The sequence below is a fragment of the Paroedura picta genome, chromosome 1 (genome assembly GCF_049243985.1).
Source record: "Paroedura picta isolate Pp20150507F chromosome 1, Ppicta_v3.0, whole genome shotgun sequence".
Classification (NCBI taxonomy): domain Eukaryota; kingdom Metazoa; phylum Chordata; class Lepidosauria; order Squamata; family Gekkonidae; genus Paroedura; species Paroedura picta.
In genome coordinates this window covers 137,179,603-137,251,691 of record NC_135369.1, presented here as the reverse complement: position 1 = coordinate 137,251,691, position 72,089 = coordinate 137,179,603, and the positions used below count along the sequence as shown (strand labels likewise).

The 72,089-nt window shown below is 42.1% G+C and overlaps 1 protein-coding gene across 1 annotated transcript; it reads left to right on the top strand.

Annotated features, from left to right (window-relative positions):
• Positions 1-37,612: 37,612 nt before the first annotated feature.
• LOC143821368 (uncharacterized) lies at positions 37,613-71,419 on the top strand. Its single transcript, XM_077305255.1, has 7 exons — positions 37,613-37,664; positions 40,070-40,208; positions 48,533-48,660; positions 54,685-54,820; positions 56,809-56,986; positions 65,505-65,724; positions 69,619-71,419. The coding sequence occupies exons 2-7, from the start codon at positions 40,090-40,092 to the stop codon at positions 70,353-70,355; spliced, it is 1,518 nt and encodes a 505-aa protein (XP_077161370.1). The 5' UTR covers positions 37,613-37,664; positions 40,070-40,089; the 3' UTR covers positions 70,356-71,419.
• The last annotated feature ends 670 nt before the right edge of the window (positions 71,420-72,089 follow it).

Below are 72,089 nucleotides of genomic sequence, written 5' to 3'. Positions count from 1 at the left end.
CTGGAAGATCCTGGAATCCTGGAAGATAAATAGATATTGAAAAATATCAGAATGAGCATCATTAAAAAGGAGAGTCCGATATGTAAATCATTCCAACATGAGTGGTGACTTACTGTAAATTATGGCTCCAACCAATATATGTAAATTTTATCCTTTTTGGAAACCTGGCAACCAGTGGGGGATAGGATGACTTACCCGTAGGAAGAGAAAAACCCAGGCCATGTGGTTGGTGTTGTACAGTAAATGATGTAATCATGCCAGTCCTTTTCGGGTGATGCATTGGTGTTTGGTACCATAGAGGTTTTGCCCAAATATCAGAGCATCACCCAGAAGTCATTGTCATGCCGTGTTGATATCACATCCTGTGCAAATCCAGCAATGTGCCTTAGCCCTTTCTTTTTCTACTGGTATGTCCCCCCATTGGTCAGCAGCCAGGGGGGGGGAAGCTTGTCAGTGGGGCCCCCATCTGCACTGAGGGATGGCTGTCAACCCTATTTAAAAGCAAATACCATCGATTTCATCAGAAAAGATCATGCCGAACACATTGAATCAATATTGTTTAAGGTGCTTAAATTTGGCTGAATCATGAATATTGCTTGGAAATGGTCTATGTATGTGGATTTATAAAAGGAGACATGTCCTGCAAGGTAATATTTCAGTCTGAAGTTACCTATTTGTCAGCCTTACCCCACTTCAGATTTATTATGCTTTTTAATATGTCTTTATTGTAAATATTAGAAATAATTGCAACTATATCTTCAATTAATGATCTATGATTTTATAGTGACTACTTTTAAAAAGTCTATTTTTCCCCTATTGACTTTAGTCGGGCTTTCCTCCAGAGTCTGAAATTATGAGACTGTTGTTCCAATTACTGTATGAACTTTGGTTTCCCAAATTTAAAATAAAATTGATTCATCACGTTTGACAGGCCATCAAATCCCAAGAAAAACCTCTGAAATAATAATAGTGATACAAAAGCTTCATAAATTTGGCAGGAGGGATTCTTGCCAGCACACTTATTTTATTAACTGCTACATAGGGAATGCGGGTCAAAGGACTTAAGAGATGGAGGATGGGATAAGGATTGGTGAAATTGATTGAATAACACCACAGTTGAGTCCAGAGGAATAGGCTGAAGAACCATCTGCATATCAAATCGGGAATAAGCAGGAACAGCCATCTAATATATCAGTAATAACAACAAATTTGTAATAGCCATTTGTGAGTAATAAAAGCAGAAAAGATACACATTTTTATAGACCCTCTTTCCTAGATAATTACAGGATAATGTAGTATCAGAAAGATTGTTGGATTTTTTAAAAGAAAAAACATTGTTTTATCTAGACATAAGAGGGTTATACCGTTATGAGTAGTGAAAATTCTTTTTCGTCTCTTATGATTCTACAACTCAGAGTCAACCAATGAAAGTGATTTGGTAGCGTTTAAGGGTAAGACAGGAAACTGATGTATCACAATACACAACTCGGAGAAATAAGTAAAATGCCTAGCAACTGTTCACACTCTCCATACTATGACATGGAGAGATTCCCATCTTGCTGTGTCCTACCTCTGAAGATGCCAGCCATAGTTACTGATGATACATCAGGGTATAAAACTACCAGACCACAGCCACATGACCCAGAAAACCCCCAATAACCAGTTGAGTCCAATCCTGAAAGTCTTTCACAATTCATAGAATAATACTTCTTTGCAGGATACTTTCACAAGTACAGTGCGGCCAAGAGCTTAACAGGGCAGGTGAGTCTGATTGCTTCTGAGCCTAATTAGGATAAGGCTTGGGAGGGCTGCCTTGCTGGATCAACTGGTTCATTACTCACAAGCCCATATGCCTGCTCCAGTTCTAGCACCTGGCTGCCAGTACCTATCAGTGCTCCCAAGCTTCACTATGTAGACCTGGAGGAATTGCTTCAGATAAAACTTAGTGACTGGGCTAACCTCCAGAGTACAGGTCAAACTAGGAGTTAGAAAACAATACACCCCTTTGAATAGATCTGAGCAGGATTCTGAGTACACCTATTTAAAATGCTCTTTTAATGACTAAAGATACTGTTCAGATGGCAAGTTGTTCACCAAAAAAAAAAAACATTTCCAAGCCTCTTATTGCCCATTTTTTCAGAAGCTTGTTTTTCTAACCTTTGCAACTGATAAAAAATGTGGTTCTCCCAGCCCTATCCATCATAATTGTTCTATGAAAAAATCAAGAAAAGGGATGGTGCAATCCTTCTTGAGGGGTAGGGGCAAGGAGAGAAACTCTATGGCCTCTCTTATTGTTCTAGCCATTGCCCATTTTGCCTGGCCAAATCAATGTTTGTTGTTAGAAATCTTGAATAAAATTTTGCTGGTCTCAATGGTGCTACTGGACTCAAACTTTGTTGACTGGCCAGAGGGCATTTTTGGCTGGAATAAGATGCGACATCACAGGTTGGCATTAAATATGGCCACAGCTTTGTTTTCCCCCTACTGGAAGGTTGGCACCACATGGGAGAGTGAACCTTATCTAGCAGTCAGTAGACTGCATGAAAACACCCAGAGTCCACAGGTGCCCTGTGCATCTGGCCCATTCTCAGCCAGGATGGCAGATCCCCTTGCCTAATGGAGGAGTCTACCACTAAAGGGAAGCAACCTATGTGGGGAGCCATAGGGCACCAACCTCATTTGGCTGCCCCCAGGCCACCTGGCAATACAAGCCTCTGGCCACCCAACTGGGTCAGCTGTGGTCATTTACGTGCTGCCTCTTATGGACAACAACAACCCAATTAGGCAAACAAAATTTTTGGGTAGGTGGGAGGGAAACTGTTCACAGCCAGCCCTCCATGGCGTCAACTGGCAGTCGCGCTGAGTCTTGGCCTCTCTTTCTTCTCAATGTTTGTTATGTAATCCAAGCAAGACACTAAAATGTAAACAACAACGTCTTGGCCAACCCTCATGCTCAGTTCTGTAACCCTACTGAAAAGGTGGTTCATATCAAGTTGCAAAAAAGATGAATTTGAATGCTGATCATGTTTTTGAGTAGACTGCAGCAACCAGAAATAATGTAGTATCAAGAAATCTGGGAAGGTCGAATCATGAGTCTGAAGGTAGTATTTCAGTCCAGGTTCTGATTTAGCTGCTATAGTCATCTAATGACATTTTCAGAAAAGAAATAAACTCTGATTACTTCTCAGTGAAATATTCTTTTAATTTCCTCATACTTAGTGCCCTTACCCGCCCAATCACACCTTCAATAACCTCATGTCATGGCCACATTAATCATTCTTCTCCAGCATAAGAGATTTCACATCCTGAAAATTAGAAATGGTTACTTTGCTACATTCTGATTTATCATTTTCACCCAAAGGGGGGGGGGGGTTGTAAGATTTTTTGATATATTATAAATAAGAAAATGTGTTCTCAGATTGAATAACAAAGTTATAATTCAATCATGGACTTTGCTGCCATTCATAAACCCCCAGGCAGACCTCTTGGGGCTTATGATGTCAGCAGAGATCTTTGATTAAATTATGGCTTCATAGTCAAATCGGGGAGCATGTATTATTCACTTGAGGAATTTTTTTCTAGGACAAGTTATTAAAATGCTGAGACAAAAGGCAATATTACAATAATAGGATATTAGTAATAATGAGGATGGGATTTCCATCCCCTTTACTTAGTTCCCTTTTTATATCTTGTGGAAATAAATCATAAGCACCACATGAAAGAAAGCTCATAATGTTTAACAGGGCATTTAACTTTATTTCACACACATTTTGAATTACTCTTTTGAGGAATGGAACACTTGTCCCTTTTTCAGGAAACTAAAATAATGTTTTGAATGGCTAATATGGATGATTAGTGGAATAGCATTCAGTAATTACATCAGATAAATTATATGTCAGGCTTCAGTCCCTGATGTGCCAAAGAGGGCTTGTATGTAACCTTACGAGAGGGAAATATCACAATAGTCAGAGATGCTGCTAGATTTCTTCTGTCAATGTACCTTTTAAAGATATAGAGTATTTAGTTAGTAGTGGCAAGCATAACTATGTCACTTCTGTTCCTGCAACAACTTGCCAAGACACATAATTTCTGAGACTATTGATGTCTTGAATGTAGACTCAGCCTATTTGTAGAGTCAGTTTATATGTTAGCATATCTCATGTGATGACATCATGGGATCTCGCCAAGGAGAAGTAATCACAGCTAGAACAGGAGTCAAGCCTTATGCCCCTTCCAGTGTCAACTTTGCTTCTCCTTCCTGACATCTGCAGCCCTCACAAACACTGTACTGATTTCCATGCTGGCAGTTTCAAACCAGGATCTAGCAGTATCAAGAGCCAGCTTGGTATAGTAGCTAAGAGAGCAGTGGCATCTAATCTGGAGAACTGGGTTTGATTCCCCACTCCTTTACAAGCAGCCAGCTGAGTGACCCTGGGCCAGTCACAGTTCTCTCTGAGACCCACCTAACTCACAGAGTGTCTGTTGTGAAGAGAGAAAGGGTAGGTGATTATAAGCCTAACTTTGAGACTCCTTCAGATAGTAAAGAGCAGGGTACAAAAAACAGCTCCTCTTCAATGTGACAGATATGACTAACCATGGGCCTGTTATATTGTTGACCGGCATGTAGGTAACTAGGGCAGAGTCTGCACTTACTTGTTTTATTCCATTGTCAATCCTGTTGAATTCAGATCGCTTTGAACTCGAGTCTTCCACTTCTTCCCCTCCCCATTGAAACCCTCTTCTGCACTTGGTTAGGGAGGCTCCGAAGAGGGGGGGAAGGCAAATGGAGACTCTTTCTTTGTTTTCTTGAAGGGGGGAGAGGATCCAAGAAGTCAGAGGAGGGAGGAAGAAATCCTTTCTTTTCTTGAGGGGGGGGAACGAAGAAGGCACACAAAAAAATCCAAGGCTGACAGAAGTTGAGAGAACTTAGGGGCTTCTCCTCTAAGGCAAGCTTGTCACATGACCACCTGTAGCCAATCACGGGTCCTCTACCACGGAGGAGAGCCCAGATTCAAAACAATGCGATTTTCTGAATATATTCAGGATTAAAAGCACTCCAAGATAAAGCACAATAAAGGTAGGGTGACTCCGGATCAATCCTTCTTGCTACAGAAGGAAAATTAAAATCACCCCAAATCTAAACGGAAATGGCATTCTGTGTAGAGGGCAGGGACTGAATCGATCTGGGGTTGGAATAAAAGCCCCGTGCAGTCTACACCTAGGCCAGAAAAGACACGACTCAACTTTTGGCAAAAACAAGGCCACAACTTTATTAACAAACCGGCCAGGGTTGGCCAGGCACGTGATGTAGAATAATCCCTGTGCAGCCATCCAGCTGCTGACACGGGCTCAAGGGGCGCCCTGGGTCCACCTTCCTCCCAGCCAGAAGGATCCCTTGCCCCTTGAAATCTTCCCCCGGGAGGAGTCCGGTGATGGTTGTCGGGTGCCCATCTCATCCAACCATCCCATACCTCCTAGCTCCAAGCCCCTGGCCTTCCCAGCCGGGTAAGGCCGTGCTCGGTGTTGCCGGTCTCTTAAGGAGACCCTCTCCTCAGGGCCCAGTATGCAAACTGGTCCCTGGACTAACTATTCTACCTCATGCCCCAATTCTGCAGCTGTGACAAGAGAACCATTTTTATTGGGAGGGAGCGTGGGTAGCCGTCCTCCAGCTCTTCAAAATGGTGAGTAGGGCAATGCTGAATGCATGGCGTTTATAGCATAAGCACCCAGGTCCGTCCTCCACACCTCAGTCGACATGCTTGTTAGTACGTCGATGTTCTCCGGGCTGTTGCGTCCTTCCAGCCACTCCCTCCAGCCACCTCAACTGCGGCCTTGTTTAAACGCAGCCGCTCTTTCACTATGTTAGAATGTTATTTCTCTGTTTATTGTCATTATTACTGTTACTTTTCATTCATTATAATCTCTGAGTTCAATGTATTGTTCTGTTTAGTTCTATGTGAACCGCCCTGAGCCTTAGGGGAGAACGGTATACAAAAATAAATAAATAAATATGGAAAGTTCAGAATAATGCTGTTGTACAAAACAGCTTCAGTACTATAATTTTTAGCTGTTCTACCACTATCTTTGACCTACACCTATCTGACAAAATAATTTGGGTGTATCTCTCAATTACTCTTTACAATAGCTCCTTAACTATATCAATACATTGAATTTACAACATGACCCCATCTTTGGACACTTAAATCCAGAGACTGGATTTATCCAGAGCAGGCAAGACAGATCTTTCTACATACCTTAGAAAAGCCCAGGATTGCAGAACAGTCTGAACAAAATAAATAAAACAAATGGGGTGAGGGGAGAGTTAAAATACTCCAAAACAATAGAAACAGCATCTGTATCTTTAAGCAACCCTATCTCTGGTTGTGAGTGGTGTAATTCTTGGACTTGGCCATAGCTTAAACCTCCACCTCCACCACCGCTTGGACTACAACCAGAAGAGTGACCTTTTTTGGTTCTTGATTTTGATTTGAGTCAAGATATTTTCTCCTTTTTTTTTGACTGAGAAGAACCTCCATATTCACAGACACTAAACCTCAGAATCCCAGTTCTAGGAGTCAACATCAGGGGAAGGTTGTTGGCCCTCTAGTTAAACTGGCTGGCTACTGTGTAAGACAGGATGCTGTACTAGATGGACTACTGGCCGCATCCAGAAGGACTCTCATGTTCTTTTACTGGGACAGTAAATACATTCTGCTGCCATTCAACAAGCATACAGAAAATAAATAATTACATTATCCACATACATATGTGAACCAGAGATGCTGCTTGTTCAGCCTGTGACCTGCTTACAGGATGTTGCTTGCATTAGCTTGCAGAGAGCTAATTATTAGTCAAAACGTTTGGATGCATCCAAACAAATTTGGATGTGTCTTTTGCATGACGACTCTGCTTTCTCACATGCTTAGATGGTTTTCTCATACCTGCCTCCCATTGCTACTATCTGCCAGTGATGACATCAGAAGTTGTAAAAAAAGTACAAGGTTAATAGACTAAATTCCATTTGAGATTCTGAGTTGATATTTATTGATTAGATATATCAGTGTGTCTGTCAATGAACCAAAAAACTTTGGATCATTTCTTGTGATCATACCCAAATAAGAAAGCAAAGTTTTGATGCATTTGACTGTACATGTATAAAGAGGAATAAAACGTTAAGTAATTCTAGGCTAAGACCGGATCCCAGTGATATGAGCCTTTTCTCTGGTAATCAAAATGTTTTTGTTCACAGGCTGTGCAAGAGCAAAAGCAGGCACAAGATGTAACACAATTATTTTACTTAGTTCTAAGACACAACCTATGAGCCTCTTGTGGCGCAGAGTGGTAAGGCAGCCATCTGAAAGCTTTGCCCATGAGGCTGGGAGTTCAATCCCAGCAGCCGGCTCAAGGTTGACTCAGCCTTCCATCCTTCCGAGGTCGGTAAAATGAGTACCCAGCTTGCTGCTGGGGGGTAAACGGTGATGACTGGGGAAGGCACTGGCAAACCACCCCATATTGAGTCTGCCATGAAAACGCTGGAGGGCGTCACCCCAAGGGTCAGACATGACTCGGTGCTTGCACAGGGGATACCTTTACCTTTACCTTAAGACACAACCTGGTCCAGTGATATAGACAGGGGTTGTGCATCTGCCGAACTGTTTAGCATGGTGCTCAAACTAAACTAAGAAAACCCTATCAGGGCAATCCATCACGGGCTAGTCTCAGCAATACTGATGTGAACTAGTCCAGCCTTGAAGTTGCTTCACGTGACTTTGGGGTTACATGTCGGCTCCTTTCTGTTTCAGGTGCAGCAGTTTCTTAACCCAGGCTAAAAGGTCATATTATTCCTTTCACCACAACAGAAATGAACATGGGTGGTGCCTGTTAACATGGGTGTTGAGATCGTTTTGGGTGACACATCACTTCCAGAGGGCTTAGCAGGGAGGCGTGGCCAGCTGACACCACTTCCAGGGCTCCTCAAAGCCTGAAAAATTATTTCAGGGGCTCTTTCAAAGTAAAAAGGTTGAAAAAAAGCTGATTTGTATGGTCACAGACCAAGATATAAAAATTAGAAATGGTAAGACATTAAGATTTTAGAACCTGTTGAGGGGAGTAGAAAATAAAATTGGTCCTTGTTAAGGATTTTTTCAGTAAAAAGTTCTTCAAAGTCATGCTTTATCTTCTTGTAACAGCTTTGTGATACAAATTACAAAATCATAGCCTCTTGGATTTCCTTTGTGGTTGGAATGGAAATTTTTAAAAAATACTGAGTAAATGTTGCATAGGGATGTCATGCAAAACAGCAAACACCTCTTTTTACGTTGCTCCTGAGTCAAAACAAAACTAAACTAAACTGCAGTTAATTATTTTAATCCTTCACCTCTCTTGGTTTGCTGGTAGAAATACACCTTTCCAATTAGACTGAATGATGTTGTTTACGGACTCCACACTCTTTGCAACAACAGAATGAGCCACGTTATCTGAGCGCTTTAAACAGATTCTTTCCCCCTTTAGGCAAACAGAAAAGAAAGCACATTAGGAACAATTTTAAAAAGTATATATTATCAGCTTCTCTACATGGAAATAGGTCTTTTTTGATAGAGAACTATGGTAATCATAGGAGACAGCTGGATCTGGCCTGCTGCAGGCCAATGTGTTTATTAATATACACATTATCCAAAGGTGGCCTTAAAAAAACTAGCTATTACAATTTTCACTTCCAAAATATATACTGGAAAAATCTAGGATATGTACTGATTTGCATCAGAAAGGAAGAAGAGCAGCCCAAGTTAATTAATTCTTAAATCAGATAATCCACAAGGCAAAAGCAGTGTTGTGGATGGGGGAGTAATTTAAATCAGGTCCATACGGAATAAGGGGAATTAATCCTCCCACTTGTCATTTTCCTGGTCTCAGTCACCCTTCTTCCCCCCAGGAGCAAGCATATTTTCCTTCCACTGTATGAACAGCAAAAGAATGACTGAAATCAGAAAACTTACATGAGATAACAAGTTAAACTCTTTTAAAAATGGAAGCTGGAACTTTTGAGATTGTGGCGATCAATCATTAGGCCAAAACAAATGGAAGGAAAAAAATGGTGGTCCATGGTGTGGATTTAGCCATAGATAGCAAAATCAGTCTTGTATCATATAAAATAGTCATAAATATATGGTGTGATTAAAAATAACCTTTGTGTTTGAATTGGCAGCATTCTGGCACAGGTTGAGTTTTTAGAAGAACCAGTGCAAATCTGTTTGGCAGACATTTTTGGCTATTAAGCATGAAATGAATGGGCTGGGTAATCAGCTCATGTCCAATTAGCCCCTTCAAACACAGGAAGTTCAACTATTAAACACGTTTGGTGTGACATTCATGGCATCCCTAATGAGAACATGATGTAAGTAGGACAACAGAACCTACCTATGTGACCATGCATTCACCTAATGCCTTGTATAAACTGGATTATTGTCTGTGCAAAGAAGCTGCATATGCTTAGTTAGGAGTCCAGAGACTGGCAGCTCCAGTGACTGGCATTGTGCTGGTGTGAAATGCTTAGTACAGGTGGCAGCCCAATTCAAATACTGTCTTGGAAGAGTTTGAAAAGTTATAAAAGATGCATTTAAAATATGTTTTAAAGTATAAATTTAAATTAAGAAGTCACTTACATGCCAACATGTCAGTAGAAGGAGGAAAAGAAGAAAGGAAAAGAGATTAAAGGATCAAAACAGATAAATTGTGGTTTATATACAAAACGGGATTTGTTAATATGTCTAGTACCATCCATTTTCTTGCACAAACCATGGTTCAAACAAACTATGGTTTACTGCAACATCTTAACATAGAAAATGAAAGCAGAGAGACCTATGACTTTATTTCCATGAAACCATGGGATAACACCAAACAATTTAGATGCTTAAGTAGGAACATGGGTGGCAAATATTTATTTTTTTAAATAATTAATCTTATATACTACCTCTCACTGTGAAATCTCATTGACCTGACAAGTTCACCTGACAGGAGTACATTGAAAGACATTGGAGAGGTAAAGTTCCCCTTTGAGCTTTTCTACATAGAAAATATAATATCTGAACACCGCCCGTGGCGCCACGGGCGCCACGGACTAAATAAAAGAGTAAGGCGTTCTGGGGCGGGATGTGTCCGGGATGAGGAAGGGTCCGGATTGGACCCTTCCTCATGACAGACAATCGGAGGGAACAATCGGCAGGCGCGAAGCGCCTGCCGATTGTTCCCTCTGATTCCCAGCCCCAGCAACTGCGAGCCGCGCGCAGCGCGGCTTGCAGTTGCTCCTGGCCTGACGCCCGAGGGAACCTCAGCAGAGTGCAGCTTCCCGGGGCTCCGATCTTCCCACGCAGGCCGCAGCCCCCGCGCACCACCCCCTCGCCCCCAACTTACAATGGTCTCCGCCATGTCCTCGCAGCCGCTCCCGGCTCGCTTCCTGCCCCGGCTTCTGCAGCGCCGCCTCTCGCGTTATCGTGCAGCCAACAAGGTTCCAGGAAGAAACAGTCCACCAGCGGCCCTGCCAGCCAGCGGCCCGATGTGCAGGCGCGGCTCGCGGGCGCGGCCCGTGCCGGTCCCCAGCCTCAGAAAGGTTGGGGACCACTGCATTACAGAGTGCACAGATTTCAGAGTGCACAATGATTTCAGTTGATAGCCAGGGATGCCTACTTAGGCAGAGAGCCGCCGCCCGACAAGGTCAGTTTCTAGCGCCCGCTGTATTCGGCATACAGCGGGCTTTATTACTAGTAATAAATATAATATCATAAATAATAGGTAGCTTAGAGCTCTGATAATCCTTTATAAAATCCAGTTGCTTACAAGAATTCCGTAGCAGCATTGTTAGTAGCCAGACTCTTTACTCCTGAGGGGCAGTTTATAGTCGGCCAAAACATAAATGCTCTTCTGCAACACTTCCTTACAAAGCATTGTCTAGCAGAGATGGACTTCGTAATAGATGACAACTGCGACCATACACTAAAGGTACACAATCTGCTCTCAAGCAGCCACCATGGGTGTCAGTCAGTTATCAGGCTTCCAGGCCTTTCTTAGACTCTTTAGATTAGATCTTTCCACTTTCCCCATTTGGGATGTTCATGGGGGGTATGGATAGTTGATTACACCGCCATGTTTCTCCTCATGTTGTACTTTTTATGCTTTATTTTTAATCTTAACAGGGTTTCATTGGGGTTTTTAATGGACTGTTGTAACCTGCCACGAGTCGGCTCTAGGTGTGGCAGGGAATAATAATAATAATAATAATAATAATAATAATAATAATAATAATAATAATAATAATAATAATAATAATAATAATATGAAATGGCTAGGGGCTGATTAACCTCACCCACAGCTGGGATGCATATCTTTGGGACAATAAGGCTCTCCAAGAAATGGCATAAATCATCAAGAAACTTTAATTCAGGTAGAACAATCATATTTACTGGGAATCCTTCAATGTTTCACCTGAAGTATTGATCTCACTCAGGAAATCTCATCACATGTCTTTCAAAGTCATTGTCCACCTCTAGACAGCCCATTAAGATAATGTTTTAGGGGCAAATACATCAACATTACCTCAGGTAACATTTTACCCTATAAAATACAGCACTCTGTGTGTTCTGGGATTCTATGCGCACACTCCTCTCTCTGTGGGCCTGCCTCCCCTTCCTGGTTATTTTGCTGCTGTCTCATTAGACTTCTAGATGTCATGAAGGTAGCTTACTCTTTCCTTCCCCTTACACCTCCCTATCCATACCAGCTCAACTGTTTTCTCTTGCCTGTGTGTTTCCTTTAATTCCATGTACATGTTTGTTAGTTCTATTTAAATTGTTCTCACTAAAAAATACTTTTGTTTTGAACCAGTCTAGTTGGAATCACAGAATCATAGAGTTGGAAGGGGCCATACAAGCCATCTAGTCCAACCCCCTGCTCAACGCAGGATCCTAAAGCATCCAAGAAAAGTGTGTATCCGACCTTTGCTTGAAGACTGCCAGTGAGGGGGAGCTCACCAACTCCTTAGGCAGCCTATTCCACTGCTGAACTACTCTGACTGTGAAAAATATATTGAGACTTTATTGAGAGTTTTTTAGGGAACAGCCCTGGTATACATGGGTGGAGATCCCTTTCACAGGCTAAATTCCCCAACTCATTTCTAATTTGGGTAACAACATGACAGGAGCCTGGCTGCAAACACTTCTCTCATTTCTGCTGTTTTATGTATCTCTCAACTCCACCATCCTCTGTCTCCCTCAGGAAACAAAATTAAACCAATGAGAGTAGGGCCTATTATGCATGCTCTACTTTCCTCCGCAGTCAGTTCTCTGACCCTTTAAAATTATCCTTAAAAAAATGTTTTTGAAGCATTCCCGTTTATGCATGTGCTCTGATTCTGCATTGTTGTTTTGTTTTGTTTTTTGAGCAATTATGCATTCTAAACTGTTCTGACTGTAACTATGGGAGGGGGAACTTTCTCTGTTGTACTGCAGTGTGACCACCACTCTGGCCCCACACGCTGGTGGAGCCTTATGGGAATTGCAGTTCATGGACATGGAGACTTTTCCATGGGACACACAGACTTCTGAATGCCAAAACTACAACCTTTCCCCCTCTGAGGTATACTGTTCCTCATCGAGAGTGAGCAGGATGGGCCACAGCAGACTGCAGGCTCCCATGCAAACTTAAAGCCCCCACCATATCTTTCCTTCCCCCATGAAGGTTTTTTAAAAAAAATAAATCACTGGTGGAGCCTCTGCCCATAGCCTGGAGCAACTCTGCTTCCTCATTCTCCTGCAACCCAGAACCAGCATTTCAGACCGCTCCACTTCGCCAGCCTGATAAACTTTCAAACAAACTTCTCCCCATGCTCCCTGATCAGAGGTGGAGCTTGGTAGGGAGGAAATGCTATGTGTTCCACAAGGTAACTTCTAGTAATTTGCATAGCAATAAAGTTGACTTGGTTGCCAGGGCAAATGGCATGTTTACATAATCTCTGACGAAGGCTGGGTATCAGTGGCAGGCACTCGAGCTCCCATTGGTAGATGAGGGACTATGAGCAGAAAAGGGGAGGAGAACACACTAACATTTATGCATCAAAAAAAGACCACTCTCAGTGTGGTCACACAAGAAAAGTTGCTGTAAAACTAGTTTCAGAAGCCTTGCTGAAAAAAATGCTACCAGAACTGTGGGCAGCATTTGCAATGCAAAAATGAAAATAATACAATGGGTTTGTATTATTAATGTGAAAACGGTGCCACATTAAGAATTTTAAAAAATAAGATGTTGTTTTTGACAGCCTTTTTGCAAGTTTTCTGTGCTGCATAATATACCTAGAAGGGAGAGCTGAACAAATGTAGTATTCAATTAACCTTAAGCTGATGTCCATATTTGGATACCCTCAGAAAAACAGCACTTAGTTGCTTCCCTGTGAACCCCATAACTGATTACATAATCTTTACAGGTTTAATTTATTCTGTACCTATACTCATCCTCTCTAGGAACAATGCACATTTTCTTTCTCCACCTCTGATGCTCAAAGAATAGACCACCAACATGGGAACCTCCAACAAGTGGCAAAAGTAATGCTCATTCTGGTCATCTTTGGGGATTGAACAGCATGCATAATAGTAAAAATGGGGTTCTGGCCAAAAGCAGTGTTGCATGTCATCAGAGAAGCAGCCCCATTGTGTGGAAAGGGTTCTCCTGGAAGGTAATCATATCAGCCTCCTGCCCATTTATGGTTCCAATGAAGTCTCAGCATTTAGAACTATAATAGCCTAAATGCATTGAAAGATCCTCCAGAAAATCAACATAAAGTTATTAAACAGCATACATCTCACACAGTTGCAAGCACAGTTGGATTCTTCAAAATTGTATCATTTGACAGCTGAATCAAAACTGTCCAATTAAATTCAAATCATTCCCCCAAGGTCCAATCCTGGTACAGAAGAACCAAAGCATCATGACAGCAGGAATTTCAGGGCCAGTTCCCCAGATACTTTTTTCGCCAGATCCTCCATCAACTGCTCTTGTACCACTACATAGGACCCTTCCAGAAGACTTTAAGCAGACCTCAGTCTCTGCTCCACTTTCCCCTTTGCACCTTCATCAGTCTTGAGATCACAAGACACACAGGGCTGTTGTGTATCCTGCGTCTCCTTTCCCTTGGACTTTCCTTGGACTGTAAACTTTGACAAATCAGTAGGGTTGCCAGCTTTGAGTTAGGATATACCTGTAGACTTTGGAGGTGGAGCCAGGAGTGTGTGGAATTTGGAGCAGGGAGGGACCTCTGTGGAGTATAATGCTATGGAATCCATCCTCCAAAGTAGCCATTTTCTCCAGGGGATCTGATCCCTGTCATCTAGAAATGAGCTATAAGACTGGCATTCCTACTGAAATCAAGCTTTTATGTCTTTCTTTATCCCTACCCTTAGACAATACCTAGGAGGTGCTAAATAACCTTATTGTATTGCTGAGTATGTGTGTGTTTTGTGTGTGCTTGTGGGTGCATGTTCAGTTCAATTCTTAGTATACCACTTACCATTCCTTCTTGCTACTTTCCCTTATAATGATTTGTATTTTCATTCTGTTTTCTGCCTGATTATGACTGGAAATCTCTCTCTATCCCCACAATAAAGCATTATTCAATTTGGGACCCTGGCAGTGATATATTACTAAAAATAGTCCATAAATGTATGTGTGTGGACTTGACACTCCTAAAATTTGGGACCTTACAGTTTGGCTATCACCCACACCCCTCCCAAGCAATTATGTAAGGTAGATTAGGCTAAGGGCCATTTCGCACGGCTTCAAAGTAGCACAATGGTTGCTATTTGGAAACGCTACTAATTTGCCATAACCCACGACGTCATAGACAATCTGCAACAATCCTGAAACCAATCAGCAAAAAGCGCTTCGTTGTGGCGCTTTCAGGGGAATCCAGAAAAGTGGATTCACCCTCCGGATAGCGATACACTCCTGCAACCAATCTGCAACAGTAGCGCTAAAGACCTGTGCGTTACCATTGTTGCTGGTTCTTCAAAGTCCCTCCCCCTGGCTCTCTCCTCCAAACTTCCGGCGAAGCGATCGCCATTTTTTTTTCTCCGAGCGAGCGGGGATAAACGCACCAGCGAGCCTCTTTCTGTTTAGAGGCTTCCCTGGCTTCAGTCCTTCACCTTTAGTCACTAAGCACAAACCACTGAAAAGCCCGTTTGCTGAAATAAAGTCCCTTTATTTTTTACAAATAAATTCAGCCGAAAATCGGGCCCGTGAGAGGGGGGGGGGATTTTTTTTTTATCACTCGAGGCAGCGTGCAAACAATCATACAATCAAACGACAGCTCACATTAGGCAGCTGGATGGGTCTCTCCGTAGCAACGAATCTACCTAGATTCGTTGCTATGGGTCGTTTTTTAAAAAAAAAAACCTTTCTTAAAGGGAAAGGGGCTGTTTGGGAGCATGCTAACGGCTGCCCATTGGCTGCTTGACGGCCAGGGGCGGGACGAGCTTGGCAATAGCGCTTCCTTTCTAGCGATTTCTGCCGAGACCGGAAGCCTGTGGGAAACGCTAAAAAACGCAACTGATTCCACTACAAAGGCAGGTATGCATAACGACGAATTCCACTATTTTAAATGGCGATTTTTCATTCCGCAAACAATTTGCAACAAAGATCCCTGTGCGAAAAGGCCCTAAGAGTTAGAATCTAGCCCAAGAACAGTTTATTGGAGAGGCAGAATTTGAACCCAGGTCTTCCCTCTACTATTCCAATATTCCAACTACTACACTACACTGGCTCATATTTCTCCAGATGCTGTCCTGGATTTTACAGAATCTGAACATCTGGTTCTTGAATTATTTCAGCATGCTGTTCCATGAAACTGTACAAAGCAACCTGACCAAACCCAGCACTGACATTAAAGCTGGACTCGCCATTTGTACTTATCAAAGAGGAATTTATTCTTCTTCTGTATCACTCAGGGTCACCTTTCTGAAAGATTTATCCCCCATGTCTGTGGTATCAATTCTTTCCTTGCTTTTATTAGTGACACCATGGCGTCTAGCAGTACATTTTTAGAGATGAAGGTTTTAAAACTGGTGTTTTATCTTTTCCCATTACTCAGCTTGGAGGTTGCTAAGCACCTTATCTGGATTTACACTACTAGTTTTACTAGCACACCAAGCCTGGTTATAACCTTTGGCACATGTATATGGAATGTAAGTAAGTGACTGACTGCATTACTTGGCAGAAGATTATTTCTTTCGAAAACCTGAAAAACACAGCACTTTTAGAAAGACGCCAGAATTTTTTTTCAAACGGGAGGAAGGTGAAAAAACAAGTCTTGTGAATAGGTTAATGTCTTTCTTAGATCAGTCATACATGCAATCTTATTCTCACTTGCTCTGCACATTCTTGCAACTTCCTTTTGTTGGAAACATAAGAAGATGTCAGCTACTCAGAAGCCAAATTTTTCAAAATGGCTGTTGTTCCAAGGGGACATTTAGGAGCCAGTGGTTTATCCTTGGAGATTTTCAGTAATACACTTCTGATTAAATTGATATTGGCTTTTTGCTGTTCCTTTAAACAAATAAGTTCTTGAAAGTGCCAACTTTGAAGATTTCAGATGTCTGCCAGAAAGGAGTCCTCAAGTGTCCCCATTTTTCTTACCTAACCATTTCTGTCTAAGATGAGTAGGCATAATGGAAGTTTGGAAAGGCCTAGAGAGCCATTTATACCTTTCCAGGTGCAGGTCACCCACTCAAAAGATTTAACAAATATTTAGAAATAATTGAAGAAATATTTAGATTGAAGACTGAAGAAATATTTAGAAATAATAAGAGGACCAATGACCTTCTCATACTTACAACTGGCTCCTAATATCAAGTCACACATCTTTAACACCACTCCATAATATTCATTTTTAATATCAGGGATATTTAGAAGAAGAAGAAGAAGAAGAAGAAGAAGAAGAGTTGGTTCTTATATGCCGCTTTCCCCTACCCGAAGGAGGCTCAAAGCGGCTTACAGTCGCCTTCCCATTCCTCTCCCCACAACAGACACCCTGTGGAGTGGGTGAGGCTGAGAGAGCCCTGATATCACTGCCCGGTCAGAACAGTTTTATCAGTGCCGTGGCAAGCCCAAGGTCACCTAGCTGGCTGCATGTGGGGGAGTGCAGAATCGAACCCAGCATGCCAGATTAGAAGACCGCACTCCTAACCACTACACCAAACTGGCTCTCTGCAGGCAAAGCTCGGTGATCTCTCAGGGCCATTTCGCACGGCTTCAAAATAGCACAATGGTTGCTAATTGGAAACGCTACTAATTTGCCATAACCCACGACGTCGTAGACAATCTGCAACAATCCTGAAACCGACCCGCAAAAAGCGCTTCGTTGTAGCGCTTTCAGGGGAATCCAGAAAAGTGGATTCACCCTCTGGATAGCGATACACTCCTGCAACCAATCTGCAACAATAGCGCTAAAGACCTGTGCGTTACCATTGTTGCGGGTTCTTCAAAGTCCCTCCCCCTGGCTCTCTCCTCCAAACTTCCGGCGAAGCGATCGCCATTTTTTTTCTCCGAGCGAGCGGGGATAAACGCACCAGCGAGCCTCTTTCTGTTTAGAGGCTTCCCTGGCTTCAGTCCTTCACCTTTAGTCACTAAGCACAAACCACATAAAAGCCCGTTTGCTGAAATAAAGTCCCTTTATTTTTTACACATTAATTCAGCCGAAAATCGGGCCCGTGAGAGGGGGGGGGGATTTTTTTTTTATCACTCGAGGCAGCGTGCCAACGATCATACAATCAAACGACAGCTCACATTAGGCAGCTGGATGGGTCTCTCCGTTGCAACGAATCTACCTAGATTCGTTGCTATGGGTCTGTTTTTTTTTTTTTAAACCTTTCTTAAAGGGAAAGGGGCTGTTTGGGAGCATGCTAACGGCTGCCCATTGGCTGCTTGACGGCCAGGGGCGGGATGAGCTCAGCAATAGCGCTTCCTTTCTAGCGATTTCTGCCGAGACCGGAAGCCTGTGGGAAACGCTAAAAAACGCAACTGATTCCACTACAAAGGCAGGTATGCATAACGACGAATTCCACTATTTTAAATGGCGATTTTTCATTCCGCAAACAATTTGCAACAAATATCCCCGTGCGAAAAGGCCCTCAGAGTTACAACTGATCACCAGACTAAAAGATTAGTTCACCTGGAGAAAATCATAGAATCATAGAATCATAGAATCATAGAGCTGGAAGGGGTCATACAGGCCATCTAGTCTAACCCCCTGCCCTAAGCATCCTAAAGCATCCAAGAAAAGTGTGTATCCAACCTTTGCTTGAAGACTGCCAGTGAGGGGGACCTCACCACCTCCTTAGGCAGCCTATTCCACTGCTGAACTACTCTGACTGTGAAAAATGTTTTCCTGATATCAAGCCTATATCGTTGTACTTGAAGTTTAAACCCATTACTGCGTGTCCTCTCCTCTGCAGCCAGCAGAAACAGCATCCTGCCCTCCTCCAAGTGACAACCTTTCAAATACTTAAAGAGGGCTATCATGTCCCCTCTCAACCTCCTTTTCTGGCTGCTTTAGAGGGTGGAATCAATAACACTCCCTCCCCCCCGGAACCATTTGCCAGATGTTTGGAAGCCATGGCTGGGTGGCTTGAGCAGAGTTGCCTGAAACTCAACCCCTCCAAGACGGAGGTCCTGTGGCTGGGTAGTAGGAAGGGCAGTGCAGGAAGCGCGATTGCCTACCTTGGCACACTCTGAAGTCAGATATACTCATAATGAAAAGGCTGAAAAATGAATATAATCTGATGCCTTCCCCTCTTTTACTTTTTGAAAAAAATAACATCCAGCCTGATGAGTTCTGGAGAACTAGGATGTTTGTACCCTGCGTTTTACTATATGGGTCAGTCTGAATCAAAGGTTTTACATGGCTTTGGATGTTTTATTTTAGTATGCAGCAAAGTGGCCATTGAAATAATTTATTTTTACTATCATCTCAGGATAGGAGAATAGAGTTCCTGATAATTCCTAGAGCTGCCCAAAAGTGACAAGAATAGCTCTAGAAATTGACAGAAGCTCTGTGGTACTCTTGTCATAATGTTTCTGGCAATTGCCAGCGCTACCTTTGTCACTTTTGGGTATCTCTAAAACTGGGCAGGAACTATATCGTCAGAATTTTATGTAAATAAGACTGGCATTTTTATTGTGGAAACACATCTTCTGGAGTGGTCAGAGAAATAGAAATGGATACAGACGTGACATTCATCTGTCCCACATCCACCTCACCCCTGTCCCCCTGCCATGATAAAAGGCACTGGGTCACTCAGAGAGAGAGCGTCATGTGCCCACGGCCAAGGTCCCTGGTCTCACTGGGTCACAAAGATGGTTGGTAGTGGTGGCGGAGTGAGCAGGCTTCGGCGCTGGGCCTTGCCAGCTGCTGCTGTGCCAATTCCTCCTGTGGCCATGGCCAAGGGCCTTGGTCTCCTTCTCTCAGCTTCATGCTGAGATGGAGGCAGCCACAGGGCAGAGGCAGGGCCAGACACCAAAGATGGGCAACGGCAGTGGCAGTGGAGAGAGCTAGGCTCAGCATCAGGCCTTGCTAGCCACTGCCACTCCCTTTCTTCCTGTGGCCATGGCTGAGGCTTCATGCCAGGATGAAAGAGGCAGCTATGGTTGCACCAGACCTAGCAGGCCTCAGCACCAACCCTGGCCAGCTGCCATCACACCCATTATGTGGAATGTGTTTCCACATAATGTGCAACAATCTGATTCTCACATAATTTTCCTTTTTTTCTCCTGGGATGCTGCTCCTCAACCCTCCTGCCTGACAACTGTTTCTATGGAAACTGCTATGGTTTTACCATAGAGTTTCCAATGTTTCCTTGAGAACCGATGTTGCTGATGGTGGCCCCCTGTATCCAGGGCCCTGTCTTCTGGTGGCTGTTGCACCATGCATGGCGACCCTAGGACTACCTCCATATGCCTGTACTCCCAGACTATCTGGGAAGGCTCTGCTGTGGGAAGGCAAGTCTAGCGAGTGCCCACACACAAGCTTCTTGGCAGCTGCTGCTAACCTCTGGAATTCCCTGCCCCAAAAACTAGACATGGCTCCCTTTCTACAATCCTTTTGGCATCAGGTTTTAGAACTTTTGGAAGACCTTTTAAAATTAGACTTAGTTTGGCCTTAAATTTCATTGTTTTTTTCCTTTCAAATTCTTGTTATTTGTAAGCACTTTTGCATCATACCAAGTGTTTGCATTACCTTAAGTGTTTCTTTGAATTTTAGAGGCAGTGTTTGAATAAGCTATGTTAATAACTAACTTTTTATTATAACTAAAATGTGCCTCCAGTTTAAAAAAAACCTTAAAACTAAAAATAAAAAACAGGGGGTTCATTTAATGGCTACCCTAACACTTCAGTAGTAGAGGATCCTGGTTTAAATCCAGAGATTATGTTATACTAGGAAGTAGATGGCGTAGCAGCCTGAAGGCATGGTGAAAAATATTGTACTGGTGACCATTGAGCCCTCATTTAACAACAAAGGCATTTTATAGCATGGATGGCAGTCTAGGAGAGGAGAAAGGAACAGAGAAAACAATCAACTTAAGAACCAGTATACCAGTTTAATTATGAATGCTTTAATGTCTTTTCGTAATCAGTTAATAAATACCTTAACAATAAATTCAATGTAAGCTTTTAATAGGCTTTGTTGGTTCGAAGCTAAACAAAAGTATTAGCAGCTCCAAGCATTGAGCAATAATAGTACACCACTTGATGCCAGAAGAAACAGCACATTTCAAGTACATTTTATTTTTTTGGGTACCTTGCTGTAATAAACGCTTGTAATATTCCCCAGTTTCTGTGGTGTAAGATGCAGATCTTATTTATCACAGTATGTGACACATCTGGCACACGGATCAGGAAACAACTGTTTTACTTCATTTCTGTCATCACCTTCCAACAGATTTCCATCACATTCCAATTTGGACGAGGGACCTTGGACTTTCTCTCCATAAGTTCTCCATTAACAGCTTCACAGCAACGAGAGCTCTTGCTTCCTTCTCCTTCCACGGCAATTAGTCACCCCCAAGCTGGCTATTTTGCTTTAATTGCAGAGAACATGTGAAAACCATAGCATTCCTCCAGGTCTTTTTGCAACGTCTTCATCACATGTACCGTCGCACTACTTGTTGCAGATTGTCATTACCCTTCATTTAGTTGCATCCCAAGGGTCAGCGGCAGGCTATAGCTTACTGCTGCCTTCATTGCACTGACACATGTGTAATTGACAGTAAGGCTTTTGTTATGGCACAAAGGGTGTTTTGCAGCTGACGGGGAATGGATCATCTTTGGCACAAATGATGGCCAGTGTATCCAACTCACTGAGATTTGAGCTTTGCAAGCTGTGTGAACAGCTATGCACTAATAAAGCTTGAAAAGCTTGAATTACACTGCAACCCACAAAAATTTTCAAATTAAAAAACCATATTTAGAGGCCTCCTGGGGATTGTGATTTTATTTAATTTAATCCCCTCTCGTGGCCAATTAGGTAGGCACCTCACCATACAGCGATACGCCAGGACCAAGGAGGGGAAAAGCATAAGCCGAGGTTTAAAACAGCAGAGGCAGAAATCGTTTTCCTGACCGTAGTGCTGAAAATAATGTGGCTGTTAAACAATAAAAAGGCAAGAAAGCGATATGTGCATTTTGTTTTTGAAGCAGAGAACAGTTAAATTTTATGAAAGTATACTGTTTCAGAAACCACATAGTAACTACAAACACGAATTCTTCATGCAGAAATACAGTGTACACCTTTTTGTTCTACAATCCGAAAAATGAGGAGATAGCCCAAAAGAAATTCTTAAAGTGCTTGACTGGAACACCCAGCATGCACATGTCAAATGTGGGCATTGTGTGTCAGTCATACAATTCCTTAACTTACAATGGCAAATTATCGGTCATTTCCATAAAGCTGCTTCATATGAGGAGAGCTTTGGCTCTGCCTATTTGAAACAGTAATTCATATGAAATCCCATATAAAATATTTGTTGTGAAAACCATTGCCAGCGAATAATGCATCATGGCTGTTCTTTTCATCAAAAAACTCAGAAGCTTCCTCCTCGTCTGGTGGTGGCAGACACTTCATGCCGACCATACGGAAAAGGGATTAATAAAACCCATGATGGAAGGTGAGACTTGAGCAGAGAAACATTCTCTCCATGCAGAAAAGAAAAGTGTGATAAACATTTTGCTGTTCTTTTTTGTGGTATTGGGCAAATGACTGGAAAAAAAATCTGCTACCTGTTTTAATCACTCGATCTCATGCACTACATGCATCCACTTACTAAGTCTCAACCTTAAAATAACTCCATTATTTTACATTAATTGTGTCTTACCTGAAGTGAATCAGAGCTGATGCCAATAATTAATATGAAATCCCACCCTTTCCTGTTCAGTCCCTGTCCCTCTCCTCTATTTCCAAACATTGCTTGATCTTGGTACTATTGCTGATCTCTTGATCTGATCCATATGCTGCCTTGGGGTAAGAACTGTATTCACACAGTAGGAAGTGGAGTAAGCAGTATACACCCAGAAACATACTGCTACTCACCTGTAGAGCTGAATTGGACCAGTATTTAAAAGTATGGTAGCATAAAATTTGTTAAAAGCACAAATCAAAAGCAGTTGCTCTAATGATTAAATCATTCTCAAAATGTGTATCACAGCTGATTAATCCAGCATTCCTGTCTTGTAGCAGCAAGGAAAGAATATATAACCTACAAAATTTATACATGGGATCATCTGTTCTCTCTAAGCTTCTACTGTAGTACAAAGCCATGAATATGAGATGAATTTTGGGGAAAGAAGTAGGGAACTTTCCTCTCAGACTACAGGGAATTAGAGGTATGAGTAGCCCTTGCTAGTTCTCAGAGCTCTTGAGGAAAATGGAGGGGATTCTGAGAAAAACATTTCAGGAATCTCATTCCCTTTGGGGTCACGTGGCCTGGAAAGTCAGAAGTTATATGATTTGCTTTCACATTTTATTTGGGTTGGATCTGAATGGCATAAGGTTGAGCCCAAGATGGCATCCTTCCCATGGGTGGAGTCAAATTCTTGTTAGATTAGTAGAAGGTTCTAGAGACTGCAGTTGTCTGCTGTCATGTATCTCACAACTGGGTTATGCCATTCTGAGTGTATCTAAAACTGTAAAGTCACTTGCCTAACAGATGAAAATATCATTTGTGAAGCAGGAAAAATACAGAAAAATGGCAGATGAATATCACTCTATCCATTCTGAGTCGATTGGGGAAACTTCTTTTCCCAGAAATGCAAAAACTTTTACTTTTTTTCCTAGAGTAAAAATTTCTGCATTCTTTATTCCAGAGATTTATGGAGCAGGAATTGTGAACACTATAAAATAGTTGTCAAAAATGTAAGTCGTCTATGAAACATTATTAGCCTGTTCCTTTAGAAAGTCAGACCAATCCCAAAGCTGAAAAAAGCAGCCCACAGGAAGGTGCAATAGTCTACTCAACCACTGCACTGTCAAAATTAAACTCTAAGGCAGGGGTAGTCAACCTGTGGTCCTCCAGATGTTCACGGACTACAATTCCCATGAGCCCCTGCCAGCAAACACTGGCAGGGGGTCATGGGAATTGTAGTCCATGAACATCTGGAGGACCACAGATTGACTACCCCTGCTCTAAGGTACTGTGAAGTCTACAAACAAAACTGTTTTGGTGAATTGAACACACACACACACACAAAATGGTGAAAAGAGTGATAGAGAGGGAACAATTATCCAATTCTAGTTTGTCTGGCAAATATATCTATGCAATGGAGACAAAACTCTTTCTAAAGGAAATGCTTCTGACTTCTCCCCTGTCCCTCTTGGCCCTGGAAAGGAGAGCCGGAAATTCAACAAAGTGTTTCTCCAAACTGCATTTCTTCCCCCTCTACACTTGTAATTGCTATATAAGGGAGAATGGGGCCTTTAATACCGACATGCCTCTGGGCTCACTGAGTAATGAGAGGAACATATTTATTGGTACAAAGGTTGGTGTTTATTGATACTGCCCATTTTTCACAAGTTTTAGGACTCAGTAGGGAAGGCCCATTGACTTTAGAGAACATGTTTTACAATCAAGCTGTTTCAAGATTTATACAGCATAACACATTTAGCTATTAAATAGTAAATAAAAGGCATTGGTAAATACCAAGCCTCCCTCAGCCACATCCTTAATTATCTGGTTTATAAAGCCAATCACTGTCTCAGCTTGGGCATTTCTATTTATCTACATTTATGTGCTGCTCAATTTCATCAGGGCTGATAAAAATAAACCCCTTCATAAAATGCAGCCACCTTCTTTCAGACAAAGCTACCAAGAAATATCAAAATATTTTGTTGCTTTTTTAAAAATCTTATTTTGGTCAAGGCATTTGGGGCTGGCCAATTTCCTATCCCTTTTCCAGTCATAGCACAGGACTTTCACCTGAAGTATCTCCAGTACCCAGAACTCTGGCTTTTGCTTGTTAGTGTCCTTTGTAGTCCTTGAAGAATTTTGTAGATGTTTGTGCCTTGCCATGTCGTTTTAAGAATACTTTCATGGAAGTGATTATATGTGAATAGGGTTCTGAGTAAAATGGCATAGATTGCTTGCTTAGTTGTTGAAGCTTTGTAATATAACCTCAGAGAGTATGCTAGACATCTGGTTATGGACATTTTACTCATACGTCTGTTTTCAAAAGATTCACTTTGAGAAAGTGGACCCATTTCTTGATTCTCTCAGACCTTTTCCACATGGAAAGAAAAGGGTGGGACAGCGCTCATAGGGCAGTTGGCATAATCCCCACTTGCACACTATGTCAGTGCTGTCCTGGCCCCAGCCCGGCCCCGACCCACTTCAGGCCCTCCGTTGCCCCGCAGCAAGGGAATGAGGATATTTCTGCATTCCCTTTTTTGCCATGGGTGCCAACGGGGCTGATCCCAGCAGAGGCCTGTGTGGAAGAGGAAGAGTTGGGCCTTCCAGGCCTGGTTCCTCTCTTTCCTACAGCATCCCACAAGGGACAAAAAATGCCCCAATCAGTTCTGTGGCACTTTGCAGCAATGTGCAGCTGACTGGGGCTTTGGATTATTTTCATGAAGGGGGGATTGCACTGTCACACAATCCCCCCTTCATGAATTTTGAAATAAAACTGGCCACTGTAATGCATAGCAAAACCTTTCCACCCCAACTGCCTCGAGTTTGGGGAAGAAATCTGGGGTGGACCGGGTCCAGTGGAGCAAATCTTCACCCATGAGGACCTGGGAAGTGGCAGGGCTAATTGCCCCATTGCAAGAGACCGGCACTGGCACAGCTGCCATTGTGTAGAAAAGGTCTCAGACTTCCATGTCTGAGAAAGTTGAATATTGTTGGGGAATGTCCCAAATCCCAATTTCTGTAAATATATTAGGTGTTCTTGATGGAGCTGAATACGCATACATGGTATGTGCCATAATGTAATAATGTCCCTCCCTCTAGATCTTCAACACAATATGTAGATGTTGGGAGGCAGTATGCATATTCCCATATTTTTGAAGGTCCGAAGTTTGTTTTTCCAGGCAATGTGAGTTGTATATTCACCTTGGGATCCAGTTTAGAATAAAGCAATTAAAGTACAACACACAAAAACTCTCCCCTCCTCCCCAAAAACCCTGGGCTGTGGCAGCCAACATGGATACATATACAACAGAGACATTTATAACTCTTTCTGTGTTGAGAAACACAGTTTCTTCCAATGAAGCATGTTAGATATAGAACAGTTCGTAAATTCTTACACACGGAAATGATTTAACTATGGTCCTTCAACTTGCAAAAACAGCAGCTCCCCTCCCCAGTAACTAAACAATGAAAAAAACAATACAAATATGTTATCTAATATTTATCCTACATTGGAAATCTGGTTTTTCACTACAAGAACAAAAATATCAGTCTCATATTAAAATTAAATATCAGGCTGTGTATTATATAGAACTAATAATCTTGGAAGAGGGTAATGTATCACCCACCAGCTATGACATCACCTGCAGATCAAACACTTTCTGTGCCAAGGTAGAAACCTACGGGGATTTGCCATCTTTCGCAGATGCATATTTACTATCTGGGATTGATGTGTTACAGAATTTATTGATCCAGAGAGGATGGAAAAATCAAAAGCAGGAAAAAACTGGTTTGTATAGATGGGTTGTCCAGGATTCTGTCCACAGAACTGTAAACCAGCAAGGGAATGGAAGCTAAAATCAAACTCTAGTTAAACCTCAGAAGACTTTCCTTCATGGTCAGCACTGCAAAGTCAAATAATTCCCCCTCACAGGACTACAGAACATTGTATGCATGCAAAGCTCTACAAAGACCTTTTCCGCATGCACAGCTTACTTTGGGTTTTCATTGTAACTGATTTGGTAGTGCTTTACTTCAGATCCTGTGCCCGTACTCTGCACCTCTTTTTCCTCCAATTTTCTTTTGGGAATCGCATACCAATGAAAAAAACTGAGGGTGTTTTTTTTTCCAGTGCCATTTGGTTGGTCTCTCCAGTTTCACGCTGAGTGTGTTTTTAAAACTGTAAGTAGAGATTCTTCAAGCTGCATTTATTACCCGGTAGCCATCTAGCAGAACATCAGTGTGCAAGCTCAAGTATTGCTTACTTTCAATTTAATTTTTTTAAAGAAACAAAATGAGTCTTCCAATACATCAGTTCCTCGCAAGACTGCTGGAGGAAAAAAAATGTTGGGGAAGCTTTAAGGGGGGGGGGTGCATGTGTGTGTGGTGTTTAAAGTTTAAACACATGTGAGCCCTCTGTTGAGAGAGCTCATTGCAAGAGGGGTATAAGTGTCATGGCAGCAGTGTGGATGGGCACTTCAAAAGCAGCCTGGATCTCCCTCTCAAGATGAGCCATTATTAGATCTAGAAGAAGAAGAAGAAGAAGAAGAGTTGGTTCTTATATGCCGCTTTTCCCTACCCGAAGGAGGCTCAAAGCGGCTTACAGTCGCCTTCCCTTTCCTCTCCCCACAACAGACACCCTGTGGGGTGGGTGAGGCTGAGAGAGCACTGATATCACTGCTTGGTCAGAACAGTTTTATCAATGCCGTGGTGAGCCCAAGGTCACCCAGCTGGCTGCATGTGGGGGAGCGCAGAATCGAACCTGGCATGCCAGATTAGAAGTCCGCACTCCTAACCACTACGCCAAACTGGCTCTCTAGTCATCTGTACAGAGAAGTAGGACTCAGGACTTGCTTCAGGAGAAGTCAGGAGGCATTGTGTAGATAGGTATGCCATTGCAAGCTTCATCACCCCACCCCCTTTCCCTCCAAGCTGTTTTTGCAATACCTCAGGAAGTTTTGTGTATGTGGTACAGAGAGGGAAGGAAAGTTTCTTTGGGATCCATGGAGGAAAGATTCGGCCCATTCACTCATTTATTACACACTTCCTGTGAAAATGCGGAACTTGGAAGGGGTTAGAGAAAGAAAGTTAGTTCAAAGAAAGCACCACTTGGTGGAACCAAGGATTGAACCAGGGACATTTAGATCTTCAGTCTAATGCTCTCCAAACTGAGCTACTGACTGTGTTTGAATTAGAGCAGAAAAATGACCTTCAGATTGCCTTCATGGCAATTCAGTTCACATTTTTTGCTTTCAAAAAACTCATGTTTTAAAAGTGGCTATGCATTAGTGGAAGGCTAATGTCACATGAAATGCCTGTCCTTCCTCCAGCCTTCTCCTTTCTAGGTGGGAGTGGAACAAGTAGGCACAGGGACAGCTAGAACAATCTCTACTTACAACTTAAAAAAACACATACAACACAAAACTGACCAATAAAGAGAGATCAACATGGGCAGCGGAGGAATAATAGCCTCTCAAAAGTGAGAAAAGAATTGCAAGGGGGGAACCTGAGAGTATCATTATGTTTTTGGATTACCCGTGCCTTGGGAGCCAAGTAAGGGAAAACTCAGCATAAAACCACTCTCATGAAATGCAGGGAAGCAGCAAATGGAAAGTGTACTGAGAATGGAAGGGAAGGAAGTCTATGCAGAATGAAAAAGAATGAAAAAGAAAGCCTGAAGCACATGTACAGTGAAAACAAGGTGAAATGCAGAGTGAAAAAGAAAACCTGATAGGAATGCATTGTGAAAACAAAGGAAGACATAAGTGCATAAAAAGCACACAAACTAATGTTTTAAAATGATAAGCAAGGGGAAATAGTGAAAAGTAAAGAGAATAGTGGCATAAAAGAACTTTCAGATGAAGTGCCACAAACCTGAAGCATAGCTTATCATTCAATCTGCAAACAATTTTGATTTAAAGGAAAATTGTCCAGAGGAATATCTTGTTTAGTTTAATTCTGGGTAATGGTACATAGCCTGCAAAGAATGCACGATAAGCAAACCATTCCACACAGTAGAGACATGCTTCTGGTAAGGAGCTCTGGTCTACCACATTTATGTGGTAGTCGAGCGGTTATTGTTCAAAGTGGAGATGGAGGATTGGATGGGTGGATGGATGGACAGGTTTTAGATATGCAGGATTGAGGCAAAGAAGGACTGGGAGGCGTTGGGAGAGCATCATAATGACTCTTAGGGGCTTTTTGCACGGCTTCAAAATCGCACAATGGTTGCTAATTGGAAACGCTATTGATTTGCCTTAACGCACGACGTCGTAGACAATCTGCAACACTCATGAAACCGATCAGCAAAAAGCGCATCGTTGTAGCACTTTCAGGGGAATCCCAAAAAGTGGATTCACCCTCCGGAAAGCGCTACACTCTTGCAAACAATCTGTAACACTAGCGATAAAGACCTGTGCGTTAACATTGTTGCGGTTTCTTCAAAGTCCCTCCTCCTGAGCCTGTCCTCCAAACTTCCGGTGAAGCGATTGCCATTTTTTTTTCTCTGAGCGAGCGGGGATAAACGCACCAGCGAGCCTCTTTCAGTTTAGAGGCTTCCCTGGCTTCAGTCCCTCCCCTTCAGTCACTAAGCACACACATTTAACACAGTCATTCAGCCGAAAATCGGCCCGTGAGAGGGGGGGGAGGGGGGGGGGTTTCCACTCCGAGGCAGCGTGGACACGATCAAATGACAGCTCAAACAGAGGCTTCCCCGGCTTCAGTCCCTCCCCTTCAGTCACTAAGCACACACATTTAACACAGTCATTCAGCCAAAAATCGGCCCGTGAAAGGGGGGGGAGGGGGGGATTTTTTTTTCCACTCCGAGGCAGCGTGGCCACGATCAAATGACAGCTCAAACAGAGGCTTCCCCGGCTTCAGTCCCTCCCCTTCAGTCACTAAGCACACACATTTAACACAGTCATTCAGCCGAAAATCGGCCCATGAGAGGGGGGGGGGAGGGGGGATTTTTTTCTTTTCACTCGAGGCAGCGTGGCCACGATCATACGATCAAACGACAGCTCAAACACATTAGGCAGCTGGATGGGTCTCTCCGTTGCAACGAATCTACACAGATTCGTTACAATGGGTGTGTGTTTTTTTTTTTAAAAAACCTTTCTTAAAGGGAAAGGGGCTGTTTGGGAGCATGCTAACGGCTGCCCATTGGCTGCTTGACGGCCAGGGGCGGGATGAGCTCTGCAATAGCGCTTCCTTTCTAGCGATTTCTGCCGAGACCGGAAGCCTGTGGGAAATGCTACAAAACGCAACTGGATACCACTACAAAGGCAGGTATGCATAACGACGAATTCCACTATTTTAAATGGCGATTTTTCATTCAGTGACCAATTTGCAACAAAGATCCCAGTGCGTAAAGCCCCTTAGTGTTGCATGTTACACATTTCAAATGAGACTAAAGAAAGTTCAGAAAGGCTATATTTACAGTTTCTGAACAAGTGTCTTTTCAAGTCCTCCATGCTATTTCTGCTTTGGTAATAAGCACACAAAGTGCTGGCATAATTTCTCAACACCTCAAGAGGTTTTATATGAAATTATACATTACCTGTAACCTGTTACCTGTAACAGTGAGCATGGAAAGACATGTTATTTTGTACAAAGCAGCAACAGACATGCAGAACTGTTTTTTCTTGAGCTTGATTCTATCAAATGATTGTGTCTTTGAATAAAACATGATGAGAGCACAACACAGTAAATTTATGTATATTTGTACACAAGCAGTCGTACTTCCTCTAAAGAATGTTAGGAGCTGTAGTTTTCTTTAGTCTCTATTTTTTAAAAAATCTGTAAACTCCTTCTTAGAACTACACTTCCCAGAATTCCCAACTAACTGTTAATCAAGTCTAGTAGTGTAAGATACAGTCACCCTTAAAAAAATAATTACAGAAATTGCCTTTGGACCCCTGCAATTTTTCACTCTGAACTGGCACATATTCGCTGTTTAATATACTCCCCAGCGCAGAATATTGCTGCTTTTGGCAATTTTGTTCCTTTTTCATTTGTTGCTTTTGAAGTTTCTCCTCTTCCAAACAAAAAGGCCTTTAAAAATGTTTGGCAATCCTAGTCATGAAAGGTTTTTTCAAGGCGTTAGGCTGGGCTATTCCCCAACCATAGCAATAGTTAGTGTAGCTAGCTATCGTATTTTAAGATTTGTTATATATTTAAGGAAGCTTTTAACCATTTTAAAAAAGAAATGCTTAAAATATGAGGTTTTTGTTTCCCACTGTACTTCCTATCATTTTAATTACCTGATACTATGTTAACATTCTCCACATAGTTTTTCTTAGTAAAGCAGCAAACTGATGTGATGAACAGAAGGGGAGAATATAAATAAGGTTGCCATATTCCAGGTGGGTCCTGGAGATTGCCAGGAATTACAACTGGCCTACAGACTACAGAGATCAGTGATCCTGGAGGAAAATGGGTACTTGAAAGGTGGAATGTCTGGAATTATGTCCTAGTGATGCTCCTCCCCTCCCCAAATCTCTCAGAATTTCCCAACCTGGAATTGGCATCCCTAGTTTTTAAAGGATCATCACCAACTTCTTGTTCTTTCACAGTGCTCCCTTCAGTAGAGTTACACCATTCTAAATTTATGGAAGTCAACAGCTTAAAACAGTATTTATGTTTAGGGGTTATTCAAATGCCCCCATTGAGAAATGATGAGAAGTTGGCAAGTACATCGGGATTGTTTCACGGGGGAGGAATGGAGTAGCAACTTTGTCATGATTCAAGCTACATAGAATGGTAGCACTGGGAAAGGGAATCAGAGGCAAACACATTGTTCTTGCAGTGGAACTATGAGTAAAAATGACATCCCTACCTTGAGTTGGTATCTGCTGTCACATCATGCCATTGCCAATTTAGTCACTCTGAACATGTGCTGCTAGTAGTCAGCATCAGTTAACCTTATAAAATCCAAACTGACTGCTCACCCACCACCTGACTGGTCCTCCCTGGAGGTGTGCCACCAACAGGGATAGAGAACTCTACCAATGAGGGCCAATCAGTTCAAATTTCACTCTGCCAATGAAGGCTAATTAGTTTAAATTGCACTCTGCCAATAAGAACCAATTAATTCAAATCACACTCTGCCAATGAGGACCAATCAGCTAAAAACATGCCCTGCTGCCAGGAAGTTTCCCTGGTCTCCTGGCCTCTTTCTTTTTTTTTTTTTTTTAATAATGATTTTTTTTATTTTTATAAAGATAGAAATATAATCATCATTTGAGAATATACGACCCCACATTGACTCCACAATGATATAAACTTTTGCCCAAAACTCTAAGAGCCATGAGTCTAAGAGCCGTCCACATTTCCACTACATTTAAAAAAAAAAAAAGGCCTGTTTAGATATACAAAAGAAAAGTTATTATTAGTCAACTTACTTGAGAGATCGTAGACCTCACATTAACTGCTTGATACAATCTAAGAGCTATCCTAGCTGATATTTCTAGGTTTGAGTTAGATGCTTAACATTAAACATTTCTTATAGCACAGTATGAGTTTTGGCCCTGTATCAATACCCTGATGAAGGGAGAGGAAAGTAGGGCTTTGCCTTAAAGATGTACAAAGAAAAAAAATTACAAAAGGATTTCATAATTTCTCCTTATCCTTAATACAGATACATCTACAAACCATTTATACTCCACCCATTCTAAGAGCCATCCTGACAGGTATAAGTTGAGAGCTTTGCATTTTCTACAGATCAATATGGGCTTTGGCCCTATAACAATACACCAATAATAAAAAAAATAATAAGGGGGGAAAGCCCCATTTTATATTTCCAATGCTAACGATTATATTACCTATATGCCTACTAAGAAAAAGAAACAAGAGAGAAAAAAGGCACTGCTTCCCCTTTTTCATAAAAGTAGCAATGTAGAATACAGTATATGTTGTTAATACAGAGAATAATAAGATTTCCAGGTTTAGATTAAATGCTTAACATTAAACATAAAACAATATAAGCTTTCAGTCTTCTATAGCTTCTCCTTATCCTTGGTTCTGATACATCTACAAAACAATTTATGCTTGACCCATTCTAAGAACCATCCTAACAGATATATTTTCAGATTTAAGTTGAAAGCTTAACATTAAACATTTTCTACAAGTCAGTGTAGGCTTTAGTCCTAGGACAATACACTAATAGAAGAAAGAAAAAATAAGGGGGGAGAACCCCATTTTACATTTTCAGCACTAATGATTATATTACCTATATGCCTACAAAAGAAAAGAGACAAAAAAAAACAAGAGAGAAAGAGACACTGCTTCCCCTTTTTCATAAAAATGGAAATATAGAATACAGTATAACATTAATCATAAAACAATATGAGCTTTCGGTTTTCTTAAGGGGGTCTCATCTCGAGGCTTGCTACATCTTGTCGTTCCCGTAAAATTATATTCTGTCCCATAGGCCTTTGGCGTAGAAAGTGCAGTTGTACTCTTTCCCGCAGAGTATGCATCGATAAATCTTGAGGCCGTTGCACCTCCTGGACTCCAGTATCAATACAATTTTTTCCCCAGAGAGATCCTTTAAATCGGTTACTTTCACTGCAGATCCATATTTCTTTTGATTGATTTTTGTACACTGTTGCTTTGAGATGGCTGTATGTCTTTTTAAAAAGAGTGTCCTTATCTGGGCTGCAGAACTCCGGCATCCCATTTTCCGTCTCCAGAATTTCAGATTTCTCTTCTACTGTTGGTTTTCCACCTTGTTTAGAGCTGTCATCAGCCACTGTTATTGATCCATTATTCCTGTTAAAGACGTCTTCCTTGGCATCTTGGATCTCCTTGAAGATATGAATTTCAGATTTCTCTTCTGCTGTTGGTTTTCCACCTTGTTTAAAGCTGTCATCAGTCACTGTTATTAATCCATCATTCCTATTGAAGACTTCTTCCTTGCCATCTTGAATCTCCTTGGAGATATTTTTGATCAATCCATCTAAGAATACTTTGTAATCTTGGGTTTGTATCTCTATTAGATGAGCCAATCTTTTTAACATAGACATGATTTTGACTTTAAAAAAACCCGGCCTCAAACAATTTTACAAGTGGCCAGTAGAGGTCCTCTGTTTTATCCTCTAATGTTCCGGCACAGGCATGTGACGTATTGAAGTCAGTTAAGGCACAGAGTTCTCGTGAGATTTTCCCATTCACAGCTCTTATCTTCTTATCTTCGAAAACCAAAACAATTACAATAAGAGCTTTTGCCAATTAATTCGAGTTGATTTGAGTCCTTCTTCTGCTTAGTTAGGAGAATTAGCCTGCCTCTTAACGAGGTGGCTTCAGGCAGAGCAGAGTAAGAGGAGGGGGGAAACAAAGGGCTTTGATGCAGGAAGAAAGACGAAGAAGAAAAAAACCAGAGATACTTGCAGTAAATGATGTTTTGGAACTCAGCCGATGTCCTCCCCTCAGTTCAAAGCGTTCATTTGTGGTAAATCATCATGTAGGGTTGAAGCAGATACTTTAATGGTCTCCTGGCCTCTTTCAACTCAGAAGACATGGTAGGGGAGCAAGCTGCATTCTGGGGTAACGTCTACATGCCTTCTAAAGGGGGAGGACTGTGGAAGGCCCAGAAATAGCCCCCAGCCAGGAAAAAATAACGGGGCCCACTACAATGACAATGCTAATATTCTCACTTCGTATGGTGTATTTTGGAAGGCCAGAAACAGCATGGGTCACTCATCCAGAGCAAGGTGAGTTTTGTTCTTCCAGAAAGCTCCAGGAGGTGTCAGGTCAGAAAACAGGTTCAAACAAGGGTTAAGTGAATCATTCTGTTCTGAACTTAGGTTACTGCCACTTTGTCTTAAATAAACTCTTTGTTCACTTGAGCTATTCCGATGTCTTTGCAAATGAGCAGCTGCACTATTGTCTCAGAAATTCAGGGAAAGAGTCCCAGTCTAATTTAGCTTATTGGTGTTAGCTGCTGATGAACAGCCTCCTTGGTGCTAAGTCTGGACTCTGTGAATGGGAGTGGTCTGTTCCATGAGATTAGGTGACATCGGAGCTGTCGGTTCTGAGGCCTTCATTGACATCATGTATCAGGTTAAGTTAATAATCTGCAGCCTGGTTCTGCCTGAGCAGACCTGCATACCTGCAGGCGGAGATCAGTGATGAAAAGATACTCTCGGGGCAGGATGGTTCACAACGGCACAGCCAATGGCCTGGTGCTTCTGCCTTGGGAAGGGAAGACTTAGCACCTCTGTTAACCCTTCCGTGTGGCATGTGCACAAGGAGCCCACGCCTGAAGCCTGGAGGCGTAAGCCAATCTGACTCCTCAAGGATGCCTACAGCAATCAGGGCAGCTCCAGACGGCAGAGCAGCCGACATGGCTAGTCAGGAAAGGCTATTACCTGATGGGGACAAGAGCCATAAGGATGTACAGCTACCTGCCTGTTTCAGCAAGATGACGCGAGAGTCTAGGAAGAATTTCCCACATACCAAGCAAGTGGGCAGCTACCTTGTGGGCAGAATGATCAACAAGGGTTCCTTTGCCAGGGTGATGGAGGGGCTACATATCCCCACAGGGGAGAAGGTAAATCAAGAGTGGCTGTGACAGAGTAAGTAGAATGGCCATGGATCTCAGAGTGACACATGCAGAGGGAATTCAGAAGCTTTCCCCTTCTTCTGCAAATCTAATTATATTAATTCAATTGTGCTGTCATTTCACAGAACATTTCTAGGGGTTTTGAATATTCTGCTTTGGCAGTGCATTACTGAATGCATTGACTATTTTCCATTGGAGCGTCTGCATGAAAATACAGAAAATCAAGAATTTGAGGGGCATCTGGCTGATGTCCAAATGAGCAGACATGCCTCTGTGATCTTTTTAAAGAGCATGTTTCCAGGACAAACTATGTAACTGTGCTAAATGAAGCATACTGTTGAATATTAAGTGACATCAAAGAGTTTCTAATGCCACCTATATTGGCAATTATGCTTTACTGAATTCTGGCTAGAGGAAGGGGGGGATGCTATCCTGGTATCATCCTCACAAATGTATCCCTACCCACTTGATGGTTTGAAAAACAGGGCTGTGCTGTTAAATCTGAAGTGGATAATGCCTGAACTATTAAAAAAAAAACATCTATAACATTTCTATGATTTTAGGTAGCCATTAAAGTTATTGACAAGAAAAAAGCCAAGCAGGACTCCTATGTTTTAAAAAATATGAAGAGGGAGCCACGGATACATCAGATGATTAAACATCCTAATATTGCTCAGCTCTATGAAACCATGGAGACGGAGAACTCCTATTACATGGTGATGGAACTGTGCCTGGGGGGAGACCTCATGGACAGAATATGTGAGAAAAAGAGACTGGAAGAGAGGGAAGTTAAGAAATATACCAGGCAGATCATGTCTGCGGTTGAACATTTGCATCGTCACGGAATTGTCCACAGGTACAAAATGTGCTTTCTCTTTAGACTAGAAGTAATATAATGAAATGCTACATAAAGCAATGTGTGAAACCCCAATCCTTTAAAAAAAAACTGTCGAAGTGGGTTTAACACCTTTGTTGATGGTTCTCATTGTTTACCTGTGTGGTTAATTAAATAGGCATTTATGAGGAAAAGTAGCATAATTATAACAAGCAGGCTTCATGTGAAAACAGAGTAATCTCTCTTCCTGCAGTGTGTGTGTGTGTGTGTGTGTGGGGGGGGGGTCATCCAAAAACCCAAGTGGAGTATGAAATGTCCCAGAGTTCAACAGTTTAATTTCCCCATACTACAGGTTGAATGGCAACTATTCCTGTTCTTGGTCACTTATAAAACGAAGGGATGCACTCAGAGGTACCAGGGGGGCAAGGAGTCAAGTTTGCTTCCAGCTCCTGTTGCCTGCAGTTATTAAGAATGGGGCCTGCTTCTTCCTGCCTCATTCCATTTTGGATTTTGTTTCGTGGTGTCTCTAAGACTGTGGGCTTTTTCCTATAGTCCCCCCCCTGCAGCTCAGGTTCTTTAACTGCACTCCTCTACTTTACACATGGTCTGAAAAAACACTGGGGAGGGGCGGGGACTTGTGGAAACAACTCGGAAAGCGAGGATTTGCAAATGGTAACTTGTGAAGGGAAGAGTTAAGAAGCTGGTGGTTTAAAAAAAAAGAACTGTATGGAAAAGCCCTGTGACTGAATCGCTAGAGTGTAGACTAGAATATTAGAGTCTGTTTTATATGTACAGTTGAACTTCCCTCTACGTTGTTACCTCTGATTGCATTTTAAAGATAGATTGCCCCATGACAGGGCAATTACATCAGCATATTTTCCCCAATGATCTATAGCATGCTCACTGATGTAGGATCCAACATCAGGAACAAAGATGTTCAGAGCACTCTGGCCCATATAGCATACAAATCAGAAACATGAGAGAATAGAGTGGAGCTATTATAGTCTAAATTTGTACCTAACTAAGCAGTACTGGCCCAGATGTGGAAGCATTTAATGAGGAAGTATTCAAGGCAGCAGCTATTAGTATTTTGGGGACACACTGGCATGTGCTACAAAGGCTTAATGACACTTAAATCTTCAGAAGGACACTAGGAAGAAATTGTGGTGGGCTCATTGGGCTGCAGTAGGCGGAGGAATTGTTTTTAGTCATGTGTTCCATCTGCCAAAAGAAGAAAGGACTTTTTTCTTTAGGCTTGGGTTATTCCAGGCACTAGAATGTGAGTCAGACCAGAATGGAGGGACACGCACTGAACTTCCATGCATTCAAATGCTAATTAAGCTCTGTTTGGGATACAGCACTTGACATTTCATTGACAGTAGCACCACTGCGCTTCCAGTAATGCCTACTCAACACTGATCTGTACAAAAATCACTACAAAATACACTGAAACACTCCAATATTGTATCCTGCAAAGGAAGCTTATTGTTATTCAAAAATTTCAACCACTTGACAGGTCCCAAAAGTGCTAATACCTAGACTACGAACAATTAAAATGTCACACAGTAATGGGCATGTTTTCTCATTCACCAGAACTCCCCCCACCCCTGGTTATTAAATAATAGGATTATCGGAGTGCTCTTGGATGTCCTGTTACTAGTGGCTAGTCAGATGGTGACTATTGTCAGGGATGTTCTTCTCAAGCTTAGTTGGTTTACCTGTTATGTACTTTGGGTGACGAGAGGAATCTTCATGCTGATTTTTTGTCTTGGCTTCTTTAGAGATCTGAAGATTGAAAATTTTCTTCTAGATGAAAATAATAGCATCAAAATTGTTGGTAGGTATAAGCCATATGTAAATTCTGTGCTCTAAAATGGGTTTTCTTGGTCAGTCTACATTTTATTGTTTGGGGATAACTGTATATGATAAACCATGGCCAAATAAATAAGTAGCTGGGGTTTGTTTGTTTGTTTATTTAATTCATTCATTCCTACCCTGCCCTCCTCCCCAGTGGGGGCCCAAAGTGGCTTACATCATTCTCCTCTCCTCCATTTGTCCTCACAACAACCTTGTGTGGTAGGTTTGGCTGAAAGAGTATGACTGGCCCAAGATCACCCAGCAAGCTTCCATGGCATGAGTAGGGATTTGAACCTTTCAAATCCTGGTCCAGCACTCTTAATCTGGGTTGTGTGTTTATACTTCAGTATTACTCCCCTACATTATCTTGCTGTTTTCATGAAGTTTACTTAGTAATCTGAATTCCAGATTGAGATTATATCCACTGACGATGTGATTGTTGTGCACCGTAAAGGGGAAGCCAAAGGACCTGCTTCAGTTTTCACACCATGAGTGACACCCTTTCAACACTTTCCCAGTTATGTTAGATGCCTCCTGTTATCCCCTGGATGATTTCTTACCATGCACTTTTTCTACATGTTCAATTTAATTGCATGGGCTAGGCTCAAAGCCAAGAAAATATGTTTTTATTAATAAAAACCCTTCAGACAAACCCTGTCTAAATTTATAGAAACTCCATATGTGTTATGTTAGCCTTTATGTTTCACAAATGTTGGACATGCTGGGAAAATGAAACCAACAGCTAAATTTTGTTTTTAAAAACCCCATTCTATTTATTCTTTGCTTCCTACTCTTCTTTTTCATGTGCACATTAAAAAAGAGGGAGAGATTGGTTTTATAACACAATACTTCCCCCTCCCCCTAATCCTTTGAACAGTAAAATGCTGAAATGGGCTTGTTTTTCAGGTGTCATCACTACTATTATGATCTGAGAAGGCCAACAGCAAAAGGAGCAAGAGGGTTAGCACCTCTAGGCCATTGTTCTATGCTCCAAGACTAATGTGGCAATTACTCTGGTGCCATGTTTTCAAAACCTTCTCCTGAATCATAGTGGCCCTTAGTACAATGATGAGTACCCTGAAATCAGTGTGGAGGAAGGATTTCAGAGTGTTTAATTGTGTTTCAATAAAAACTGTTATCAAGTGAGCATTAAAAAGTTTACCGAATGAGTAAATCACAGCAAGCCACCAATCACAACACAGCAGTTCTCTCATGGACTGAAACTTTTCCCCCTCCACGGCCCTCAAATTAATTTTTTTTAACAAATGGCACTTCCATGTTGCTATGTGGTAATGCCATAACACAAATGCATCTTTAATAAAATCAACACTGCCCCATTGCTATGAATAAATGCCAGACAGATACAGCACCCCCCCCCTCCATTTTGAGATTTGTATTTTTTTCGCTGGGTGGATTTCTGAGACACTGCACATTGTCCCTGGAGCCCAATAAGACATTTTATGCTGATGGTTGGCTTTAAAACAAGCTGGTCAAACCCCTGTATGATCAGCAGAAGATCACCTGCTCTCCATTTCCCACCTCCAGAAGATGTAAATGGGACTGTTTTTGCCTCCCCAAGTTGTGAGAAGTCTGGACAGGTAACTGAAGCCCAAAAAGACATTTTGTGCTAATGGTAGGCTTAAAAGTAAGCTCACACATGGCTGAACGATGGGTAGAAAGCTGCTGGAACACCCGCTTCCCCCCCCCCCTTCTCAACTCATTTCCGACCTCCAGAAAATGAAAACGGGGCTGTGTTTTTTGCCTGGTCCCAAGAATATCGTGGACACTTTAAAGGATATTTTATTTCACCTTGGATAATGTAGGTTTGCAGTCCCACTGCAACATGGACCGCACCATTTAAAAAATAATTACTCAAAGCAGGAAATGGAGAAGAGGGGAGGGCAGCAGTGAGGGCAGGACAAAGCTGCTGAGATTATCACGTGTTTTCCCCGCCATACAGTCTTATCCCTGGTGGCTCACCAGTGGTTCATGTGATTTAGGGTGGTAAATCCAGTTTTCTGGATTCCCAAAACTGCGATTTAAAAATGGCCAAATCGGAACCAAGCTACTGGAGAGCCTCAGGATGTTGCCGACATCATGTGGAGGGGGCTATATATGTCGCCAGCATGCCAAGACTGACCAGGAACATTTTCCTCATGCAGAAATAGCCTTGCTCTCACCACAGGTGAATGGTGAGACTTGGAATCATGACAGAAGGGAGAGATGGTATCCCCCTCTCTGAATCTCTCATGCTTTTCACTTGTGATATATTTTTTACTCTATTTAGAATGTTGTTTACTGTAGTTAACTGTATAGTAGTGGTGTGTTTCTAGTCCTCTTTATCTGAATGGTAATAATAATGCTTCATTTTAATTTCCCCTCCAGATTTTGGACTAAGCAATGTAATGAAATTTGACGGCCTTTCTCAGGAACTGTTAAGTACACAATGTGGTAGTCCAGCTTATGCAGCCCCAGAACTCCTGGCTCATAAAAAATATGGACCCAAAGTGGATGTCTGGTCCATGTAAGTACGTAGTGATTAGCAACAATGGCATTTTTAAGGTGTATTATTCTTTCTTAAGTTTATAATATTCTTCTGTTAAGTAAATCTGTGATATAAATTACTACCATTCTCATTTGTGAATATAGCTCAGCTCTAACAGAAAATATAGGAAGTTCTCATAGAATCATAGAGTTGGAAGGGGGCCATCCAGGCCATCTAGTCCAACCCCCTGCTCAATACAGGATCAGCCTAAAGCATCCAGGGTAAGTATCTGTCCAGCCATTGCTTAAAGACTGCAAGTGAGAGGAAACTCATCACCTCCTTAGGCAGCCAATTCCACTGCTGAATTACTCTGACTGAGAAAAATGTTTTCCTAATATCTAGACAATACCATTCTACATATAGTTTAAAACCATTCCTGAGGGTCCTAATCTCGGCTGTGAACAGGAGTTGCTCCCCTTCTCCAAGTGTCAAGCTTAAAGACAGCAATCATGTCCCCCTTAACCACGTCCAGAGGAGGGTGATAAAGATGGTGAGGGGTTTGGAGACCAAGACGTATGAAGGAAACGTTGGGGAAGTTTGGTCTGTTTCGCCTGGAAAGGAGACAACTGAGAGGGAATCTGATAACCATCTTCAAGTATTTAAAAGACTGCAAAGTAGAGCAGTGGTCCCCAACCTTTTTATCACCGGGGACCAGTCAACGCTTGACAATTTTACTGAGGCCCGGGGGGGTAGTCTTTTGCCGAGGGACGCCGCCACCACCTGAGCCCCTGCTCCACTTGCTTTCCTGCTGGCACCCCTGACTTCCCGCCGCCCACTGTGGGGGCACTGCCAGCAGCAGCTGCACAGTGCCACGTTGAGGGGGAGCCCCAGCCTTGGTGGCTGCTGGAGAGCACCAAAGTTGAGCTGGCAGCAGAGTGGCAGGGCAGCCCTCAAGGCAGCAGCCGGGGAAGAGGACAAGGAGGAGCCGCGGCCCAGTACCGACTGATCTACGGACCGGTACCAGACTCTGGACCGGGGGTTGAGGACCACTGATGTAGAGGATGAAGCAGAGTTGTTCTCTCGTTCCCCAGAGGGATGGAGCAGAACCAATGGGATGAAATTAACTTTAAAAAAATTGTCTAAACATCCAGAAGAAGTTGCTGACAGAGCGGTTTCTCAGTGGAATAGGCTTGCTCAATAGGTGGTAAGTTCTCAATTTCTGGAAACTTTTAAGCAGAGGCTGGATAGCCATCTGATGGAGAGGCTGATTCTATGAAGGTTCAAGGAGGTAGCAAGTTACAGTGGATGAGCAAGAGGAACAACAATTTCCACACAAGATCTTTTATTTAAATATTTTATTTAAAACTTACTGTATTTGGGAAGGAACCAGGGACAGAGAGAGTTGAAAATGTAGTATCAATAGAATGAATTGTTATTGGGGTATTTTTTTCAGCTGGTCAAACAGATTTTTCAGGTTATTGAAGCACTATTTGTTCCAAGATGGGATGTCTACCCTTGCTTCTTTCATGACACCTTCAGAACATATTAGGCCAGAATCTGATCAGAGATAATAGCAAGACAAAAGAAATGAATAGGTACACCACAGGCAATGTGAGCCTGTAGAAAATCCCATCGAGCACTGACTTTCAGTTTGTGAAACTGCATCACTAGAATCCTAAAGATTAAGCATGACAGGAGTCCTCTACAGATTTTCTGTTCTGGCATACAATGAATTATGTGTGGATCAGAAGTGGCAGATGTGCTCTGGTGCTGCCCCTGCTTAATCACAGACTCATGAGACCACTGCTGAAATGCAGAGGAAGTATACATGCATTTCAAAGAGAGCCAGTTTGGTGTAGTGGTTAGGAGTGTGGACTTCTAATCTGGCATGCCAGGTTCAATTCTGCGCTCCCCCACATGCATCCAGCTGGGTGACCTTGGGCTTGCCACGGCACTGATAAAACTGTTCTGACCGAGCAGTGATATCAGGGCTCTCTCAGCCTCACCCACCTCACAGGGTGTCTGTTGTGGGGAGAGGAACGGGAAGGCGACTGTAAGCCGCTTTGAGCCTCCTTCGGGTAGGGAAAAGCGGCATATAAGAACCAACTCTTCTTCTTCTTCTTCTTCTTCTTCTTCAAATGCTCTTGATCATGGGAAGAGAGCCTAACACAGAGACTTCCTACCCATGCTCATGAGCTGACAATCACACAGGTACAGGGGTGGGGGCAGCACAGTCTAGGGTGCTCCCATTCGACATGTATTCATTAAACTAATCCTTGTAGAGGGCTCCTGTTGCCCATTGTCAGCTGCAGAGAGGGAAAGTTTTTTTTAAATGGTTCAAAGCACTTGATACCAATAAATTCAGGCAGAGCTCAAAGTTTGTTGGGTAACAGAAAAGAGATCATATGTAATTATTATACAACTGAGGAAGTCCAAATAAACTAGTTTATACCTAGGATATCAGCCTTGGTTGTGATTGATTACTATTAAAGGTATCGAAGACACTTTTCTTCTTGCTTGGCTTAATGCTGATCTCCTGTTGAAATATAAGACTAATATTACAGTAGAAAAAAATGCTTCAGAAACATACCAGGTTTATTGAGCCACAATTTCTTTTTCTTGTTTGCCCATTTGAAGGCTGGCAATCCTATTGAAGTGACGTTCTTAAGGATTACTAAAACAACAGATGCAAAGTATTTTAAATAAACTGAAGAATTGTAGCAATTGCATTATCTATTATTTTACATTTTATTTATTTAGGCATTTTTATGCAGCTTTTCTCCCCTAATGTACCTCAAATATCTTATAAAAATTCCTAATACAGTTTAAACAATGAGATTTAAATAACAAGATCTAACATTTTGGTTCCTTCTCTAAGACCCCTTATATATAATCTCTGCAAATAACTTCTACAAAGAACAGATTTCTCTGTAGTACCTCCATTACTCCATCTCACCTCTCCACACTCCCTCTTCACTGTCTCCTCTAGAAATCCATTGTTTCTGTCAAGCTAGCAGGCTCATCCCAACTTCCTCTGCCATCAGGCTTTTCTGTCTTTTAATGCTATATATTCCCACAAGGTCTCAGAAAGAAGAATTTTTGCAGGGAGATAAACTGTACAAAATTCAGTGTACCTCAGAGTTGAACAAGCAGGGTCCTTGAATTCTTTACCAAGCATAAAAAGAACAGCTTTTTAGCTTCAACATCACATCAAATAATTTTTTCCCATAGACAGTAAATCATTTATCACTGGTGATCTGTGGGAGTGGTGGCTTTATGACAACCAATAGATCTTTTCATCACCCTCCTGGAATGTACAGTTCTCAAAGCATGGAAATTCTCAGAGCAGGAGAGAATGTAGCCTTAGAATGCGTCTGAGAAATAACATGCAAGCCATAATAGTGAATGACAAATATGGTTAACATTTAATTGTGGTTGGGAACTGATGAGATACTAAGTTCAAAAATGTATTGGCTGTAACATGCTACAGCTCTTTTATCTCACTAAAATTGGTAGCATTCTTGGAATAAAATGGGTGTTTTAGCTGGAAGATGAAAGATAACCACATTTTGTTAGGTGCGAAGTTGTGACCGACCCATTGTGACCCCATGGACAATGATTCTCCAGGCCTTCCTGTCCTCTACCATTCCCCAGAGTCCATTTAAACTTGCACCTACTGCTTCAGTGACTCCATCCAGCCACCTCATTCTCTGTCGTCCCCTTCTTCTTTTGCCCTCAATCACTCCCAGCATTAGGCTCTTCTCCAGGGAGTCCTTCCTTCTCATGAGGTGGCCAAAGTATTTGAGTTTCATCTTCAGGATCTGGCCATACATTGCAACTGGGAATACCATAGCCTTGACTAAATGTACTTTTGTTGGCAGGGTGATGTCTGCTTTTTAGGATGCTGTCTAGATTTGCCATAGCTTTCCTGCCCAGGAGCAAGCGTCTTTTAATTTCTTTGCTGCAGTCCCCATCTGCAGTGATCTTGGAGCCCAGGAAAATAAAATCTGTCACTATATCCATTTCTTCCTCATCTATTTGCCAGGAATTAAGAGGGCCAGATGCCATGATCTTTGTTTTCTTGATGTTGAGTTTCAAGCTAACTTTTGCACTCTCCTCCTTCACCCGCATCAACAGGCTCTTTAGTTTCTCTTTCTGCCATTAGAGTGGTATCATCTGCATATCTGAGGTTGTTGATATTTCTCTCTGTAATCTTGATCCCAATTTGTGACTCCTCTAATCCCGCCTTTCTTATGATGTGCTCTGCATACAAGTTAAATGGGCAAAGTGACAGTATACAGCCTTGCCGAATTCCTTTCTCAATTTTGAACCAATCAGTGATTCCATGTTCAGTTCTCACTGTTGCTTCTTGACCTGCATATAAGTTTCTCAAGAGACAAATAAGATGCTCTGGTATTCCCATCTCTTGCCACAATTTGTTGTGCTCCACACAATCAAAGGCTTTAGCATAGTCAATGAAGCAGAAGTAGATCTTCTTCTGGAACTCCCTAGCTTTCTCCATGATCCAGTTTATGTTGGCAATTTGATCTCTAGTTCCTCTGCCTGTTTGAAATCCTGCCTGTACTACTGGAAGTTTTCGGTCCACATATTGCTGGAGCCTAGCTAGTAAAATTTTGAGCATAACTTTGCTAGCATGAGAAATGAGGGCAATGGTGCGGTAGTTTGAACATTCTTTGGCATTGCCCTTCTTTGGGATTGGAATGTAAACTGACCTTTTCCAATCCTGTGGACATTGTTGAGTTTTCCAAATTTGCTGGCATATTGAATGTAGCACTTTTACTGCATTGTCTTTTAAGATTTTGAATAGTTCAACTGGAATGCTGTCACCACCACTAGCTTTATTGTTGCTCAGAATTCCTAAGGCCCATTTGACTTCACATTCCAGGATGTCTGGTTCCAGGTCAGTAACTACCCCATTGTGGTTATCAGGGATGTTAAGCTCGCTCTTGTATAGTTCTTCTGTATAATTTTGCCACCTTTTTAAAATCTCTTCTGCTTCTGCGAGCTCCCTGCCATTTTGGTCCCTTATCATACCCATCTTTGCATGAAACATTCTCTTCATATCTCCAATTTTCGTGAAAAGATCTCTGGTCCTCCCCATTCTATTGTTTTCTTCTATTTGTTTGCACTGTTCATTTAAGAAGGCATTCTTATCTCTTCTAGCTTTTCTCTGGAATTCCAGACAGCCATTTTGATTTCTTGCATTTCTTTTTCTTTGGGATGCTTTTAGTTGCTACCCCTTGTACAATGTTGCGAACCTCTGTCCATAGTTCTTCAGGTACTCTATCAGATCTAATTCCTTAAATCTATTTGTTACCTTGACTGTATATTCGTCAGGGATATGATTTAGTTCATACCTGAGTGGCCTAGTGCTTTTTCCTACTTTCTTCAATTTAAGCCTAAATTTTGCAACAAGAAGCTGATGATCTGAACCACAGTCAGCTCCTGATCTTGTTTTTACTGACTGTATAGAACTTCTCCATCTTTGGCTGCAGAGCACATAGTCAATCTGATTTCTGTGTAGACAGTCTGGTGATGTCGATGTGTAGAGTCGTCTCTTGGGTTGTTGGAAAAGAGTGTTTGCTATGACCATTGTATTCTCTTGACAAAATTCTACCAGCCTGTGCCCTGCTTCATTTTGTACTCCAAGGCCAAACTTGCCTGTTATCCCGGTTATCTTCAGGCTTCCTACTTTAGCATTCTAATCCCCCATGATGATAAGCACATCATTTTTTGGCGTTGCTTCTAGAAGGTGTTGTAGGGCTTCATAGAACTGGTCAACTTCATCCTCTTCAGTAGCAGTGGTTGGGGCATAGACCTGGATTACTGTGATGTTGAATGGTTTGCCTTGGATTCGAACTGAGATCATTCTGTCATTTTGGGGATTGTATCCCAAGACTGCTTTTCCTACTCTCTTATTGATTATGAAGGATACTCCATTTCTTCTGCGAGATTCTTGTCCACAGTAGTATACCTGATGGTCATCTGAATTAAATTCACCCATTCCTGTCCATTTTAGTTCACTGATTCCTAAAATATCGATGTTCAGTCTTGTCATCTCTTGTTTGACCACGTCCAGCTTGCCTTGATTCATGGATCTGATGTTCCAGGTTCCTATGGAATAAAAATCTTTACAGCATCGGACTGTCTTTTCGCCACCAGTTACTTCCACAACTGAGCGTCCTTTCGGCTTTGGCCCAGACGCTTCATTCATTCTGGCGCTACTCGTACTAGCCGTCTGCTCATCCCCAGTAGCATATAGGACACCTTCTGACCTGAGGGGCTCATCTTCCGGCGTCATATCGTTTTGCCTTTCGAAATTGTCCATTGGGTTTTCATGGCAAAGATACTGGAGTGGTTTGCCATTTCCTTCTCCAGTGGATCACCTTTTGTCAGAGCTCTCTGCTATGATCTGTCCGTCTTGGGTTGCCCTCCATGGCATAGCTCATAGCTTCACTGAGCTACACAAGCCCCCTTGCCATGGCAAGGCAGTGATCCTTGAAGTGGGATAACCACATTACAGGTCTCCAAAGTGTCTTAAGAACTGATGGGGAAAAAATATGCCTCAGATTCCTATGAGAAACCACAATTACATTATCTTTTATCCTAAACACTAGCTATACCAATCATCTTAATCAACTGAAATGATGGTGGAATCTCTTGCGTCCTTCCCATGTTGCCCAGTGGTGAAAGTGTCATTCATGAGCATTGAGGACAAAGTGGAAAAGCTTGGTAGAAAGGTCTGCTATGCCATCACCAGGGATAATGTTCACGATGCCCCTTTCTGGGCAGATGTTGGTATACAGAGAGATTCAATATCTATAGTGACTAAAATGATATTTCCTGGGAGACAGTCTATGGATTATAGTTTCCTCAGGAATTCAGTGGTATCACAAAAATAACTGGGAATATCACAAAAATACCTGCTGACATCCCTGTAGTGATATTGTCAATATAGTCGCTTATAACCTAGAGGACAGATACCTTGATGCAGTGGTCCCCAACCTTTTTATCACCGGGGACCACTCAACGCTTGACAATTTTACTGAGGCCCGGTGGGGGAGGGTAGTTTACTCCTCTACTCTCAACCACTGTCCTAACGCTCTCTGATCGCTATGGTAATGTTTAAACATCCCTTCAAAATAAGGTACAGACACTCCACAACAATGAACATAAGGAACATTTTATTTTCATGGAAATTTAACTCCTGACAATGACAAATCAATGGGAACCCTGAGACAATGACACCCGAAGTGTGTTGTAAAGGGCCGGGGGGGAGGAGAAGGCATCCTTTGCGGCCCACCTCCAATTAGTCGACGGACCACATGTGGTCCGTAGCCCACAGGTTGGGGATCGCTATCTTGATGGACGATTGATACTAGTAGACCCATTTCTGAGAAATCTTAAAAGAAGATTTGGATGTACAAGATATATGTCTTATAATATAAAGTTGATTGCTGAAGACTACTTTTGATAGATTTTTTTTGTAAAAATAAACTTTAAAGAAATACAGAACAATATTGATGAAGACTATACCTAGGAACTCATTTTACTTATATTGTTTGAATAAAGTTTGGTTTGCCAGCACCAGCTTGAAACTACTTCTTTCATTCTATAGGCCATGGGAGGTGGTAGGCATGTTGGGAACCAGGTGGGCATTAACCTTTTCTGGGTCCCCTCTGACATCTGGAGATGCAAGCCAGCCAGCCCCCCCCCACTGCAGGGGTTGGCCCTGTGACTGTACATCTACATTTTCTCTTAAGGAGGCCCCCTCAAATGGGGGAGCCCAGAGAGCAGGCTCAGCCTCCCCCCAATAAGGATCTGTCCCCACACAAACTACCACCAGCTGTGACAAAAAACCAACAACAAAGCAATGAAAGATTAAATGAGAAATAACAGGGTGGGCTTGGGGGTCTGAGGATAGCTGTTCATAAAATGTGGTATTAGAGAGCTGCCTCTAAATCTCCTGTATGTAGTCTGACTTCTCCATGATGACAACTCCCCCTCCTTTGTCAGCTTCTTTGATAAAAATGTCAGGGTTATGTGGGGGGCTATATATAACATCTCATACTGCATGGCTAAGTTTGTATTGTGTGTTTGCTGATTATTTCAAAGTATTCTGTGTAAAAATCTAATATGGCATTGTGAGCATTGGAAGGATACATGTAGAGTTCTTATTTCTATAGCACTGTGTTCTGGGTTGAGTCCAAAGGATGGATATTGTAATAATTACCCCCTGTAAAAATTACCTATCAGTTTAATGGTTGTTCATGATTTTCCTATGAGAGTACTGAATTGCCCTGTACTCAGAGCCATGATATATCATCTATTTTTCGTGACAGAGGAGTCAGCATGTTTGCCATGCTAACTGGCACACTGCCTTTCACTGTGGAACCATTCAACATCAAACAACTTAATCTGAAGATGGTTAATGGTGAAATTAATCCCATCCCGCCTGATATTTCCAAAGGTAACCCATTCCAGGTGTTGTAAATATGATGTATAATCCAGCCAACATTAAGAGCTTTAAAGCCCTCCTAAAATCCATAGTGGTGTAGTAGTTGGCTGCAAATTTGCACTCAGATTATATATTTACTATGCTATGGAGCTCCCTGTGTGATTCTGGGCCAATCAATCTTTCAGCCTAACCTACCTCACAGAATTACTTCAACATGGAGAAGTGAAGAATATATTCCACCCCCTCCTTGAGTTCATTGGGGGAAGAATGGGACAAGCTCTAACAAGAAACAAACATTTCATTGGGAAAGGTTTAGGTACCTCTTTCTCTGAAACCAACAGGACTTAAAGGTGTTGAATGTTGGCCAGGTTGTACCAATAAAGTTTGCGCCCATAGAAAGTTAAGAGCTATAGCCGTTGTAACCTTATCTGATAACTAAAATCATGGGATATTAGGTGTGACTTTTTACAACAAGAAAGCAATTGTTCATGCTTTCACATTTCTTTTGACAAGAATGTTTTTTATATGCTGCAAGAGGCACTTGGGAGGGTTTCCAGGGCTTTTCTCTGGCAGAGTGCACATCACAAAGTGCCATCATGAATCTTCCTGGATGATTCTGCCACTGCAAACACTCCCATGGTAAATGAAATCAGATGACCAGAGGCAGCTGCTGGAAAACAGCAGTGCTTCACCCAATGTGCTTTATAGTGGATAGGAACTATGCAACTGATATTTGCACGTATTTGGATACTGCCTGTAATGTTATTATACCGTGATCCCTTTTTTATTTATCTGCCAATGTTTAATTGTTTTCTTCCTATCCTTTTGATTTCCACCTCTTAAAGAGTCACATACACATCCACTCCAGTGGAACGAAGTTTAAGTCCAATGGCACCCTTTAAACCAACTAAGTTTAATTCTGGGTATAAAATTTCATGTGCACATGAAAGTTTATGCCCAGAATTAAATTTTATTGGTCTTAAAGGTGCCATTGGACTCAAACTTTATTCTGTTGCTTCAGACCAACATGGCTACCCTCCCAAATCTATCCTCTCTAATGCTCAAGCACATGCCCAACATAATTCTCTTTAAATTGTTCTGAAACAGTCATTGTCAATATATCTTTTTTAATTGTTTGAAACTGAATTGACTCTTCTTATGACATTTCTAGTTAGCACTACCCCTGTTTTGTTGTTTATTCCTTTTCAGATGTTATGTCCTGATGTGTGTAGTAATCATATTGTCTTAAAAGTGACATGTATGTTATGCATGTACGTAAGGCTTGGGGACAGGCAAATTGACCGCTACATCTTACATAACCCTGGTTCTATGCTTTGATACATGTATCCAAGTGGTACATGTATACAAAACAGAGACATCACCTGTTCACATAGCATGGCAACCATGCTTATTGGGAAGATCAGTCTTTCTCAATTTTTTTTGCTATAGGGAAACCCCTGAAAAAAATTGCAGGCTGCAAGAAACCCCAGAAGTGGTGCAAATCATGCATAGCTGTGTACATGCCCACCTGGAGCCCCTCCCCTTCCCATCTCTTCCAGTCCCTCGTTGGCCATTTGGGGGGTGTGAGTTGACATAACTAGATATGATCATATCACCTGATAAATATTTAACAACACATTTAAAATATATTAAAATTAATTAACTCCCATGCATTCAGAAAACCCTTCCAGGGCAGTCAAGAAACCTCAGGGTTTCATGAAACCCTGGTTGAGAAAGCCCGTTATTAATAGTCAATACTGTCTACTCTGATTGGTAGTGGATCTCGAGGGCTTCAAACAGAGACCTTTCATATCACTTGCTATCCGATCTTCTTAAATGGAGGTGGCAGGGTCTGTGCTTGGGATTCCCTGCATGCAAAACAGGTGCTCTTCCACAGACTCCCACAGCGAAGCAAGGGAATGCACACCTGGAAAAAGCTAGTGTCTGACTGGAAGGACTCTTAAATTGACTACAGGAGCATAACGCCACACTCAGTTTGATCTTACAATTGAAGAGAGAGCGAGAGAGAGAACCCTTTTCCTTATACTATGTATGGTTTTATAACTAACTTTTATCATTGTACAGGGGCTTTAAATTAGACATCTGTTAAGAATAGGCCAAGCAATTATAGGTAAATAGCAACAGATGCTTTGTATGCTTACTTTTGGGACCCAGAACCAGTTCCCAAAATATACACAGCATCATTTATTGGTAGTTCTCTTATTTATAAATAGGGGTTCTCAATAACAAAATGTGAGACCTGATCTTTTTTCTAGTCATGCCTTAGGAAGGATTTGGCTTGTGAGCAATTTGGGGTCCTTTTTGCAGGCCCAAAGTATAATTGATGTACCAGCTGCATTATGAATCTGTGCTTTGTCTTTAAGTGTGGGTTCGATCTTGTCCCAGCAGAAATCTGAGTCACAGATTGGAAGTTTGGACATTTTGTAGTGGGGAAGCAATTTTGTGCTTTTCTGAGTCCATTTGAAAGCTGTGTGGGAAGAACCCTTAAAGTTGGTTTTATTTTATTTTTAATCACATCATTATTGTAAGCACACTGTTGGTTTTTATTTTCCAGATGTACCTTCAGAAATGTGAGGCAGTTGCTATGCAACATATCAAGAGATTTAGGCACCGTTTGTACAAAGCTTCTCCTCAGCTCAGTTTTTATTTTTATTTAATTATTTATTTTTGGATTTGTATACCGCTGCTCCCCAATAGGTCTCGTGGTGGTTCACAGCATAAAATTCTAAAAACGCTAAAATCCCAATTTACCCAACTGCAGAATAAAACAATACCACAAAGATGGCGATGTATCCTTATTCAATCCTTTCCCACCTTGTTCAGGGAGGGGTCCAGATCCTCCTCTAGCGAGAGCGGGAGCTAATCTAGTGGAACTTGGGATCCAGTTGGAAAAACCTGGGACTCTGTCCTGGCCTCATCTGTATACCTGGCGGAAGAGCTCCATCTTGCAGGCCCTGCGGAAAGCTGGTAATTCCAGCAGGGCCCTCAGCTCTTCCAGGAGCTTGTTCCACCAGGCCGGGGCCAGGACCGAAAAGGCCCTGGCCCTGGTCGAGGCCAGGCGTACGTCCCAGGGCCCTGGGACAACCAGTAAATTCATACCCACAGAGTGGAGAGCTCTGTGGGGGGCATAAGCAACCAAGCGGTCCCGCAGGTAGGCAGGGCCCAGGCCACGTATGGCCTTAAAGGTTAATACCAATACCTTGAACTTGACCTGGAAAGAGACTGGTAACCAGTGCGGATGACGAAGCACCGGCTGAATATGGGCCCTCCAAGGTGTCCTAGTAAGGACCCTAGCAGCTGCATTTTGAACCAGCTATAACAGATGAGAGTCAAGGGTAGGCCGACATAGAGCGAGTTACAGTAGTCAAGTCTGGAAGTGACCATTGCATGGATCACAGTTGCCACGTGTTCCGAGGACAGGTAGGGTGCTAGTTGCTTGGCTTGACAAAGGTGAAAAAACGCTGTCAAAGGTCACTCCCAAATTCCTGGCAGCTGGTGCAGGTGTCAATTGCACTCCATCCAGGCCTGGGAGACGCGCTTCCTGATCCTGCTCTCTTCTTCCCAGCCAATATAGGTATTAAAAAGCATGGGGGAGATTATTGCCCCCTGTGGAACCCCACAAGGGAGCTCGCACAGGGCCAATAATTCATCCCCCACCACAACCCTCTGTGACCAGTTCGGGAGGAAGGAGACCAACCATTGCAGTGCAGTCCCCCTAATTCCAGTTCTGGTTGAGGTGGTGAGCCAGTATCTCGTGGTCAACTACATCGAATGCAGCTGACAGGTCTAATAGCATGAGTATGGAGGAACTGCCCTGGTCCAGCTGGTGCCGGATATCATCCGTCAGGAATTTTCTCTCTGCCTTCCTAAACATGCAGCTAAGTCACACATTTCTAGTAGAAGCAGCATGATAATGTGCCAAGGCAGCTCTGTGGCATTGCTCCCCTACACCTATCATATTGCAGTACAGCCCAGGTCAAATGGAATAACACGGAGATCATGAGTGCTGCCACCCAGCAACTTTACAGCTGTCAGTGCAAGTGCTGGGCAAGGGCTATGGGTGGATGGATTCAAAGATAGACAGGAGGCACTTTTCCAGCACAGGGCTACTGAGGTCAGTTGATGGAACTAGAGCTGTAGATTGGAGTAGGAGTCATACAACAGACAGAAGGTGTCGCTTGGTTGACCAGGTCAGGGCAAAAGGTCAGGCGCGCTCAGATGTGTTACAGGCTTGGCTAACCTTAACATTTCGTACTGCTGGAGTTGACACTTTACACCCCTACTTTCTTCTGTCTTTAAAGGTGATTCAGAGGCATGAGCATCGAGAGTCCTGATTGCTCATTAGAAGTAGACGTTCCTGTTTTTCACAGGAAAATCCAGTTGCAAAAGCATATTAAAAGTGCATTATCTAACATGTGCAGAATGAGCCTAGATCTCAAAGTCACTTGACAGAGTTCTTGGGTTAACGTTTGGAACAATTTAGGTCAGTTGGATAGGCTACAAAAACTCCGCATGATTCATGGTTGTACTTATATCAGAGGGTCAGTTTTGACCCCCCCCCCCCAGTAATAAAGATCTATATACCAAACTTCAGATACAAATATGTCCAGGTCAAGTAAAAGTATATTGAAACCTTCTTTAGGCACTCTTATCTTTAGACACAAATACTTTAATCCTAGTGATACTAAATTCCTTTTTTTTTAAGTCCAGTTTCGCTTCTGAAAGCCAGTTTGGTATAGTGGTTAGGAGTGCGGACTTCTAATCTGGCAAGCCAGGTTTGATTCTGCACTCCCCCACATGTACCCAGCTGGGTGACCTTGGTCTCGTCACAACACTGATAAAGCTGTTCTGACCAAGCAGTCATATCAGGGCTCTCTCAGCCTCACCCACCTCACAGGGTATCTGTTGTGGGGAGAGGAAAGGGAAGGCGAATGTAAGCTGCTTTGAGACTCCTTCGGGTAGAGAAAAGCGGCATATAAGAACCAACTCTTCTTCTTCCTGGCTACAATTTGATGTAGCCTCTTGTGGCGCAGAGTGGTAAGGCAGCCGTCTGAAAGCTTTGCCCATGAGGCTGGGAGTTCAATCCCAGCAGCCGGCTCAAGGTTGACTCAGCCTTCTATCCTTCCGAGGTCGGTAAAATGAGTACCCAGCTTGCTGCTGGGGGGTAAATGGTAATGACTGGGGAAGGCACTGGCAAACCACCCCATATTGAGTCTGCCATGAAAACGCTGGAGGGCGTCACCCCAAGGATCAGACATGACTCGGTGCTTGCACAGGGGATACCTTTACCTTTACCTAGAGTGGTAAGGCAGCAGACATGCAGTCTGAAAGCCCTGCCCATGAGGCTGGGAGTTCAATCCCAGCAGCCGGCTCAAGGTTGACTCAGCCTTCCATCCTTCCGAGGTCGATAAAATGAGTACCTAGCTTGCTGGGGGGTGAACGGTAATGACTGGGAAAGGCACTGGCAAACCACCCCATATTGAGTCTGCCATGAAAACGCTAGAGGGCGTCACCCCAAGGGTCAGACATGACCCAATGCTTGCACAGGGGATACCTTTACCTCTACCTTTATGCCTGCTATCTGATGATTGGCACCTTGTGAGAATCAGGGGGCAAGGAAATGGAGCAGGATGCTATCAGCATGGGAGTATGATGTCATTTGGGGGGGGGAGACCTGGAAATGAAGTTGCATCTCCCTAGGAATCACCAGGAGCTATATAGTAAAATCATAGAATTGCTGGCTATCCCAAAAAGAACCTGATGCCAGTTCTGAGTTTCACCCAGAAACATAAATTTTCTCCTGTGGGCTGACAGAGTGGCAGCAAGAAGTGGGGATTGCCAGCAGGACTCTTGCAATAGCACATCCGGCAGCTTACTCATTTGACAGTTTCAGTTTACTTCATGTGTGAAATAATGTATTACATAAGCAGTCTAGGAGAATGTGTCCTGACTGTCAAGAATGGGAATTCAATTAATTATTTTTGCTAACAAGAGTTTGTTGAAATTTCTGCACAGAAGCTGTTCATTTCATATACTCCTTCCTTGAACCTGATCCAGCAAAGCGACCTACAATTAAAGAAGCAATGAAAAACAAATGGCTGAATGTTGGTAATATCAGGAAACCACTGAATTCACGTACATATAAAAATAGGTAATCCATTTCCAACTTTATCTCCACTCTTTTTCTTCTTGAGTATAATTGTTTCTAAGTTGCAGGTCAATTTAATTAATGCAATTTTTAAATTATTACTCAACAGATTAACAAGCCATAATAAAAAGAAAAAACAAGAAGACAAATACAAATAAAATAATAAAAGCAATTCAAAAAAAATAATAACATCTAATGGTTGCAGTTAGTATTATACATTTTGCCAGAGACTGGCAATTGAAAGCATAGATTTAGTGTATTTCTGCTTGCACAAGATTTTGTACAACACCTAGCACTTTCATCCCTATGTATAACTGTGCACAGTTGCTGTGCAAGCATAAACACAAAAGGGGATACAATAAGCCTGTCTTAGCACAAGTGCAGTATTCCCTCCCCCCTTGCATTTTCGGTTGGGCAAGTAGTCTGGCGCAAGTGAAAAATCTGAACTGGACCCAACTCATTGTCTTATAATTTTATCTAGATGTTGCGATTTTGTCAACTATATATGGATTATGTGTGAAATCATATCTTTCCATTCATTCCTAGTGTTAAATACAGGATGAAGCTTTGTTGAATATCGATTGACAAAGGATTTGTGTGACATTTTTTGATATCATTTCAAAATATTGTTAATTTTATTATATATTAGCTTCCACAAAAGTGCATGTATATGGGTTTTTTTTGTAGCTCCACCACGTACAAAACTATGAACAGTACTGAATGATTTCTTGTTAAGTTAAAAAACCTAGACAACTCATTTAAATTTGAGCCAAATCAGCAAATCTTTAGAATTTTCAGCATCCATATTTAGTGTTAGTGGTATAAACCTGGACCATATTCAATATAGTTGTTCCATGGTTACTCTTTAAAGGGAGGAAGGGGGTGGGGAGAATCTCAGGACCACATTACTTCACTAAAGGGCCTTTTCTACCTGATAAGAAAAATCAAAATTATAACGCCAAGCTTTGAACTTGAATTCCCTTTTTAAAATGACACACAGGAATAGACAGATAGACAGATCATATACCATCAAAGACCAGCAAGATACCATCAAAGTCCAGCAAGTCATAATCTACATCAAAGATTTAGAATGCTAGAAAAATATAACCACACAGCCCTAATTGTCTAAACTTAACCACATCAGACTGCTGGTCTCGAATGACTGACTTCTCCTGCACAGTGAAACAAATCCAAACAAAACCCCACAACAAGGGACACTGGGTATAAGGGAGAAGGGTTCTAGCATAGTCTTCTGTCTGCCATCTAGTTTTCTATGAAAAAGGGTTTTAATACGGGAGCCTTCAGTCATGTGGACTTTCATCTTCAGTAACTGGAGCAGTCACGTCGAGTAAGAATTAAGGCTCTAGGAAGTATGCCTGGCCTCAACCACGCTTTTTCTGCCCTGGCCCCTACCTGGTGGAATGAGCTCCCTGAAGAACTGCAGGCCATGATGGAGCTCACTGAGTTTCACAGGGCCTGCATTTGGCTGATGTCGGATGGTGATCCCAGGGCATAAGATCAGGTCCCCTCCCCCCATTAAGGTTCTTGGTTCTTGGGTATTAGACTGTGCCCGAGCTGTTGGAGGATCTACCCCCTGTTTAACCATCATCAGTACTGACATCTGGTCTGACATCTGGACAGACTCCAATGGTTTCACTGCGGGGAGAGGTTTTTTTAGCATTTTTATCGCCATCTTATAGAGTCATAGAGTATAGTTTAAGCTGTGGGAATTGTTTTTAGGCTTGTTATTGTTGTGGTTTTATGGAATCGGATATTTGTATGATTATGTGATTGTGAACCGCCGAGAGCCAGCTTGCTGGGAGCGGTGGTATATAAATCCAATAAACAAACAAACAAATAAACAATCCCTCATTGATTGCAAAGAAGATTCCACCATTTAAAGGGAGAGAGAAAATCTCTTCATATACAAGCACCAAGCATGATTTTCAACATGTGTACTAGTATTCGCATAAACATATAATCTTTTTCAGACTTAGCCCTGATGACCTGAATCCTGTTGTTTTGAGTTACATGACAGAAACAATGGAGTTCAACCTTTCAGATGTGGTAAATGTATTGATAAATAACAAGCCATCTTCTATAATGGCTACGTACTACTTACTTCTGAAGAAATTTATTAGGTATCAAAAGGAACACAGGACAACGAAGGTGAGACTTGAATTAATAGACCTGTGGTGTATACTTCAAATAATTCACTGTGTCTTTAGTCTTTGGAGGAAACTTTTGGCTTTCCGGGGTTGTGTTCATAGGTTGTGGATGGAGGGGGTTGTGCAGAGGAAACAACTTTCATTTTGTGAAAGGGAACAAATAGATCACAACAAGGAAGGATGTAGAGTTTTCAGTGGAAAGGCAAGACATTTTTATTGTCAGTCAGCTACTATAAAAGTAGGAAATACCATGGTCAACCAGAGCTCCCCTGTTAGAGAGTTGCTTGACCATTATTTTAGGAATCAGCAGGAAATAGTTGCTGTGTAGAGAGTCCTTTGCTTTGGGAATATGTTAAATTGAACTCCTTTGTTCATGCTACTTGTAAATTAGAATGTCTTTAGAATAGAGGAAGAATGTTCTGAGCAAATTTAGTGCCATTGTCTTTATAACCCCCCCCCCCCCCACCCCGGACACAAAATTACAACATTTTCCTCATTGCCATTACAACAATTTTTGGAATAGATATTAGAAGTTCAAGAAAATTTAATTTTCTTTGAATTCTGGCCACGGGTTAAGGTCACAGCTCATTTTAACTCTGCTTCATACTCTGTATATCTTGTATGCTGAGGTACAATTTAACCCCTTGATACTTTAGAGCTGCCCAAATAAATATGTGATTTTTAAAAAGAAAGTGCTATTGAATGAATAACTGGAAGTCTCAAATAAGTTAAACAGCCTTTCTGGAAAATTTACCTACCTAGGTCATATATTTTCTTCTAGACTAGATTTCATACATTCTTGGCTAGAAATTATACGTCCTTTTAAAAAGAAAGTTTTAAAAACATTCTTTGGCATTTATTTTCTTATATAGAAAAGAGAAACCCATATACTTTCAATGGGCCCCTCTTTTGGTTGTAAAATAAAATGCAATGTGAATTTAAACAAGGCACATCTTAATACTCCATTGGGAACAAGACAGAACAACTTAGGCATCCATTGACTTGCATTTGTATCAGATATATAAAACAGAGTTTTAGAAATTTAAGATTGAAATCCCATATTATCCTCATCTTGTCCATATTGAGGGTATTAGTTATATTCTCTGTTGTTCCTTAACTAGTGCTTAGTGAAGACTAAAATATTTTAAAATCATGACTGTTTTAAATTCCATGTGTGCATAAAAAAGCCAAAAGTTCTCTCCTCTTTAGAGTCTTCTGATATTAACTCTAAATAATTCCCTTATGAATATCTTCAGGAACAAAAAAAGAGAAAGATGGAAAGCCACAGCTTTCAGTTTGCAAGACCTGAGTAAGGCAGATAATGTAGGATCATTGTTAAGTCAGAAATGACTTGACAACACATATACACATGCTAGGAATTATTAGGAAAGGAATTATGTGAAATAACTTTGGCAAAAGTGTGAGGGTGGCAGCTCAATCAAGAAATCTGCAGAAACCATAAAAGCTGTCCCTCTTATATGGGTGGTATAATCTGGTTCCTCTTCAGATTGCATATAGGTGGAAATACCCCATTTTGAAAACAGATATACATGAATACAGCTGGAAGACATTTGTAGTGCAACCCTAACCATATTTCCAGCCTCTTAATAAACCCATTAATTTCAGTGGAATTAGAAAGGCATAATGTTGCTCAGAATTGCACTGTAAATGTAAAATTATGAGATAATGTACATATATGGATATTTGAATCAGTACAACAAAGTTGCCAAATTGTTTCTTTTGCAAAGAAGAAAAAAACTGTCTAGCTCAATAAATCCTGAAAGTTTCAGAAGAATTTGTTTCAACTGCAGTAATATGGTCATACATTTCAACTACAGGTCAACATTAAGCCAATATCTTCACTATCTTCAACAGTAACCATCAAAATCAACCAAGACTAGATATAAACTAGTTTTATTGAACTGCCTAAGTTGTATGATAATTGCACGAGACCAAAATAAATTCAGACAGAGCTCAAAGTCTCTTGAGTAACAGAAAAAAGGTTGCTTATACCTAGGATACTGATCTTGGTTGTTTTTTATGGTTGCTGTTAAAGATATGGAAGAGAAGATCCTTCTCTTCTTGCTTGGTTTGATGTTGACCTCCAGTTGAAATATTTGTTTGTTTGTTTGTTCATTTATTTTGTGGATTTTAGGCCACCTCTCTCCAAAAGGACTCAGGGCAACTTACAGCTAACTATAAAAACTGTCCAGTTACAAACATATCTAAAACCTAAAGAATTTCGACTAAAATCAATTCTGTTCAAGAATCATTATTCTAATGAACCAAGGCCTAGTGTTGGTGGTGTTCTTCTGCCCAGCCTGGCTCAAGATGGGGGCATGCAGCCTGAGTGAGTTCCCCAGGTGTGACATTGTGTGGGGCCCATAGAGATGGTAGAGGTGCTACCTTTGGCCTTGACCAAATGCCTGATTTTTGGGATTTCCCTCATCATGGAGCAAACTGGACAAAAACTTGTGCCAACTTCTACACAGCCACGAGTTGCTGCTGATGTCATGTGGAAGCAGCATTAATACCTGCAACCAATGAGAGGCTGTGCAGTGGCAAATTCTTTGTGCCAAAATGATCCATATTACTGCAGTTGAAATGAATTCTTCAGAAACTTTCAGGATTTATTGAGCCATACATTTTTTTCTTGTTTGCACATATCCTCCTATGTATATTTCAACCTTGCTATCTTGATTCTCAAATTGTTTTTTTCAGCATGCAGAATTTCTAAAAAATTGTTCTACTGAGCTTTAGTAAAGTTAACAGTTTGATTTTTTTAATAATTATGTGGAAAAACATTTTTGCTAGGAAAACAAATAGAAAAAAGCATATCACAGATTATGAGAAGGATAAACAGGTACAAGATTGGATAAAGATTCTACATATTGAACAGATTTTTTGTGTGAGGGGGTCAAGATTGCTAGGTCTTGTCCAGCTGAGATATGTCATTGCCTACTTTTAAAGCACTCTGTCTAATAGCCATAGATGTTTCCTTGCATTTTGTGATTCAATCAGCCCTGGTAGAAGTAACATTTTCCCAATACTGTGCATATTCATTTCTAGCTGCTATTTCAAGGCAGAATTATGTTACATTGTATTTGTTTCTAAACATAAGAACACAGTTTTTTTTAAATAGCCTCTGTGGTATAAGGGCAGAGTCTGCACTTACTTTGTTTATTCCATTGTCAATCCTGTTGAATTCAGATCGCTTTGAACTCGGATCTTCCTCTTCCCCCCCTCCCCATTGAAACAGGAAAGTCTTCTGCACGTGGTTAGGGTAGTGCAGAAGGGTGGGGGAAGCCAAGCCTCTTTCTTTCTTTTCTTGAAGGGGGGGGGGGAGAGGAGCCAAGCAGGGAGCCTCTTTCTTTTCTTGGAGGGGGGAAGATCAAAAAAAGCAGAGAAGGGGGGGGGAATCCAGGACCGACAGAAGTTGAGAGAAATTAGGGGCTTCTCCTTTAAGACAAATTTGTCACATGACCACCTGTGGCCAATCACGGGTCCTCTACCACGGAGGAGAGCCCCGATTCAAAACAATGCAATTTTATACTATATTCAGAATTAAAAGCACTCTAAGATATCGCACAATAAATGTAGGGTCACTCCGGATCAGTCCTTCTTGCTGCAGAAGGAAATTTTAAATTGCCCCAAATCCAAACGGAAATCGCATTCTGTGTAGAGGGCAGGGACTGAATCGATCTGGGGTTGGAATAAAAGCTCCGTGCAGTTTACACCAAGGTATACCTCTAGACTCTTTCTCATATATCCCATTACTGATGACAAGTATTTTTTCTCTTGAACAAGACCATCACACATGCAAGTAATCACCACAAAACCACCAAGCATCATAAGGATTTCTGTATATTTTTGTCATTTTATGTGGAATTAAATGCCATCGGAATAGCTTTTTCAACAGATTTTCTCTAAATGATAGTGAAATCAAAATTGTAAAAGTATTGTAGGAAAGTATGAAAATCCCATATATCTTCTGGAATTATGTATTCAAAATCTTTTCCCATCTGAGTTGGAAATCATATTTTGTACTAGAAATAGAAATGAAACATTGCATAATTCCATAAACTATTGAAAATATATGACCTGTGTTACAATTTCTTCAATTTTTGTTACTTTTCAAGTGGCAGATCCACTGCATGGACCTACGTCCAAAATTTTGAAGCTGTATATATTTCACCCAATTTACACTACCATTACTAACTTGTTTATCCTGGTTGTGAACTTTAGAGAATGAAACAAAAAAGGTCCCAGGATGTTAATGGGTAGGGGGAATCACCAGCGATACTGGGGCAAAAAGACATTGTGTAAATTTTGTAAAATGAATACAATAATTAAAGCTACATATTCAAGCTTTTAACAAGTTAGGTCTGTCCATGCTGGACCCAACTCAGGTTCCCTACAGCCACGTAGGAGATGCAAAGAATGGCTTTTTAAAAATACAAGAACCCAAAGAGTCTTGGGGAATTGCTACAAAGACAGGAAGGGCACTAGCCTCCCTCCGCTCCAAGCCATTTTGCTGCTCTGCATGGAGTATTTTCCTTCTTAATACTGTTTTTAATTGGGAAAATGGCTTTTAATGCTGAATTTTAGAGGTGACATTAAAATATCCTAAATACATAAATGAATACCCCCCCAGTGCTTTCCGAATTTTTCTTCCAGCCCAGTAACATACTCACCAAGCCATATCCCCTGAACTTCCTCTGTAATTGACGTTGACAGTGCCTTCCTATATGCAGTTATTTCAATCTAACTCTGGAATTACTGTATATAGTTGCCCATAAAATGGGTACTGTTTCTCCTATCTGCGTGAGAATTTAGAAGGGAGGATCCCTTGGGTGTTCCCATATTCCGGCGTCAGCAAAGCAGTGAACTAAAAGCTTGTGGATGACTATGTCAAACATTGCTGTGAGATTCAGTAACATGAGCAGTGCCAACCCACTTTGGTCCAGCTGTCTCTGGAGGTCATCCATCAGGGCAACCAGTGTCATTTCCTTCCTATTGTCAGCCAGGAATGGATCCAAGACTGAAGATTCATCTATGTACGCTAGCAGTTGGTCTGCAGCAGCCCTCTCAACCACCTTCCCCAGAAATGCTAAATGTGAGATGAGGTGTTAGTTGGTAAGGTCCCTTGGATCCATTCCCTCCCCCCCCCCCCAGTATGATGAACCACAGCCTCCTTCAAACTTTCTGGAAATTCTCCAGTTGAGAGGGAGAGGTTGATGGTCTCTCAAAGAGGGCCTCCTACTCTCTCACCACTCGTTTTAAGGAATCTATCGATTTCAGTTAGAGTCAGCCACCTGAAGCCATCAAATACTCCCTCCAAAGGCAGCAAAGAGGCCTTATTCCTGTTACTGTGTCAATGGTTGGGGGGAAGGTCACAGTGGAGCATTGAGATTTTATTTGCGAAATGGCTCGCAAAGGCCTCATATCTTATGTCCAGTTGTCTATCATTTTGGTGCCTTTCCTCAAGGGCTAAAAGGGACTGAACTACCCTAAATAATTGCACTGAGCGTAAGCTCGCAAACATGATGCAAGCTGAATAAAAGTCTCTCTTTACTGCTTTCATCGCCATCTCATAGGCCCTCATCAGTATTCTATCAGATGTTACCAAAAATTTGTTGTGAGTTGTCCTCCAAGCTCACTCCAGTCATGTCAGCTCCCTTTTCTTAGTAGAAAGCCCTGGCATTCACCTAATCATACATCATACAAAGCCCAGATAGATGTGCAATGGGAGTTGAGGGAGTGGATATTTCACATTTTCCAAGTGCTACAGCATTACTAAGAGCCTCTTGTGGCGCAGAGTGGTAAGGCAGCAGACATGCAGTCTGAAAGCTCTGCCCATGAAGCTGGGAGTTCAATCCCAGCAGTCGGCTCAAGGTTGACTCAGCCTTCCATCCTTCCAAGGCCGGTAAAATGAGTACCCAGCTTGCTGGGGGGTAAACGGCAATGACTGGGGAAGGCACTGGCAAACCACCCTGTATTGAGTCTGCCATGAAAATGCTAGAGGGCATCACCCCAAGGGTCAGACATGACTTGGTGCTTGCACGGGGGATACCTTTACAGTATTACTATTTGAGCAGTGTATAAAATATGATTTCCCACAATACAGATGAAGAACAAGGAGGAAGACATCTTATTCCCTTACATCAATTAAGATTTAACTGTGCTTAGGTTGTCCAACAAAATACTTATCTAGTTGACTTTATTAAAATTTAAGATCTCACTTTCTAAAATCCTGACTTTAAACACTCGGTCTCACAAAATTTGATTTTAGCCATGATAGTGATTTGATTTCATATAGAAGCATACTGGAAATTTGGCTTTTAAATCGCTACAGGTGACCAATAGGGATTTTTCCTCCCTTTGTGGTTAGATTCAAGTTGTAAATTATAGGAGCAACATAAAACATGGCCTGTACTTTAACGCACTGTGAATTCTTCAAGCAATCTACATACATTTTATGTGTTCTGTTGTAGAAAAGAGAGCCTAATGATTACAATTTGCCATCCAAAACTTTATAGTTAAGCCTTGCAGAAATAGTGTTCCTGCCAAAGAGTTTCCTGCCCAGGTGCTTAACCAATTAGCTCTTAAGAGGCCTGGTTATAAAATGAACCACAGCAAGCTTGCTGTATATAAGGTGACAGTCTGCAAACTCCAAGATGAAAATTTGTTTTCTTAACCAGGAGTATGTAAATCCTGGGAGACACTTTGATTGCTTGTGGCTAAATTTCTAATGTCATCTCATGTTCCCCATTGAGGTAGTATATGGTGTTAGAAGTACTTAAAAAAAAAACTAAAACTAAATGAATGCTCTTTACAGGAGTTCCATAAAAAGAATATATAGGATATTTTTGTTTTAGTTTTTGTTTTGCAACTGTTTGGTTGCAACTTATAATATATGTAAGCATAGGGATGGCCAGTAAATCTAAACCTTGTAGTTGTTGTTTTTTTATTTATTATGTTAGCCCAACAAGGAATATCTTTGCTATTTAAAAAAAAAGGGTCACAAAAGTTTGATACTAAACCTCATTGGTTACTGAGCTCAAAGTAGGGCTGTTAGAACATATATGTGCAATGCTGATTTAAACAGGTTGAAAAGCCACTCTCTCTTCTCTAGTCTGTATTTCTATGAGCAGGAGTAGTATGGATATTCCATAGCATCCTCATAAATCTATAAGTCCTGGGATATCTGGGAGGAAGCCATGAGAGTTAAAATGGTACAAAACAATTGTAACCATGTACTATAGACTGACTCCTGAATATGTGGGAGAAATATCAGTTCTAGGAAACTTTGCTTGGCAAGATGGGTAACCAGCGCGATAACTCCACCTATGTATTCAAGGGACAGATCCCAGCCAGAAAACTCAGGCAGAGGCAGACTGAAATGAATCAAAAAGGATTTTTTATTGGAAAATAAAAGTCCCTAACACACAATCATGATATTTAAATGAAAGAGCATAGAAGAAAGTAAAGAGTTGGGATGCTGTGAAAAGGGTATATTTTGGGTCACCAAACGTTTAATATTTAGCATCTGCAATATGGAGAAGTCCGATAAAGATGGAAGCAGCAGCAAGATGAGCCAGCATACAATGCCGGGTGCATGTTGTAGGTCCAGGAACAGCACACATGGACTAGTTTGGAGTAATGATTTAAATATCAAAAAAATGTATCCAGGGGCAATGACTGGGCAGTTACTTCCAAAAACAAAGTGTTTGAACTAATTACTGGTTTGAAAGAAAGAAATGAAGCCTGTTAATGTCTGTAGCAAGCCTTAGGCCATTTCAACATTAGCAGATATCCCTTGTTTTAGCCTCATTTTGGATTTCTACTCCTCTTTCCCTGAAAGAAATGCTGAAATCAACAATCCAGCTGAAATTAATGCATTTTAGGTTTGCCAAAACTGTATCTGATTTTACTGTTTTTAGTAAGAGTCCCATCTGATTTTTTCTGGACAGTGTCGCATATCTGAAGTAACATTAATTGCAGGACTTCCATAACATAATGCTATGTACATGCTACAAATACAATCATATTTTAGTGAACGGCAAATATAAGATTTGTATTAATTCTTACCGCACAAAGACAGCTCATAGTGCGATTCTGTAAGGCACATGCTGTTGAAAACTATTTTGCTAGACAAAGGGTGCCTTGCTCTGATACAGAAAATCAATTCTTATATTTCTATGACCAGGCTTTGTGGCTTGTTTAACTGGTTAAATATACATTTTAAATAAAACAATAGAGGCATCATTCCATGAACATCAGTATCTGCCAAGTACCTTTGGGGAACAAGAGTTTCATATAATGACTCCAGTTTTTATACTACTAGTTTAATTGCATAGAGATTATTAATTGCAAAAATAAGAAGATCCAATTCCATACTCTGAAATCACTACGCCAGTATTTGCAGGGCTAAAATCAGCTGCCTAAACTTCCCATGTTTAATTTATCATCTGATCTTTCTTTTCATCTATGTTTATTAAACCTGTGTGTGTTTGCAGAAAGAAAGTGTATCTGAAAAGCATGATGGCAAACCACTTGGAAGCCTAGGCCAGGAGGTTGATATTCCAGTTTCTCAAAAGACAGAACAAGTTGCTGCAGAAAACATGAAAATGCAGGACAGTAAAACATTTCCTTCTGTGTTGAACACAGAAACGCCATATGCAGTCCAGGAAGATGAAATTGCCATTACCTTGGAAAACCAAGAAATCTTACCTGAAGGTAATACATATCGCCTGTCTTGCTAATCACAGAATGTTATACCTTTATACTATTTCAAGGGAATGGGACTGTGATGAAAAGTAACTAACAGGCCTAGCACTTATTCCTACATTACATTTCTGTTTAATCATGCATTCACCAACGATATAAAGGGGGAGAGGAGATTATCAGCTGTAACAATTATGTGAAAAAAGCTCAGAACTGGTGAGACACAGAGACCCATTATGCACGGCCACTGCTATGGCGGGTGGGGGTCTGATGGAAGATGAGGAGGAGGAAGCTGCGGGGCAAGCCGTGTACAAACGGCACGGCAGCAACGCCCGGAGCAGCCAGGGGTGACGGCCGAAGAGACGGCAATGCAGAGCAAATGGGACTGGAACACAGTGCGGGGCTTCCCGGACCCAGCCTATCAAGCAAGCCGCTGCACTGGAAGCGCCCAACAGCCGGGCTGCCGAGGGCGCACACATGCACAGACGACACGTATGGTGGGTTCGCTCGGTGCATCCAGACTGCTGGAAATGGAAGGGGGGGCAAGCCAGCAGACACAGAGGGCAAGGGACGCACACTTGGCCTCGACCAGGGCCAGGGCCTTTTCGGTCCTGGCTCCCGCCTGGTGGAATGAGCTCCCGGGAGAGCTGCGGGCCCTGCGGGACCTTCCATCATTCCGCAGGGCCTGCAAGACGGAGCTCTTCCGCCAGGTTTACGGCTGAGACCAGGCTTAACATCTATGCCCCCCCGGGACCTGAGGATTGGGATTAGAGACAGGTACCATCAGTATCCCCTCTACACCTGCTAGTGGGGGAATGGGTAGTCGATTAGCCGCTCTTGCCAGGTAGCTTATTAATTGCAGATGTGTCAATTGGATTTTAATGGATTTTATGGGGTTTTATACTGTTGTAACCTGCCACGAGCCACAAGGGAGTGGCGGGTAATAAATCTAATAATAATAATAATAATAATAATAATAATAATAATAATAATAATAATAATAATAATAATAATAATAAAAAGGGAGGGCACAGCAGCCCACAGCAGTTGAGGGGATGGAGACCACAGGATGGAGCGCTGGGCAGCGGCCCTCCCTGATTATGCATGCTCTCTCTCCGGCACTGTGTCTGGTTGTGCCCTGGCCGGGCAGAAGGCTTTGCTTTCTTCCGTGTTTCCCTAACACGGGTTTTTCAGCGGCCTGTGTCAAACCTGCACTCGGCCTCTGCCAGCAGCGTGCATTATCGGGGATTTCCACTGCCGTCGTTCCAGCTCTGAGGCAGACCTTCCCCTCCGTGCATAATGAGTCTAAGAGATGCATGATTGGCAGTGCAATCCTCAGAACAGTTTCCTGAACATAAACCCAACTGTATAGGCCTTAATAGGATTTCTCTTTGGATCATCCCAGCACTGTTTTGCAAATTCTAACCAGGCTCTCCACACTGTTGCAGCCTTTTAAAGTAAACAGATGGTCAAAAAACAGGTATTCATCATTGCTTCTTCAGAAGACTGATACGAATGTCAGTCCCCAGATGTCAGCCAAGAAAATAGAACAACATAGCAACAGTACAAATCAGGGCCCTGCGCAGCTTTCACTGTCTGGGCTGAAGACCCTTAGAGGCATTCCCTGCTTTATACTTTGGCTTGGGTTTGAATATCTAAATACAACATACGCACATTTCTTGAATGGTGTGCATATATGTATAATTCAGTCCACGTGACTTTAAAACACAAGGAAATGGGAATCTGAACTTTTCTCAGACCCCATTTCTGTGTTCTAAAAGGACACTCCACATTTTATGAGGACTATCCACATTTGTCAAGGAGTATAAAGAAGACAAAAAAACGTAATTTCAATAAATGTCCTTAAAATATAGCAGGTTTTAGGGTAGGGTGTTTTGTTGCTGACTTGCAGGATGGCATTCTGCTCTGGAATAAGATGTGACACACCACTGTTGGGCATAAACAAGGCCACAGCTTTATTACCTCCCCACTGGAGGGTTGGCACGGCATGGGAGAGGGAGCCTGACCTCGCAGTCAGCAGACTGCACCAAAACCCATGGAGTCCAGAAGTGCCCTGGGGACCCTCACCATTCCTCACTTGGAGATCACTTGCCTACTGGAGCCTGCTGCTAAAGGAGCGACCTAAGTGGGAGAGCCAATTGTGCACAAACCTCAGTTGCTTGTCCCCCAGGCCACCTGGCAACAAGCCCCTGGCCACCCCACTGGGTCAGCTATGCCTGTTTACATGCTGCCTCATATGGAGGCCCAGAACCCCAGGGAGTCCAAATGCACACTGGACTCCCTGCCAACAGGCTCCATCTCATGCAAACTCACCAAAGAATGAGGCCGATGGCCCTGTTCCCACCAATCCTCCCAACTGCAGCCATTCCAGTTGGGCTGCTAAATATCCCATGCAACCAGAGGTTGCACCTGGACCAACCAATGAACCCCATTGCCCCGGGAGAATGAACTCATCTGCCAGGAAGTCCACATACTGTGAACCACCAGTCCAACTCCCAATCTATAATTGGGTTTCTTCACTCCCATTGTTTCAAGGAGATTCTGCCCCACACACACACCTGGTCTTCCAATACCAAGTTAAAAAGCTACAAGGCATGTGTCACCAGTATGGCATCCTGGCCTGGCTAAATTGTGGTAGCCTCAGGAGCACCCGGCCCATTGAGCTCCCTGCATAACAGAGCCAAGAGCCCATCCACCTTGCACCATGACATCCTATCCAAGGAACATGAATGCAGCTCCTGAGACTCAGGTGCTGCCTCCATTCTGTCTTGCAGCATGACCAGCAGTGGCTGCTCATATAAAATTCACCCTGGAGGCCAAGCACTCCTCTGTCAGGGCAGCTGAAAGGAGCATCTGCTGCCAACTGCTCTTGACAGGGTACCCTCACAGGAAGCCTCCCTCTGAATGGAGGCCTAGAATGTGAGCTGCTTCTTGCTGCAACCTCCAGCTGAGTAATTTTAAGGTGGTCTCCAAGACTCTGGTGATCATCACAGGCTGAGCTTGCAGCATATCTGCAACATACCTGCCAGCTGATTTGCGTGTGCTGCTTTAATACAACACACACCACCGATGGGCCACTGAGCGGTCACACTTGCTTCCAGCCGCCCTCCACAGTGTCAACAGTTGGCCAAGAAGAAGAAGAAGAAGAAGAAGAGTTGGTTCTTATATGCCGCTTTTCCCTACCCGAAGGAGGCTCAAAGCGGCTTACAGTCGCCTTCCCATTCCTCTCCCCACAACAGACACCCTGTGGGGTGGGTGAGGCTGAGAGAGCCCTGATATCACTGCTCGGTCAGAACAGTTTTATCAGTGCCGTGGCGAGCCCAAGGTCACCCAGCTGGTTGCAAGTGGGGGAGCACAGAATCGAACCCAGCATGCCATTAGAAGTCCGCACTCCTAACCACTACACCAAACTGGCTCTTGGACGTGTTTTATTGTAGCTGTTTTTGACCCATGAATTGTTTATTTCTATGAGATAACTTTTCCAAATCTGTTTCCCCTCTAAATCAGTAACTACAGAGTATTCTGCTTGAAAGTTGATCCTGTCTATAGCATGCCTTCCTAACTAAAAGGTATATGTATACATAATTAATACCAGTTCTCTTAGAATGAATATAATTGATACCTTGCAAATCACAACATGTCAGGGCAGGTTGCTCTATTGACAGCAACAACATCTTGGAAGTTCTTGAGGCAACATTACCATCAACACATAGTTATAGACTGTGCCACTATTATTCTCATTTTCGAATTGCACCTTCCAAGACCTTATAGTCATATTGACGTCTAGTCACCCAACAGAAGTGGAACACACAATTTACATTTTTTTGTTCTTGGCTGCAGTTATAACTTCTGAAACCACTGATATATATTCTATGTTCCTTTTAGTTTCCAAGTTTGCAGACAGAGAATTGATTCATTTTGAGCCACCTAAATCGCCAAATAAATTTTGTTCACGTGAGCCAGTAAATCACACATTGCCGGATGCTCAAGAAAATGTGGATTTTGCAGAAGCCAAAAAATTACATTTGTTTGAGAAACCACCTTCAAATTTGGAAAATAACACCGCAAATTCCATGAACAGCCAGGTTCAGAGGTCCTCGATGTCGTGTATGAATAGACTAACAGTTGAAAATGGAACTGTCAACCAGAGTCCTTTGGCTTTTCAAGACACAAGAGTCAAAACTCTTTTGAAAACAATGGATGAGAACTTTCCAGTTCCAACATGGCAATACCAAGAAAAAGACAGCAGTACTCTCTTGGTGGTGGAAACACCACAGCTCTTACCAAGGCTAAGACAAGTTGCCCTGAGGGACACATTAACTAAAAAGATCTCATGGATGGGACTGTCACAGCAACAGCCTAATGGATCCTTCCCCTTTTGCACCAGTGAGTCAAGACCACCAATTTTTCCCTTGACCCAACAGCAAACACTTACAGTGAGAAGCCTGAAGCAATCAAAAGAAAAATCCAAAGAATTTTTCAACAATGGAAGTATTACAAGGAACTTTGCCCAACTCAAGCATACAGCTAAGGATATGGACCTGAATCTTCCAATATTGTCTCTACCATATCAAACAAAGTCAAGGAAAAAGCCTGGAACTCTAAGAATAGATTTCTTATAATCTGTCTCATAGAAAGAGGAACATGAAATGAGCAGTGGTAATGGTATGTGAGTGCACGTGTATGTGCAAAATAGCAAAAAAGCAAATGGTTTGACACATAAACGCACACAAAAAAAGGGAATAATGAAAAAGGAAATGAGGAAGGAGTAAAGTGTGAACATGGGGACTGCAGAAGAAGTATGTCTGAAGACAGGTTTTCAAGGTGGTAATCCAAAAGAGAAAAACATGACACATGAAATATTGGAATGGGTAGTGGGAAAAACTAACGATCATGAGCTGACTGTTATTCAATTTATTTATTTCAATGTTAGGATGTTTTAAGCCAAAATTGGTTCCCAAATCAGCTCTGATCCAATATAAAGCCCATACAATTAAAATATAATCTTAAAGGTGCTTGTGGACGGGGTTCTCACTAAGGTCTGGGCTAAGGCACACTGTACTGGTAACTCGGAAGAGGGGATTCACACTGAACCCGGATACACTGTAGAGCCTATTTTCACACACCCACAAAATTCTGACGTCTGTGCCAAATAATTACTGTTTGGTTAACTTTTTTTTTAAGTTCCAGTACCTGAAATGCTCTTCATATGTTTCTCAGATGTAAAAATGAGAGTCAGATTCATGAGGGCAAGCTATTACTATCCAAGTCAGTCGTTATGAGTGAAAACGTCCTGATGAAATATTTGCTTCAAAACAGGGAGCTTGTTTAGACAGGATGCACCTTATGGGATATTGCACTACCGTATTAATTCACCTCCTGGATTTTGCCATGTGAATAAGAAAACCAAGGAAGTGAGTGGCTACAGAATGCAGTCCCCAGCAACCTGGGCATGCATCTTCAGAGGAACACACTTCTCATCATACTTCTGTTCTGCCACATGAACATATGCCAGTAGGCACTGAGACTTGAGAGATAGGCATACACAATGTTAGGCAGAAGAACTCATTGATTTATTTCCACCAGGTTGCTGGTTCATTGACAGCATTACCTAGGTCAGGGGTAGTCAAACTGCAACCCTCCAGATGTCCATAGACTACAATTCCCAGGAGCCCCTGCCAGCAAATGCTGGCAGGGGCTCCTGGAAATTGTAGTCCATTGACATTTGGAGGGTCGCAGTTTGACTACCCCTGACCTAGAGGGAATACCCTCCCTAAAGGAAAGACTTCCATGGCACTCGTGGTTGTTCTGTCCTGTTTCCCCATACAAATGAGACAGGAGACAGGACTGGCAGAGCTGAAAACATGACAGCAAACTGGAGCAGGAGTAACAGAGAGCCGTGGCCCATATATAGTCCCAATCTTTTAGCTTGTGGAGCAAGACTATCAGCATTCCCGAAATTGGTTGGTAAGAGAATGGAGGAAAGAGCGCTGTGTGCTGAGGTGGGCACTAATGTTAGTAAGTCACGTTCCTTGATTTTTCAGCCTCAAGATTCTTAGGCACATGCCTTTCCAGACACCCTGAAAGTCTCCCCTGACACCAAACGGAGCTACTTGCACTACATTTCAGTTTTCTTCCTAAGAAAGCCTCAATTTGGGAAGTGGCATGCTGGGTGACGCAGGGCTAACTTTCAAAGCAGAGCCTTAAATGGTGTGTAAGGAATTTTGGTGATCCTTTGCTCTCGGCATCAGAAAAAGAGTTCAGTGTACTATACATGAGGAGGTGGCTCTGGGTGCCACTCATCTTGCTCCATCATACCTTGTTTCACATGTGCTTTGATTCATTATAGTTAGAGG

Bases quoted from the DNA above. Each gene is read 5' to 3' on its own strand.
- LOC143821368 (XM_077305255.1), top strand. From the start codon at position 40,090: ATGAAATTTGACGGCCTTTCTCAGGAACTGTTAAGTACACAATGTGGT. The intron at 40,209-48,532 runs GTAAGTACGTAG...TTTTCGTGACAG, and splicing joins AAAGTGGATGTCTGGTCCAT to AGGAGTCAGCATGTTTGCCA. The intron at 56,987-65,504 runs GTGAGACTTGAA...GTGTGTTTGCAG, and splicing joins AGGAACACAGGACAACGAAG to AAAGAAAGTGTATCTGAAAA.